This window comes from Mesoplodon bidens (genome assembly GCF_964165515.1).
Source record: "Mesoplodon bidens genome assembly, chromosome: 14".
NCBI lineage: Eukaryota > Metazoa > Chordata > Mammalia > Artiodactyla > Ziphiidae > Mesoplodon > Mesoplodon bidens.
In genome coordinates this window covers 36,871,568-36,942,879 of record NC_138170.1, presented here as the reverse complement: position 1 = coordinate 36,942,879, position 71,312 = coordinate 36,871,568, and the positions used below count along the sequence as shown (strand labels likewise).

At 46.7% G+C, this 71,312-nt stretch overlaps 1 protein-coding gene and 1 long non-coding RNA gene across 2 annotated transcripts; both read left to right on the top strand.

Annotated features, from left to right (window-relative positions):
• Positions 1–2,236: 2,236 nt before the first annotated feature.
• Positions 2,237–4,201, top strand: LOC308627870 (uncharacterized protein). Its single transcript, XM_081254318.1, has 4 exons — positions 2,237–2,332; positions 2,477–2,582; positions 3,484–3,704; positions 3,948–4,201. The coding sequence occupies exons 3-4, from the start codon at positions 3,525–3,527 to the stop codon at positions 4,161–4,163; spliced, it is 396 nt and encodes a 131-aa protein (XP_081110444.1). The 5' UTR covers positions 2,237–2,332; positions 2,477–2,582; positions 3,484–3,524; the 3' UTR covers positions 4,164–4,201.
• Positions 4,202–23,498: 19,297 nt separating this feature from the next.
• Positions 23,499–31,227, top strand: LOC308627935. Its single transcript, XR_014017471.1, has 3 exons — positions 23,499–23,577; positions 30,515–30,589; positions 31,175–31,227. It is a non-coding gene; the product is annotated as an uncharacterized lncRNA (long non-coding RNA).
• The last annotated feature ends 40,085 nt before the right edge of the window (positions 31,228–71,312 follow it).

Sequence of the window (71,312 nt, the reverse complement as noted above, 5' to 3'; positions counted from 1 at the left end):
AGCTACCAATTTACAGGAAATGCAGAAGACAGAGGAAGTATGATAGATAACACCAACAAAATCCAGACTGTGCAACACTACACGATAAAGGACCTGGCTTCATTAACAGATACATCGCAAGAGTCAAAAAGGTGGGGAGCAAACCTAGAGATGAAAGGAAACTTAAAAACATCAATCACTTGCACTGTGTGGGCTTTGGGTCCTATTTCAAACAAACTATAAAAATAAAATAATATAAAATAAACACTTATGACCACCACGAGAAAACTGTAAATTTTAACACTGACAGGCTATTTGATTGGAAGTTATTGGAGTTTATTTAGTGATGATATTGTGTTATGGTTTAAAAAAACATGAGTTCTTATCTTTACAAAGAAAACGATGAGTCTGGGATTTACTTCAAAATCATTCAGAACTGGAAAAGGGTGGGGTTATAGAAGAAACGAAATTAGCCATGAGTTGACAATTGTTGAAACTTGGTCATGGGTACAAGGAAGTTCATTATACTAGTTTGCCTAATTTTACATATGTTTTGAAATTTGCCATAGTGACTTTCTTTTTTCTTTCTTTTTTTCTTTTTTTCTTTTTTTTGAAGGAGACCTTCCACTTAAAAATTCTGATTTTGGATTCTTTTGGAAAAATGGAAATACCTGGTAACACTAGCCCAGACCTCCACCGTGTAACAACCAGCCGAATTGAGAAGTGTTACAGGAACATGCCGTCCAGGGAACCACAGACCCCACCACTCCCTGGTGTCCTTAAAGCCCACTTCCTGTATCTGTGCTCCAGCCTCAACATCAGCCTCTGGTTTGCAATCCATAGGAACTTTCCTTTCCTTCCTTCTGGGCCTTCACTCTCCTTCACTGGGCCCAGCCATCACGGGTCAGGTCGGGCTGGGCCAAAGTGGGTGCTTGACTTTCCCTTCCTTTTCATGATGTTTTTCTACCAAATCGTTTTTCTGTGCTCTGAAACCTTTTTGGTCCCCCAAGAGTGGAGGATTTTGAAACTCAAAAGCCAGAAGGAGACACTTCTCCCTCCTCCATCCCCTCCAGGGCAGTGCTTCATATCACATCCCTTCCCTGAGGGAGTGAGAAAGAACAACCTGAGGCTTTAAAAGGGGAAACAGCAGACCAGGATGGGAAGGAAACCAGGGGGGAAATTTGGTTAAGAAGGAGATATGGGTCTTAGACATATCAGATTTGCAAATATTAAAAAGTTGGATGATATCAAGTGCCACCAAAGGTGAAGGAAAGCAGAATATCTCATAGGAATGTTAACTAATCTTTCTGGGAAGCAGATTGAAAGTGTTAAGTGATATGGAATAGGGCCAATCCTACAACCCAGTACTTGGGGACGCTGAGCCCAGAGACATTCTTGCCCAGGCCCCCAAAGAAACATGTGTGGATTTGTTCTTGTAGAATTGTTTGTAATAATGAAGATTTGGAAACACCCTAGAAGTTTTTTCATAGGAAAGTAGATAAATAAAAGGTTATATGAAAATGCTGAGTACCATTCAGCAGATAAAAGGAATGCTCTGGTCCATATTTACTTATATTAACTTGGAGCCATCTCAAAATCTCATAGTCTTGACTGGAAAAAAGTGAGAAAAGAATGACATGTTTACCAAAGACTACTTAAGCATATTTTTAAAAATATGCACAAAATAATACCAATATTGGGCCTAGATACAAATAGAAATATAAATTGGCCTGACACAAAGAATCACAAGGATGTCAGAGGAGAAAAATGAGATTGGGGATGGGGTGAAGGGGTCAAAAAAATAAAGTTAAATAAAAGTGAGCCCTGCATATGCTAATAAAGATGGTATGCATGTGGCTAATTGATCCTGAGCAAAGGAGGTCTCAGCAAATAGAAAACTAAAGCAAAACAAAACATCAGTTAATGTTTAAACTATTAACCTGATGCCTGTGGAAAGAGAACTCTGTGAATAACCAGAGGTCTGATGTGTGCCCAGAGGTGACAGAGCAGTCCTGCAGTCGCCGTGATTCCCTCCGACTGGTCTCCTGCTGGGGTCAATCCATAGCTTGGCCTTGAGTTGCTTTTATCCACAGACTTTCAGCCTCCCAGCACCGCTGACTGCTCTCAGGAAACCTGTTGGATCACGAGATTTTCCCACAGAGATCGTCACCATGGGGTATTTTCAACCTGTTATTAGCCTCGAGTTACTCCAGCAAAGTCAGGATATCCTGGGAACAAGTACTCCTCCAGCCCCTGAAGCCTCCTTTTTAATGCGCCTTCAGTACCAAAACCTTTCTCAGACAGAGTGTTATATGATGTCCAGCTTTTTTTGCTTGGGGTGTGGAGGACAGAGGTGAGCGGTTCTGGCCAGCAGCTCTGTTTCCCCTTGAAGCCCCACTCTTGGGGAGTGAGGGGGAGAAAGGGAGACGATGCGCTATTTGCTGTCTCCCGAATCCATCCTTCTCTCTCTTCCTCTTCCCCTCCCTCCTTTCCTTAGAAACATACATTCAGTGCTGAGTGTGCACAAGGCACGTGGCAGCCCCCATTGAATCTGGCATTGTCCCCTGCCCTCAAGGAGAGTCAAGTCCACGGGGGAGCAAGCGGTGAGTGTGGTCAAGCATGGTAGGGATTTGTGAGGGGCGAGGGAGCTTTGAGACCACAGAGGTGGGCAGCTATATCACATGGGAGGCTTCTTGGAGGTGGTCCTCCTTGAGCTGAGTCTGAAAGGGTAAATACAGGTAACAAGAAGGGGACTAATGGGGGAAAGGTATTCTATTGCAATGGCTGGGAGGCATGAAACAGCAGGACACAGAGGGAGCTGTCAGCAGTTCCTCACGTCTGGATTTGGGGCTCCGGAAGAGCCTTGGGTGCTAGGACTTCCCTCATGTTCTATCTCCTCCCTGAAGCCTGCAGAACTGCCTCAGTCCTGCCAGATCCCCCTCCTCTGAAATCTTGGACCAACCTTTTATAATTGCATGTTCCCCAACTGTTATGGTGTGTGTGTGTGTGTGTGTGTGTGTATGTGAGTGTGAGTGTGAAGGTTTTGTTTCCCAGTCTCAACTTGGAGAGGGGCCCACAAGCCCAGGGTTTCTCCCACCCAGTGCCTTGCATCCAGCCTTCACCCCACCGAGGGGGTGGCTCACCCAGTTCCGAGTGGGTGTACCATTCAGTGGGGAAGCAGACTGAGGCGGTGGGTAGCGGCACCAAATCCCACATAGTGCGTTGGGTTTTCAGTCTTAGCAGCTTCTGTAGGGATGTGCCTGACCAGGCTGCCATCTGGGCCAATGCCCAGGTGAATGTTGTCCTCAGAGGGAGACCTGAAAGCCCTGGTATTCAGCCTCTCAGATGGTGCCCAGTGAACCCCACCTCGCGGTTTTCATGGTCTTGTACAGTCTCCTCCCACACTGTGTCAGGATTGATCGGTATGACCGACAGAATACAGCAGATGGATGGCATATACCTTTGAGGCTAGCTCAATAAAATACACTATGACTTCTGCATTAGTTTTTGTCTTGGACTGCTCACTCTGGAAGAAGCCAGCTGCCATGTTGTCAGGACACACAAGCAGTCCTATCAGAGGTCCATGTGGTACGGAACCAAGGTCTCCTGCCAACAGCCATGAGAGGAGCCATCTTGCATGTGGACCCCCAGCTCCAGTCAAGCCTTCAGATGACAGCAGCCCCGTTCAACATCTTGAGACCTTGAGCCAGAACAGCCCAGCTCAGGTGCTCCCAAATTCCTGACTCTTAGACTGTTAGAGATGATAAATGTTTATCATTTAAGTCATGAAGGTAGGGGTAATTTGTTACATAGTGATAGATAACTAACACAAAGCACTTGGCAATACTGTGTGGCTTTTCCTGCTATGGATTTGGGGGTTTCCTGGCTGGGGTTTTGCCTCCTCTGACAGCAGAAATATTAGGGCTCCCAAAGGTCACAGCCACTCACCCCGTTCCTTCCTTCCACAGGTGTTTCCCTTGATGGGACCAATAGCCCAGCAGCAGATGCAGAACTCTCCTCTGAACTTTCCTTATCTGCCTGGCACAGAGCATGGAGAATCAGCAGCCACCACCCCACCTCCACCCTCCAGCTGGTCTCCAGTCAGGGAGGCACCGACCTTGGGCACCAGGACATTCCCAAAGAAATTGTGTAAACAAGCCTCATCAGAGCCTTCCATCCTTTGAAGCCCTCCCCCGCCAGCTTTTGTTAAGTTGGTATATGAACCTTTGCCTCTGGTTACTCAGTGAGTTACTCATTACACAGTGCTCCTGCACTCAGTGTGTGCATAAACTTTGTCTTTTCTCCTATTAATCTAGCCCCTACCCCCAACCCTCGAACCTAAATTGGTAGAGAAAAGAGTTTTTCCTCCTAATACTCTCTAATCAAAGGAATTCCCAGGGGCTATCAGCTGGGAAGTTCTGGAGCCCTTTGCACTGAGTTTGCCTTCTGGTCACGTGAACTTTCCTTAAGAACAAGCACCTCTGCAGGGCAGCTGCCCCAGGGAGTCTCAACCCCACACCCCAGCACAGGTGGCCAGGGGCCCCCAGAAACACAACTGCTGGACCTGAGGTCACAGCAAGGGCAAACTCTGACTTACAGAAGCTGCATCTCCTGGTCTGTAGCAGCTTCTTTTCAGATTTTGGCTTATTTAGCAAACACTTAGTGCTTGCTCTGTGCTAGGTTCTGTTCTAAGTACATTAAGTCATTTAATCCTCATAACAACCCTATGAGGTCAATGCTATTGTTGTCTTCATTTTACAGATAAGAATCCTAAGGCACAGAGAGGTTAAGCAATTTGCTCAAGGTCACACAGCGAGTAGTAGCAGCATAGGAATTCGCACCTGGGCAGCCCAGCTGTGCACTCTGTCCTGAGGTAAGAATTGTCCATTCGGTGATCATTCTGTGCCACTGGGGCACTGTTTCTTGGCCAGGGCTCCTGGGGCTGGACAGGGTTATGTATTTGAGTTCTGGCTACAGGGAATCCAGAGGTCCACATCCAAGCTGGGCATGGCCTCCTGAGGAAGCCAGGCTACATCCTTACTAGGGGAAACCACAGGGGGTTACCTTCTGAGGTCAACCTCTGTACTCAGTCCTGAGGGTCTGCCTGAGGCCTGCCTGGGGCAGGAGGATATCCTCTCTGACCACGCTCATTCTTGCCTTCTCCCCTTAGCTCAGCCAGGCACCTGCGGAGAGACCCTCACACTTCCCCGTCTGCCTACACCAGTGGTTCTCAACCAAGAGCAATTTTGCCCCCCGAAGGACATGTGGTGGTGTCTAGAGACATTTTTGATTGTTGAGACCAGAAGGCTGCTACTGGCACCTAGTAAGTAGAGGCCAAAGATGGTACTAAACATTCTGAAATGCACAGGATGAGGCCTCACAACAAAGGGATTACCTGGTCCAAAAGGTCAGTAATGCTGAGGTTGAGAAACTGACCTGGGCCCATCTCACAGCCTCCTTGAGGCTGAGGACCCTCCACCACACACACGTACACACACACAATCTGATTTCTGTTACGGTGGTGGTCCAGGGTCCTGGGGGTGGGGGCAACATGCATCCTCACCTCAGCATCTCTTAGAGGCCACATCAGAACATGAAAGACTCAGTTTGCACTGCAGCTACAAGTTTTTGGAAATAAGAATTTTGAGGTACTGACAAATGTAGCTGATGTTCTTTTGTATCAGGCTCTGTGCTAAGTAAGCATTTCACGTATTTTATCTTAGGAAATCTTCATAAACCAGTCTTAGATGCTATTATTATCCCTATTTCAAAGATTGGGAAACTGAGGCTGAAAAAGGTTAAGGAACTCACCCAAGGTCACACAGCCAATAGGTGACAGGGCCAGGTTTCCAGCTGACCCAGGCAGACGGATGGCACAGATGTACATACCCAGGCAAAGCAAAGATAGCAAGTTTCCAGGGAGAGCCCTCCTGATGCCCACCCTGGGCCTGCCGGAGGTCAGGGGTTTGGTGCCCTCCTCTGGGACGGAGGGATCCAGCACCACTCCACTGCACAGCTGCAACCAAGACTCTCCGAGCCGGGCAGAGAGCAGCTTGACCTGCCATGGTTCTTAAAGAGGGAGGAGTGGAGAGAAGGCAGAGGTGGGTTGGTTTTGTACAGGGATGGTAAAGACAGAAAACCCGCCGGGAAGAGATGGGCGAAGAAGGCAGGCTTGGGAACTCTTTATTATTTACTATAGCAGGGGAAAGAATGGGAAGCTTGTTTCCAAGCCATAAATGCCCTCCTTTGATCCCTGTGTATATCAGAGATAAATGAGTCACTTAGGCAGAAATTAATGATTGTTCTAATTATTACCTTAAGTGACCTTCCAGCAGTAGTAATTCTCACCACTCCCTGCAAAGTAACTGTGTCGGGGTTTGACCAGGGTTGGGGAAGAGGCTGGAACGAAGTGGGGAGAGTTTCTTTGGTGATTGGGCTCAGTGTGCAGAGAGGAAATCAGCCTCAGCTCTTCAGGCCAGAGAACAGTTAGACCCACACCCCAGCTTCTGGGCTCTGCCTTCTTCTTTGCCTTCAGGGCCCTGTTGAATCCTGACCCCACTGAGAGGGTTGGACCAGAAGTGTGTGCAGAGCTCCAGGGCCATCTGAAAGCAAGAAGTCGTTTGGTGCAAAGTTAACACGACCTTCCGCAGGCCCCTTCCCATTCAGATTCAAGGAAGAGCTTTGAAGTTTCCTTTGTGTGCGTGTTTTCATAGCCCTGATCCTGCTGTACTGGAATTAGCCTGCAGCCCTGCCCATCCCTGGAGATTTATTCCCCAACTACAAAAATCTTAGAAAAATACTGCAAGCTCCACCCACCATCCCCAAGCCACTGGCTGCTTTTTCCTCAGGCTAAAATACAAAGGAGACCTCAGAACCGCCACCAGGAGACATTTTGTACGTGTTTATAGTTTCTCTAGAGTCATTCCGATGACCCCCTAGAACCGGATCTCAGGGCGAAAGCTTCCAAGATGTGCGTGCTGGGAGGTGGGGCGAACATGGTAAGAGGAAGGGTGAGAGAACAGATTGTCCCTGAAGCTGCCAAGGGCCAGGGCAGTACCAGCAGGGTCCAAAGAGAAGAAAAAGCAGGTGGACTGAGCCTTTCCAGTCGTACCTCATGAGCCAACCACTGCACTTTGTGGAGACAAACATCAATCTCAGGAATCTTTGTTGCTCTGAGAGTCACAAAAGGGCCTCTGCTATCATATTTAGCCCAGCCCCACCAGAAGGTCAGTAAGTCGGTATTGAAGAAGGGGGGTGGGGCAGAGGGAGGGGGAGTGGAGGAAGAAGAAAGACTGAAACAGATAGACGGACAGACAGGGAGGGAGGGAAGCCCGGAATCCCAAAGCAGCCTTAGATTTTGCTTGCCCGATTTGCTTTTCAGAGTAAAGACTCTGAGCAATGGTGCCATCTTGTGGTCATGAGTAGGAATTACAACCAGTCTCTCTCTACTTCCCCCCACATCCCTCCCTCCCTCCCTTTCTCCCCCCCCCCCACCTCTGTCTCTCTCTATTGGGAACATAAATAGATCACATAATGGGAAGTACTAATAAGTGTAAGGAAGAGAAATCTAGCAGGCGAATTGTAAGGCCATTTCACGTAGTAATTGACCAGGCACAACTTTTATTAAGCGGCTGACATTTGCTCAGAGGCCTGAAGGGGGCGACGGAGCAGGCCGAGTGCGTATCCGAGGGAAGAAGGAATCTCCAAGTGTAAAGGATGCAAAGGCCTGAAGCTTCTGTGTGGATCTCCTCAGGACTGTGGTTCTAGCAGAAGCAGCTGTAGGAGATGACACACGAAATGATCTAGGGGTCTAGAGTCTAGGGGCCAAGAATAGATCTGACATGTATCCCTTCTTTGGCCAGCCCTGTTGTCAGCATCCAAAGATACCTTTAGAGAAATCCACCTGCCCAGGGCCCACAGAGCACGTGGGGAGGCCATGCTCTAGGTCCACAGTCAGGACCTTTTCTAGCTCCCATCCTTCCAAATCCAGAAGCTGACTTTCTCCCGCCAGATGGAGAAGCTTAATTAACATATGACAAGAAAATTACAATTTCTAGAGCCTCAAATAAAAGATGCCCCTAAAACTCCATAAAAATGGAACTGACCCCATTTCTTAGGGCTTCATTTCTGCTTCCTTTTTTTTTTAGAAACATTTAATTTTTTAAAAACAAAGTAATATATATTCATAGTTTAAAAGTCAATAGTTTTGCGCTGTTCATAATAAAAAAGCATCCTTTCTACCTCCTAGTCCCTTTCTCCAGAGGCAAGCAGGTCTAGTACTTTTGGCTGTGTCTTCCCCTATTTGAGAAGCTGACTTTTGATGTGAGAAATCCAACACGCTTCACTGTCTGGGCCGGTGTTTTCTTTCCCCAAATTGTTGGACTCCCTTATGTGGCCAGTGGTGATCCCACGACTCTGCCTTTGCTTATATCAAACAGTCCAGATCTCCAGCTGAACGACATGTCCACTAAGAACGCAAAGGTGAAATAAAAAAAGAGCAGCTCTTTCTGAGAGAGAGAACGCCCAAGTGTTCGAGACCTGCCTACTGGCCAGTTCGTGTTCCGGGCTGGCCTGCTCTGCCCCTTGGTCATTTCACAAATGGTGCACAGTGTCCAGGTGTGTTTTGCTCCATTTCCAGGTTAACAGAGCACAGTTTGCAGCTGTGCTTAGAAAATATCACCTGGAACATTATTTGGGGGTAGGGAGTGGGTTGCTAAGCCTTTTTCTTTATTTCTGTAGGTTTATATTCTCTGTAGGCAGGGAGCCAGTTGCTTACAAGTAAAACTGCTCCAAACTAGATTGCTATCAGAGCCCATTTGGTTTTGCTTTTCCAGCATCTGACAAGAATGAGTCAGATGCTTCCTGAGTGGCCTCTGGGTAGATGAGGTGACCGTTTCGTCAGGTTACTTGACTCAGAAGGTCAGAAATACCCGCAATAAGAAACCCTAGGACTTGATAGCTATTTTTCAGTGTTTGCATTCACAATCCTGTGCAGGGGCCCCAGTCTTTTCCCTGAGAGCATTCGGTAGCCTGGGTGGCCAGGTCAAATGACTGCTACCAAAATAAAAAAACAAAACAAAACAAAACAAGACCCACGGGAATGTTACAAAACAGTGAATTTAGTCTTTTAATTTTTGTGGTTTCGGCGACTGCTTTATTTGGGTATGTTCTTGATGGTTGATGGTTTCAGAGGGTTCTATCCAAGTGGAATTCCTCTGATGAGAAAGTGTAAGTTGTTCCTTGTAACATTCCCGGTGTTAGGGAACTTGGGCTGACTGCAGCTCCAAGCTCTTGCTCTGGGCTCTTCAGGGTCAGTGTCTTCTGCTCAGGTAAGTTTGGCAGGTAAGTTTGCTCAGGTAATACTGTCTTGTTACAGGGCTACCCAGGGGGCACCTGCCTGGGTCTGGGGAAAGGCCCTGGGAGATGCTTCCTCTCTGAGCCTGTACCTGGGCCTGTGTGTAGGGAAGGCAGGTTGATCACAGCTGCCTTGAAGCTAACCCAGCCTTACCTGGATCAGAAGCTATAATAGACTCACCTAGAGTAAAATCACTGGCTACCAGGGCAAAGCAGGACTTAGCTGTCTTCTCCCTGCCACAAGAAACAGGCCTGCCGCTGCTACCTCTCCAGTGAGAGTGAGGGTGACATTTGCCTCTGTGTGGTGTTCAGTTTTAGGAAGATGGAGGTTGGGAGCTGGGGGCACGGGGAGGCCTGGCAATTTTGACAAGGGCTTAGAGCAGGATTCTTGGGTGCTGCCCACAGGACTAAACCACGGCAACATTTCATGAGGCCAGTTTGCTGAATGTATCGTGCCCAGGTCCGTCCTGGCTTATTGTTAGTTATCAGTTACTGTTAAATTTTAAGATTACCCTTTTTCATTCTTAAAAATGTCCTGCTTTGGGGGATAAATGATGTAGCCACCCAATATTTGGGGTACCTTTGGGGAATGTATCCTAAGAATGTGTACAAAGATGTAGCTTCGAGAGATGTTTATCACAGGGCTACTAGGCACAAAGAAAAGTCAGAGATATATTATGTATCTACAATAATCCTACAATAAAGGATTAACTAAATTAGTTAAATAAATTATAGTACATCCACATAGTGGAATGCTAGGTAGCCATTAAAAAATGAAATGTAACAAAATAGTAAATAGCATAGAAATGCATACTATTAAGGAAAATTACTAAATACTATATATATGTCTATATAAACATATGGTATTATTCAAACCTAGTTTACAAAGAAAAGGAAACATATGCACTTAAAAAGACTGGACACACAAAACTGTAAAGCAATTATATTCCAATAATGATGTTAAAAAATAAAAATAAAATAAAATAAGGACTGGATGAATACACAATAAATTGGTGGTGGTTATCTCTGGGAAGTGGGGTTAGAAGTGGCTTCTATATTCTCCCTTATGCTTTTCCTGTGCTTCTAAATTTTCTACAATGAGCATATATGTTGTAGCAGAGTAATGACCAGAGATGTCTACCTCCTAACCCTCAAAGAGTCTGTGACTATGTTAGGTTACATGACAAAAGGGAATTAAGTTTGCATATGGAACTGTCACTGCTAATCAGCTGACCTGGAGAAGGTGAGAGCAGCTGGGATAACCCAGGTGGGCCCAATGTCATCACAGGGGTCTTTACATGTGGAGCAGGGAGGCAGAACATTGATGCCCTGGGAGAAAGTCTCCGCCAGCTATTGAAGACGGGAGGGAGCCAGAAGCCCAGAAAAGCCGGCGACCCCTAGAAGCTGGAAAAGGCAAGAGAACCGGTTCTCTCCTAGAGCCTCCAGAAAAGGAACTTGGCCCTGCTGACACCTTGCTTTGAGCCCAGTGAGACTCATTTTGGATTTCTGACACCCAAAACTTTAAGGTGATAAACTTGGGTTGTTTTAATCTGCTAGATTTGTGGAAGTTGGTTACAGCAGCAATAGGAAATTAATACAACAAATTTCTCTTTTAGTCAGAAAAAAAGAGATGATGATAATAAAAGTCATTTTAGAAGAAAGGATTAGAAATCGCTCCTTGTAATTTAACCCAACAGCCATCCGAGGAGGAGGAGCTAGGAGGAGGCCTGGCACAGTCTTCTTCCTACAAAAAATCTGCAGGAGGTGCCCATAGGCACGGCTGGCTGTTGTTTTGTTATTAGTAGAAAATAATAATGCAAGGGATATAACTAGATAACCCGAAGGGCTAGCAGCCTGGGAATTGTCCTACGGCAGGGCATAGTGAATTGCACAAAATCGGGCAAGAGCAACAAGTACTAGGGGTCCAGAGAGGGAGAACCAGGGAGCTGCTGCTTTTGAGAACTCTGGGACTAAGCAAGGAAACCAGACTTGAAAGGAAACCCTTTTCAAGTGAGTGGAAACTGCCAGGTGGTTCTGCTGGTGTGTGCTGGCAAATCCCATTCTGGCACCAAGGGACGGAAGAGGCGTGATGGGCACGGCTCATGGGGAGGTTTTCCAGCCCCACCCAGGGGCGCGTGTTTGCAGTCTTGCCCATTCTGGAATGTTCACTGAAGCACGCTCACGGTGGGGAGTTGCAGAGGATTCTCTCTTAGATAAAATCCTTCCCTGTTTGCTTTAAAGGAACTTTTAAGGAAATGCCAGACCCTTAGTAAAGGCTGCAGTGAAGAAGGCATCTGTAAACGGAAACAGCATTTTGTTTTTCTTTGTTAGTGGGTCCAAAACCACCTCCCTTTCTGGAACAGATAGGACTCCGTGGAGGTGGGTGCCAAGCTGGGCCCACATGCTCCACAGGACACTGCCTCAGCCCTGGACATGGGACGTGGTACTTCCTCTCCGAGTCGGGCCCCCAGGCCTTCTTCACCTGCCCATCGCTGTCCCGGAGGCTCGGTCAGCCAGCACAAGTGCTGAACATTCATAATCCACTTGGTCAATGGGGCTTCATTTTATTTGCTCAAGCCATACCTGCCACAAATTCCAGAATGTGACGCCTTTTCCTGGTATTTCAGAATTTGATGAGCAAGTGGTTTATTTTATTCATGCTGTTCACTATTTCATATATATGTTTAAAAACCTTAATATATCATACATGCAAAATGATACGTGTTACGTATATATAACCATGCTTGAGTACCCACCCCCCGAGCTCTTAGGAAACTTACTGGTACCTTTGAAGTCCCCTGTGGTCCCCTCTCTCCCAGAGGTAGCCCCGGGAATCACAGTCTTGAATTTCAGTGCGTCATTCTTTGGTTTTCTTTACAGTGTTACCACCTTAGTATGCGTTCCTATACAATATGCTATTTGCTTTTGCTAGTTTTAAAAAATTCATGCAAATGGAATGCATTGTATTCTTCTTCTGTGATGCTTTCTTTTCACTCAGTATTGTGTTTTTGGTATGCAGCCCTGCTGTGGTGTGTCGTCTTACCTCTCAGGCAGACCCTCCTTAGCCTTCATCTTTCCCGTGACCCTGCAGCCTGAAGGGCCATGGGCTTTAGGTTTGTCTTTGCCCAGTAGTCCCGTTGGAAACCCCCTTTCTTTCTAATTACGCTCCTCTTGCTTCCTCCTTGCCGTCTTCCACCATAACCTCCTTCAAGCGCAAAGACCATCCCCACCACACACCCAGGCATGTGCACCCACGCACAGGGTTTTTGTGCCTTTGTGACAAATACACAACCATTATGCTCACGTGGAGGGGGTTTAATGACTGTGACTTTTTTACTTTGCTGAAGTCTGGACCCTGGCAACAGAAATACATTTTTCTTTCTATTTTAGGAAAGTGAAGCTTGCTTTTACTGCTCTTGGACTAGGCAGGCCATGCTTTGCAAATGTTAGCGAGCACAAGAATTACCTGGGGGTGGGGATGGGGGCTTGTTAACGAGGAGTATTTCTGGACCCCGTTCCCTAGAGGTTCAGAGCCCGATTGTCTGGGGTGGGGCCCAGGAATCTGCATGTTAGTAAACATGCCTCTCTCTGCCCAGCAATTCTGATGCAGACTATCTCTGGCCACTCCTTTGGCAAACACTGGCCCCTGTGCCAGCCAGAGTCAGGGGCGCTTGACTAGCCCTGCGGGGGGTGTTCTGTGGGCCTGGGGCCTGCTGGGAGCAGCCTGAGATGGACCCGGGGAGAGGCAGGCAGGTGTTCGTGAGCCAGGCCTTTCACGCCATGCCAAGGGAGGGTTTAGCAGCATGTGCCCTGGTCCTGTATCTTGGGAAGATCGTCTAGTTGCTGTGTGGAGGGGTTAGGGCTGGAATCAGGGCACCAGTTAGGAACCTGTCTGGAAAATGACCTTGAAGTCATGACTGACAAGTCAGACAAAGCTGAGGGAGACACCAGGGTTCAATGGGGCAGCATTTTAGTGTCTATAAGGATGTATGGTCCTGAGAACCTGGAGAAATATGTTAAGAATGACACTCAAAGTCCTAGAGATAGGAGAAGACATTTACACTATCTAGAGAGCCAGGGAAATGCAAAGTCCAATCCAGTGACAAAGCCCACTGGCTGTAATCTAACTTGAAATCCTAAGCAGTGGTGACACACCTCTAAGGCAGGAAGGCCACCTCTCCTAGCTTACAGTGGCCCTGCAGAGGAAGATACATAGGGTTGAGGTGTCCTTTCAGAGTTACTCACAACAATCTAGTCAGAGCCTGGCCGAAATCTGGTCTATAGACGTCTGAGAAGCAATTTTTCCCTAAGTAAAGTGTTTCCAAACTTCTAAGATAAACCTGGGGCTTTTATGGTCATGCAGCTTACCTAGTCTTCTCCATGGAAATGCAGATTCATTGGATCTGGGTTGGAGCCTAGGAATCTGTATAGTTAAGAAATGTCCCAGATGGTTCTTATTTTCTGGGAAGTCTGGAAAATCCCACCGTCTGGGAAAACTTCTTTCGGCCCAGGAAGATTTATAACCAAGTATAGAAATGATTTAAAGATAAACCTATAGTATTGATTCTTTTGTTCTAAGAATACCCTATGCATATTTGGCATTTTAAGTACTTGTAATGTTGAAGAGAATTTGCTCTATTAGAGGAAGTGTGAGACTTATAATTCAGATTTTAAAGTGTAATTGAGTAAATGAGTTAGACTTACGATTTTGAGTTGAAAGTTTAATAAATTTATGTATGGTGTTGAAAGTTAGGAAAACCTAAACTGTTACTATATTTATCCATTTAACTTATTAGATTTATATGTTTTTCAAAAGTTCTTGGTAAGATTTTGTTTGCACAGACAATTGAGGAACTTAAGAAAAATTGCATATTTAAATTTATAAATGTTTGAATGTGTTAAATTAATGTCGCTTATAAAGTGGACCAAATATTAAGCAAGTAACTACTAGCCAAAGAAATCCTTAAAGATGTTTGTTATAGTTTTGTTTACTAAATTTATAAATAGGGAAAAATATTTTAAGAACTTAAAGGCTAAAGGAAGATTTTTAACAGATGAATGGATAAACAATGCAATGAACATAGGAGTGCACAGATCTTTTCAAATCAGTGTTTTCGTTTTCTTCAGATAAAAACCAAGGAGTAGGGCTTCCCTGGTGGCGCAGTAGTTGAGAGTCTGCCTGCCGATGCAGGGGACACAGGTTCGTGCCCCGGTCCGGGAGGATCCCACATGGCGCGGAGCGGCTGGGCCCGTGAGCCATGGCCACTGAGCCTGCGCGTCTGGAGCCTGTGCTCCGCAACGGGAGAGGCCACAACGGTAAGAGGCCCGCGTACCGCAAAAAAAAAAAACCAAAATAAAAACAAGGAGTGGCATTGCCAGGTCATATGGTAGTTCTATTTTTAGTTTTTTGAGAAACCTCCATGCTGTCTTCCCACCAACAGTGCATGAGAGTTCTCGTTTCTCCATGACGTCCACAACATTTGGTTATATTTTTGATGATAGCCATTCTGACAGGTGTGAGGTCATGTCTCATTGTGGTTTTGGTTTGCATTTTCCTGATGAGCATCTCTTCATGTGCCTGTTAGCCATCTGTATGTCTTCTTTGGAAAGAATGCCTGTTCTCCTCAGGAGTTCTTGATTTCCATTCTCCCAGTATTGATCACATCCCAGCTGTGCTGAGGCATCCTGCCCTTCATTGGATGATGCAGAACAGGTGCTTCATTGGTGAATCAGCCCTCAGGCCAGGGCCGCCCTAAAGGAGGCATCAGTGGAAGCTTTGTCTGGCCTCAGACCTCTGCTACTTGGAAAGGGAAGGCAGCCCCGGTCGGAATGGGCCTCCACATGGCCTTTCTTCCTCTTGGTCTCCCTCTCTTACCTGATGGCTGGAATAGAAGCTCCTCAGAGGCCAGGCCCCAGCCCTTGTCCACAATCAGGTCTCAGGTCCAGCTTCACATCTGGCCTGGCTCCCAGGCCCTGGGAGAAGGTGGTGAGTATGGAGGGACTGTCCAGCTCCTCGTGCAGGGAGAGCCCAGCCTGCCACCCTCTTGCTCTAAGGGAGCCCCAGGTTGAGGGGTCCACCCAGGAGTGGGTGGCATATGGCTGTACCCCTGTGGGGACGGGGCCAGCTTCATCCCCCCACATTGCACACCAGCATCTTGTTCAGAACCCTTTGGGGGCCCCCGGACAAGGGAGTGAAGCAGGGGGTTAGGTTCCTGGGGCCTTTTGCTAGATGAATAAGCGGGGAAGGTGAGGAGGAAGTAAGGGGGTGAGAAAGGCCTCTGGAAAACAGGTGCTTCCTGTTCCTACCAGGAAGCACGTCTCCTGCTGGACTTCAGGCCCCTGGATAGTAGAGTGACACTTGTGACATCTACTGCCTGCTGTTGCTGCAGTCCACCCCTGTGCCTTTAATCATGTTTAATTCTTGAAAGAGCCCTGCAGGGGGGAAGAACACCCTTCCTCTTCCAACATTTCTGCCAAAACATCAATGCCCCAGAGACCCTGCATGGTTACGACCCTGCACGGTAAGGCTTAGCTGTTGACCTCAGGACACCTGTCATCTGTGAGGGAGGCTAGGCCATCACCTCAGGCAGAGAAACAATAGTGACCCAGGTGGAAAAACTCTCAAAGAAGAGGTGGATGACACAAGTCAGGTAGGTTCCCAGAATGGGTATAAAGTCTCCTTTGTCATCAACATTTGGGGACTTTGGCCTTCGAGGAAATGAGCGAGGTGGTCATCAAATCGTGACCCTTAAGACCAGGACGAATTCTTTTTTTCTGGTATCTACCTCTGTCTTTACTCCCAAACTCCAGGAAATCAAGAGGAAATAAGATCAGAGTCAGCCCTGGGGCCAAGTCTGTCCGCAAGCAGCTGATGCTGGTTGATCCTTCCCTGAAGGAGCTCCCACCAGCCTCTACACAGTGTTGCCTGTAACCAAACACTGACTTTAGAGTTAGAGCCATGGGATGGCTCGTGACCTTAGGAACTCAAAGCTGACACCATTTGGTGTAGCAATAAAATCCTGAGGTCGGGCCTGGGGAGAAGCCCATTGACCTGGTATTTGATCTCTGCTTAAGTGTTGCTTGTCCCTCTATGGAGTCATTTCTCAGAGCTGAGCAACACGGGACTGCCAAGCACCAGGGCCATCAGAGGGCCCAAATGAATGATCCAAGTAAAACAGAGAACTCGCCATGTCAGCACTGACATTCCTGAGTTAGGAGAGAGTACAGCAGCTTTTCTCAGTTTTGGCTGAAATATGGGAATTACCTGGGCAGCTTAAAAAATATCAAGGCCCAGGTCCCACCCCCAGTGACTAAGTTGGTTTTGAGTTGGGCCAGGTGACTCTAATATGCCGCCATCAGCACTGAGAGCCACGTTTACACCTGGCTGGCCAACTGGCGTCTCAGTCGGGGCTGAAGCCCATCCGCACGGCTTCTGGTGCATGCTCTGTCTTTGACGTCTGTTGTGTTGGTCCAGGGAGAAAGGACAAAGGAGAATGCTGCTCTTGGTATGTTTCTGGGTGGTGTATTTCTGGCAGGCCAGAATTTAGAAGCTTTGGGTGAAGAATGAATTTTCTGCTGCCTTCTTTTGTCTCCAGCTGTATCGGGGGTCTTAATGACCCAGGATGAGGTCATGTCCTGGTGCTCACTAGATACCCCTAAAGATCGCCCAGTGGGTGGTGAGTTCCTGAGGTTGGGGGTCATCTCCAGGTGGTAGGGGCACATAGCGGGCTCTGTGGACTCTTGTTCCTGCCATAGTTCTGAGCCCTTAAAGTGGACATTCACAACTTGGACTTGCTCTTCTTCTTCTGGTCTGAGATGAGGTGAAACAAGCCTGTGGAGTGACTAGGAAAACTAGTAATTAGAAAGGTGATCTAGTGTCTAAACTGTGGGAGCAGTTCCACAGGTATGAAGAAGGGAGGGCATCGGGAACCCGTGCAGTCACGGAAGGCTCCACAGAGGAGGTGAGACTTGAGTCTGGAAGAACTTAGTTATGAGGATCAGGGGAGGGGAACTTTTAGCAAAGGTGAGTGAAGATGTTGAAAGAGGAGATGACAAAATTATAAACAAAGATCAGCTATTAGGATCCATGTAGTATAAGGAGGGGCAAGCATGTTGGCTTTCTTCAAATAAGTCTCACCCTGGGATTCTTTGGGCAGAAATGAAAAAGATTTTCTTTTTTTTTTTGTAGTTCTCAAAATGAGATCCCCAGACCAGAATCATTAGCATCACCTGAGAGCTTATTAGATATGCGAACTCTCAGGCCCCAACCTACTGAATCAAACTCTGGAGGTGGGGTCCAATAATCTCTCCCTTTCCAAGCCCCCCTGAAGCTCATTTGTTTGAAGGCCACTGTCCTACTCTGCACCTTTATCTGCTAAGTGGACTCTGGTTATTATTGTCAGAGACAAGGGACATGTTTATTCTCGGATATGTCACTGCCCTCCCACTGGTCATATTATGGTCATATTATTACTGACCTTTTGTCCTGTCCAAGTGACACAGAGTCAAATAGTCAACAGACTCTTATTCACATAACTCAGCCAGCCTTTATGGAACCGATGCCATTTGCTAGGTGCTATTCTATGCTAAGCCCTGGGAATGCAACAGTGCACAAATCAAAGTGTGTTCTTCCATGCAGCTTATGTTCTAGTCAGGGGATGATCCATGATCCATCAATTAAGCATAAAAATATCTATAAGTTCTAGATTTGGAGAAGAAAAATATAAGTGATGGGGAGGGGTGTTTTCTCGACCGTGGTTAGAGAATATTTATCTGAGGTGATATTCGAGCAGAAACCTGGTTGAAATGAGGGAGAAACCACATGAATTTGAGGGAGAGCACCCAGGCAGGGGGAACAGAAGTGCCGAGTCCCTGAGGTAGGAACAGAATGTTCTAAGATGAGAAAGGAAGTCAGTACAAGGTGGAGAGAGACAGGCCCGGGAGGCAATGGCTAGATGACGAAAGACCTTAGTGATCCTCTTCAGGTGACTTCCCTGTGAGTGAGGGCAGGCTACCGGAGGGTGTTGAGGGTGTGAATGATGTGGTATCTCTCTGAACAAAAATTATGCTGAAGAATGGACCATTCCATAGGAGTAGAAGCAGGGAGGTGAGTTAGGAAGGCACTAGAATAATCCAAGTGAGAGATGTGGTATAGAGATGGGAATGAAAACTAGTTGGAATCTAGGTATTTTGAAGGAGGAGCCCAAAGTCCATGCGGATGTATTCCTTTGGGGCAGAGAAGACTGGACAGTGGCTTCTGGGTTTAGGCGGCTGGACCTGCCTTTTTCTCTGGTCTAAAGGCCCCTGAGGATTTCCCTGGCGGTCCAGTGGTTAGGACTCCACACTTTCACTGCGGTGGGCCCAGGTTTGATTCCTGGTCAGGAAACTAAGATCCCACAAGACACGTGGTGTGGCCAAAAAAAGTAAATAAATAAAATAAAATCCTATTAACAAAATGAAGGCCTCTGTCTTCCCACAGTTCTACACCTGCAGGAGGGATGGGGGCAACCTGGAGGCATTCAGAGGATCTCTCCCTTCCTCTAAACTCTGCACTGGCCATTGGAGGCTGCCTCGTAGCTTTTTTTTCCTTATAAATGTCTTTCTTTTCCCATAACTGAACTGTGTTCTCAAGCGCTATAGCTAAGCTTTCCTGAATCTCCCCACCCCATCCATTCCCAATAGAATAAAAACAGTTGTGAGAACATAGAAAAGCATGCTATGGATTAAACGTTGGCTAAAACCCTTTGAAGTAGAAATGGCAGTCTTAAAACTGAGATTCAGGGAGTAAAGCTACTAGCCTGATAACAGCTACCCATTAAGAGAGCTTCCTTCCTGCTAGGGAGGTTTGGATGGTCGTGTGTGTGTGTGTGTGTACGCACGCACGCACGTGTGTGTGTGTTCTCACCACCACCAAGCAATTATCCAACACCAGCTAGGTGTCCTACAATTCAACTCAGTTCTGAAACTACCTAGAGATAGCATCAGATTCCACTGGTTAAGGGCTCAGTCCCACAGGTCTGCCCTCACTTCAGATGCCAGTCACAAGTCCAGGTTGTTACTTGTGCCTCTGACTCACTGGCTGTAAATCGGAGGTTCCCATGACCCCTTCCTCAGGTTTGATTAATTTGCTGGAGTGATTTTCAGAACTCAGAAGAACAGTTTACTTATTAGATTACTGGTTATATGTAACTCAGGAACAGCCAGAAGGGAGAGATGCATAGGGCAAGGTATGGGGAAGGGGCACAGAGCTTGCAGCTCTGAGGGTACCACTCTCCCAGCACCTCCATGTGTTCCCCATCTGGAAGCTCTCTGCATCCCGTCCTTCTGAGTGTTCATGGAGGCTTCTTTACATAGGCATGAATGATTATGTCACTGGCCATTGGTGACTGAACTCAATTTCCAGCCCCTTTTTTCCTCCCCAGAGGTCCTGTGGAGGGACTGAAATTTCCAACCTTCTAATCACCTGGTTGTTTCCCCTAGAAACCAGCCCCCATCCTTAGGTGCTTTCCAAAAGTCACCTCATTAACATAAAAGACACATGTATCAGCATGTATCAGTCTCCTCACTTAGGAAATTCCAGGGTTTTAGGAGCTCTGTGCCAGGAGCGGCAAAGACCAAATATACAATTATAAATCACAATATCACAGGTGGCAAATGGCTGAGCTAGGTGTAGGCCTTACAACTTCTCAGGTCGTCTTCATGCTGAGCGTCACTGTCCCCCCGTCCCCGCCCATCTAGTCTCAGCAGGTGCCAGAGCTGCCTTTGCAATGTCTTCTATGAAGATGCTTTTCCTCTGTGACTTCACCCCTCGTCTCCCCACGTCCCTCCCCTTTGAGGGAATCAGTCTTAAATGCCAGCTGAGGGGAACACCATCTCCTACAAGTTGGATGTGATGTTTTTTTGCTCTTATTTCTTAAACAAGCTCTCCTCACACCTTCCCCTCAACAGCTTGAAGGCGCTAGTCTCCTGGGCCAGGCACGGGAAAGGCGTGAAAAAGAAAAATATGAGCTTTGCTCTTTAGAGCACTCATCTGAACAGGGTTTCTTCCCAAAGCCTCTATCCAGTTCTTTCTCTCCTGCAGGACTCAGACCTTCTTGGACAGAAATCTACATCCTCATGAAACGCCATGTCATCCTGAAAGGCAAGATGAGTGAATTCTCCATCCCGATGATGCAAAGTCAGTTTCCTCAGAACATCTGGTGCAGCTGGACCATCCGGGCTGGCCCCCAAAGCCATGCTGTTGTCTATGTCAGTGTGTTTGAGGTCATAGGAAATGATGACTGTGGGCCAAACCCTGACAAGACTGTGTTCCAGGGGGTCTCCCCTGTGGCAGAAAGCAGTATGGTCCATGCCTATTGAAAGAAAAGGGTGCACGTTTATGCCACCCAAGCTCTGGCTGTGCACGTGGTCCTGCTATCTCAGAACTATGCTCGAGGTGGAAGATACAGGCCTTTCAGGGGGAAGTGTTATGTCTTCCGAGATCCCAGAGCAGATTCAGGAGAAAAGATCATGATGCTCCAGGTTACACAGGCTCCCATCTAATTTCGAAGACCTTTCTCCAAACCCACTGCTATAGCACCACTGGGCCAGAGACTCAAGCAGAGAAGAAACTTGGGGTCTCTGGAACTTCATGCCCCATCTGGTTCAGCCAGGCTTCCTCATGTTCCTCACCAAGCCTGCAGCAGACGGCATCCTGGCCACTAAATCCGGAAATAAGTGGGAAGGATCTTTGAAAAATAGCCTCTTCTCCAGCCCCAGGGGAACAGCAGTCTCTGATCCCAGGTGGCCAGAGATCCCAGAAAAAAGTATCTTTGCCGGGCCCTCAGCCAGTGAAGCCCCTTCCAGCACTGTGATTCCTGTAACAAGCTCTGTGGCAGCCACTTACTGGCAGCTTGGTCCTCGCCTGTAGAATGGGGAAGGCTGGAGGGCGCTTTAGAGGATGTGCCAGCCACGAGGCCCACCCCTGTGGACTCGCTGAGATCAGCCAATCGCTCAGATTTGGGATTATGGGAGAGGACTGCTTTCTCCCAGTCCTTCTCAGGTGGTGGAGAGCATTCCTGGAGGAGATCAGCAAACGCCTGTCCAGACAAGAGTCTTGCCTGGTGAATCACCACGCTGCTATGGGATGAAGGGCAGGCTTGGCCACTAAGGCCCAGCTGTCCCTGGAAGGCAGGCTGTATCCTTTCCCTGTCATCACACAGCTTTCTCACATCTCCAAGTCCTTTTTCCTTGTGTCCCAGGCTGAGAGCTCTCTTTGGGGAATTCTTGCTGCTCCTGCGGACACCATAGCTTGTCCCTTGGATGGGCTTGTCCTCACTGCTTCCAGAGCCAGGACAGAGAGCCTGCCCCGGAGTGTGACCTCTGAGTGCGTCTCCTCATGGTATCATGGGCATCTTCCGGAAAGAGAACCAATATACACTTCCTGGAGTCCAGAGGGGCTGGCCACAGAGCCACTGGGGAGCCTGGCCAGAGTGATGCTGACAATGGCCTCCTGCTGAGTTCCTCATCCACCGCTGCCCCTGAGTATGCTCCCCAACCCTCACTGGTATTCCCGCCCTCGCCTACCACAGAGGTCCTGGGATACCAGAGGGGGCCACAGGGATGTCTACACCACCTTCATGGCTGGTGTCAGGTTTACAGTTGCCTTCGGATGCCCTGTCTGAGACTGGAGGGCAGGTCTCAGACAGTGATACCTCCCCCTAAGTCCAGCCATGCCCCAGGGCTTGTCCAGTCAAGGAAAGAGCACAGTGGCTGCGGGCCTCTCTGCTGTGCTCCCTGGGAGCTGCAATTCAAGCTTTCTGTGATTAACGCTTTCCTTCTGCAGAGCTCACTGGTTTTTCCAGTTCCCTCTCCAAGTCTGGCCTGAGCAGAGATGGCATCTAGAAGTTTAGTGAGTGCTTCCCTGGCCTGAGCCCAAGGAAGCAGTTGCTAGTGGGGCAATGGCTTATCCTCACTATTTGAGGAGTGGGAACTTGCTTCCAACTACATCCTAGAAGAGAGAGCACAGAAGCAGCAGGACTGCTTAAAGGAAGAACACTAGATGGTGCTCTGCGTCCTTTTGCTTCTGAGTTAATTTCCTGGTTTTGTTGCATGGCAAACTGCTCCAAAACTTAGTGGCTTAAAGAAACAGCCATTTTTTCATCTCTCTTTTGTGGGTCAGAAATTTAGGCAGGTCTCAGCAGAGTGATTCTCCCATTCCACGTGGGATTGACTGGAATTTCTTGCTGGTATTTAGCTGAAACTTGGGCTGGTCTGGAGGGTCCAGGATGGCTTTGCTCATAGGCGTTCATAATCCAAATGTTGGTGGGGACAGCTGGAAGGCTGGGCACTGTGTGTCCCTCTTTATATGGTTTTGAGAACTCTTTAGTCACATTTCTACAAGGTGGCTGGATTTCCCTGGAACAGCTTTCCAAGAAACCAAGATAAAAGCTGAATGGTCTTGACGGTGCCTCGGGTGTCATGCAGTGTGACTTCTGCTGTGGCCTATGGATCAAGCCAGTTGCTGAAGCCAGTGCAGACTCAAGGGGAGACGAGCAAGACTCTCCCTTTCAGTGGGTGGAGTAGCAGAGTTTTTATGGCCACCTTTAATTACTACTTTGTGCATCTTGGACTTGTGGATGCATGTTTTTTATCTGTTTGAGAAAACTTGCAGGCATTTCTTCCTCAGGTCTTTCTTTCTTTCTTTTTTTTTTTTTTTTAAAGAAGATGTTGGGGGTAGGAATTTATTAATTGATTTATTTATTTTTGCTGTGTTGGGTCTTCGTTTCTGTGTGAGGGCTTTCTCTAGTTGTGGCAAGCGGGGGCCACTCTTCATCGTGGTGCGCGGGCCTCTCACTATCGCGTCCTCTCGTTGCGGAGCACAGGCTCCAGACACACAGGCTCAGTAGTTGTGGCTCACGGGCCTAGTTGCTCTGTGGCATGTGGGATCCTCCCAGACCAGGGCTCGAACCCGTGTCACCTCCATTAGCAGGCAGATTCTCAACCACTGTGCCACCAGGGAAGCCCCCTCAGGTATTTCTTTCTTTCTTTCTTTCTTTCTTTTTTTTTCTGTACGCAGGCCTCTCACTGTTGTGGCCTCTCCCGTTGCGGAGCACAGTCTCCGGACGCGCAGGCTCAGCGGCCATGGCTCACGGGCCCAGCCGCTCCGCGTCATGTGGGATCTTCCCGGACCGGGGCATGAACCCGTGTACCCCTGCATCGGCAGGCCAACTCTCAACCACTGCGCCACCAGGGAAGCCCCCTCAGGTATTTCTTTAACTCAATTTTCCACTCATTTCTTCTGGGACTCCAATTATAGAGCTAAGACTTTCTTATTCAATCCTCCAAATCTCTTAACTTGTCTCATAGTTTCATCTCCTTGTCTCTGTGCTGCATTCATGGGGGATTTATTTGGTTCATGAAGGTTTTTTTTTCTTCTGACATTTATTATAAATATTCAAACAATGACCAAGTTAAAAGACCTTTACAATAAATGCCCATATACCTACTACCTATATTCTACTCTTGACATTTTATTCAGTTTATCATATCCGTTTGTCTATCCATCTGTTTATCTTACTTTTTGATATCTGCAATTTACTTGAAATATATCAGTAGCCATGGAGTTTTATTTCAATTCTTCATTTCTAGAAGTTCACTTATTTTCTAATCTGCCCATTTATTCCTAATAGTGTCTTTTTGCTTTGATTATGTTATTTCTTTTACCATTTTCCCGCACAACTATGCTTATCTGACAATTCCAGTAATTGTTTGGGTGTCAATTGGCTTTTGTTGTCTTTTGCTAAAAGTACTTGATCTTAATCTATGTTGCATTATCTAATATGATAACTGCTAGCCTAAATTAAAGTTAACTAAAATGTGAAGTTAGAAATTTAGTTCCTCAGTCACCCGAGCCACATTTCATGTTCTCAATAGCCCCTGCTGGCCAAGCCTTCGGGTTTGAAGGGCAAGAGTGCAGAACACAAGGTTGTCACCTGGCCCCGTGGCCTGCTCAGTAGGTTCACGGCTAATCTCTCAGCAGGTACTGCTGGAGGCCATACCCTTGTCCCACCCAGAGCTCCACAGAGGCCAGGACACAAGGCACAAACCCACAGGCTTCCTCCCCTGCCAGGGTGAAGAACTCAACCATCGATGGCTTGTCCATCTCAACCTTGGGTGTGGACAGAGGCCAGTGGGGACGACGGGCCACAAGGGGCTGGCATCCTCTGCACGTACACATGGGAGGGTGACCCAGGGACCAACATCTCGAGCTGTGGGGTGGTTTTAAGTGCCGTCCTGCAGCGAGGCAGGCCTAAGAGAACTGGGCCTGAGGTTTGTCCTGTTGGTCGAAACTTACCTGCCCTGTGTCTCTCACCGAGTCCAGCTTCCCAGATCACCTGCCTTCTGTCCCTGGCTACAGCTCCTTACCGGCCAACTCCTTTTCATCCTCTAGGTCTCAGCTCAGACGCCACCAACAGTTACTGTCCCATCACCCCATTCAGTTCTTTCAGAGCACTTACTGTTGTCGGCAGTCTTCCTGTGTACTGTCTGCCTCTCTCACTGGAATGCCAGTGTCACGAAGGCATGTCCCCTGACTTGTTCACTCGTGTATCCCCAGGGCCCAGCAAGTTCTTGGCACATAGCTTATAACTGGTGGACGAATGCTACCTCTCCTTGCAGTATCTGTTTAGGAACCTCAGGAAATACAATGATAAACTCAATGCTTTTAGACGTTATGGAATCCTAATGAGGGAGGGCTTTGAGTGAGGGGAAGGGCCTTAATGAATGCTCTAGAGGCATTTTCTCAGTTCTGGGGGGCCTTGTTTATTTACATCAGTGGGGATCCAGTGAGTTGAATGAGTACCAGTTATTCCTTCTCAAATACCTTATAGGAAAATAGATGGTATTTATTCCATCTTTTGAATCCCTTCTACCCAACTCTTCCAAATCGTTAGGTTTTAGAATCCTATCAGATTTAAGTTACACTTCCTCCCCACAAAGCCCACGGTCTGAAGTTGGTGGGTTCCTGGCGCTGAGCCCGGGAAGCTGATTCTACTCTAAAAGAGCAAGTGCTGGGTACCCTGGGGCCCCCCCGAGTATGGGGGCATAGGCAGGTTCCCTCCAGTGAAGTGATCGTGTAGCATATGGAAAGGAAGCCTGGCAACTGCCCGACAGCCCTATGACTTAGACATTCTGGATCTGCCGGGTGCTCTGCAGAGTGTCACTTCCCCATGACTCACAGAGCAAAAAACAAAACTGCAGCAACTTGTTAACTTTTACAATAAGCCAGAACCGTTCATTTCCCGTCGGGACCTGTCGGGGACACTGACTGCACATCTGTAGCTAGAGGTGCTTGTTCCAGGAGGCTGTTTATGGAATTTCATTCCCCGCGTCTGCTCTGCCTGGAATAAACCAGTTTCACCAAGCAGAGGGCCGTTCCTAGGGAGACACTGAACTGAACTACAGGGCTGCACAAAAATCTCAGTTTGTTCTTGATGATATCTTTCTCCCTCCCTTCAACTGCTCTTCCCCGCTCTGGGCTCACGGGGCAGGTGGCCCCTGCACCTCTGAAGGTAGAGGGCAGTGGCTCACTGAGGGTGGTCATAGCCTGGATTCTTGCTACAGCTGCTGGAAGAGCTGTTGTCTAAGACCTCGGGAGGAGGTCTTCCTGCTGGTTTCTCAGTAACTGCTGGGCTTCTATGGCATTTTCATTTCAAATAAAGCTGTTAAGCCCAATCAGAAAAAAAAGGGGGAAGAAAAAGGGTTGGGATGGTGTCAGCTCTTAGGCAATGCCAGGTGGTGTGAGAAGGATCTAGGAAATGTTGAGGGGGAAACTCCATTCTTTTCAGGAATTTAATAATGGAGTTGTATCAGTCAGAGTACACAAAGTTACACTGCGGTAACAAACGCCACCACCATCCCAGTGGCTTAAAAACAAAGGAAGACTTTTTTTCTCTCTCTCAGGCTACAGTCCATCCCATTTGGCAGGTGGGCTCTGCTCACAGGAGCCCCTGGGGTACCCAGCTGGTGGTCTTTGGATGCCTCACCAGAGGGGAAGAGCTCCGGAGGGTCTGTCTTTGCACTGGCAGTTGAATGCTGTGGCCCAGCAGTGAACTCATAGACTGGGAGTAGTCACACAAGCATGCCCCAACACAAGAGGGTCAGGAAGGATAATCCTACAGTGTCTGGAGGGGGAAGAGCTGGAAACAGGGAGCTGCCCCAAAGTCAGTAATGGGAGTTGAGTGAGTTGGCCTTTCAGGCTTCAGAATGGTTCACACTGCAGAGCTCCAAGACTTTGACTCGAGATTGTTTTAACCATTTAGTGGGCTTGAGGGCCACAAAAACTTGGTCTCATGGCCTTGTTCTCCTGCTCTGGCCTTGAGAGCTATCACGGTGTTTATTTTCTCGCCGCTTTGTAGTCAGTATGAAGAGGCAGCTTTGGAGGATGGAAGGTAATTGGGATTAGGAGATGAGATCTGGTATCACAGGTGTGGCTATTTTAATGCTGTTTGGAGAACACAAACTTGGGTCACATTAATAGAAGTAGAAGAGGCAGATCAAGGGAGGGGATGGTGCTCCTTTATTCTACTGTACTTATACCTGGCCTGACATGGTTCTGTTCTGGGTATCATACTTTGAAGGCAGTTCTGACAAGCTTCGTCGGGCTGGGACCCAGGAAAGGTTATCAGGGGAGTCGGGAGTCTTGAAGGTTATTGAAAGGGGTAACTTGGCAGCTGCTGTTTTTGAATAGCCGTCAGAAGTTTTCCTTTTACTGGTGAGGAACTTACCTCCCTGTATTGAGGTGTATTGGACTGCATGGTAAATGGCATGCTCATTACTATAAGTGACCAAAGAAAAGCGGGGAAGGGAGTTTGACCCTCCAAACAAAGGGTGGCTGTAAGAGGCAGCTTCTTGGGTCCTTTCCACTCTGTCATGATAATTCTCTGATTCAGTTTTTGTTTTTGTTTTTGTCACACCCTGTGGCATGTGGGATCTTAGTTCCCTGACCAGGGATCGAACCCAAGCCCTCTGCATTGGAAGAGCAGAGTCTTAACCACTGGACCACCAGGGAAGGCCCTGATTCAGTTTTTTCTCAGGAATGAAAATAAATCTTTCCTCACGGGAGAGGGAGTGAAGGCCAGTTGAGACTCCACTATATAAAACACTGCTGCTCACAAATGCTCCTCTGCTAATCCCTCAAGAATCTTGAAATTGGTGGTAGACACTCCATTTTACAGGTGAGGTAACAGGCTGAGGATGAAGGAAGTCAGGCACACATACAGTCTTACAAGGTGTTTTGGTTTAAGTGTAGAGTCTAGACTCAGACAGCTTGGGTTTGAATCCTGGTTGTGCAGTTTTCTAGCTGTGTGACCTTAGGTAAGTCATTTAACTTGTTTTATCCTCTGTAAAATGGAAATGATAGTACCTCTTAAGGTTGTGAAGATAAACCAATTTAATTAATTATAGAGAGCATACTGAACATGAATACCTTGGCACAGAATGTGAACTAAATAAGTTCATCTATTATTAAAATCATTATCAATTTTTGAACTAAGTTTGAAACACTATAGGAATTTGATTCATACAAGTAGGAAAGCAAAATTAATTTCTTTCGCTTTCTCCTGTTACCCATGTAGATGTAACAATATTTTCTTCGTTTCCTAGAAATGGCTCTGTTCTAGCATTTCAACATAGTCATAAGTAAGATTTCATAGTTGGAGAAGCAAGATTTCATAGTTGGAGAGCACTAGATATATTCCAAATCGATTAATCATGTTTAGAGACCTGAATCCTCTAAACTCATCCTGTAAGCCAATAGCAGAGGTGAGTCTGTGTATTCAGGCCACAGAGTATTGTCTTCACTAGTCATGACAGGAAATTGACAAAATCAGTCTTTCTGATCTGGACTTCAGGCTATGTGCCTTCCCAACCTTTACAAGTACACAAACAATACTTTTTTTTTTTTTTTTTTTTTTTTTGCGGTATGCGGGCCTCTCACTGTGTGGCCTCTCCCGTTGCGGAACACAGGCTCCGGACGCGCAGGCTCAGCGGCCATGGCTCACGGGCCCAGCCGCTCCGCGGCATGTGGGATCTTCCCGGACTGGGGCGCGAACCCATGTCCCCTGCATCGGCAGGCGGACTCTCAACCACTGCACCACCAGGGAAGCCCCTAAACAATACATTTTTTACAAGTATATTTTAGTATTGATAATATCTATTTAAAAAATATATTTAGTATATTTAGCATAATATCTAAGGTTTTGTTTCACAGGCTTAACCTGAATAGCAACATCACCCAGGGCCATTGTCTCAGAATCCATTCCCAAGTCTAGTGTAAACTCAAACATCAATGCAAGCAATGAGAATGTGCTTTAGGTCAGTTCGGGGGGTAAAAGTCCCAAAGGGGCTTGTGAGATTGAAGCACTGTCGGTATGTTTTGTTGATATGTTCCCTCCCTCCCCACTCTGGCAGATGTCTTGGTTAAGGTGATGGTTAAGTCAGAGCACCTGAAAGAGCCTTTGAGTGGGGACTCTTCCAAAGTATCAAAATCTGTGGGGAGAGAAATTAAGCCGGAGGTAAGCTGAGGATTGAACTAAGTGGCTGTGTGCCCGTCGACCCTTCTTGTTCTGGTGACAAGGTCAACAGTCCCTGGTAGGAATCTCCATCCCCTGCACATTCTCATTTTCTCCCTCTCCCCCTCCCCCCCTTTTCTCCCCCGCTTCTCCCCTACTCCTGGCTTTTGGCTCTTACCCAGGTGGGAAACTTTCTCCTACGTCCTGACTTGCTGGCCCACCTTCTGGCTGGGATCAGGGAACACAACTGAGGGGCGCCAGGCATGACGGGGAGGTGTCAGACCGTTTAGGTGATTAGGCTCTAGTTCCAGATGAGCCCCTCCTAGGTTTTTGGACAAAGTGTCCATTCCAAATCTGCTTTCTTAGCTCTGTAAAATCCACATGTGAGTTTAACAAAGGTTGTAGTTCTAAACGTTACTCACTTGCTGAGACCTAATTGACTAGGAATACTACTACTACCTGCATTATTGCCAAATCTCTGGTTTGGGGAAGGACCATAGCTACTCAGATGGTACAAAGGACACCCCCCCCCCATCCCACACTCCTTATCTCCTCACAGTTCAGGTGGATACAGTCTTTTGCTGTAACATACATCAGTGATTGTGGCAACTCCGGTGCCCCTCATTGTTCACCTTCAGTTGACAAAACTTATGCTTCCTCAAACGAATTTTCCTCCTGTAAAAAGATCTGGCATAACTTCTGTGCCTCAATTTCCTCTTCTATAAAATGGGAACAATAATAGCACCTACCTCATAAGATTGTTATAAAGATTAAATGAGTTTCTATGAAGAGCTTAGAACAGGGCATGGCATGTAATACATGTTACAGAGTGTTAGTGGTTATAAGACATTACTTATAGGGCTATAAATTGCCATGTACCTTCTGGAAAACAGGGTAACAGACATATCAAGAACCTAAAACAAATCGCTCTCAAACCCACATATCCAACTTCTAGGAATCTCAGAAAGATATTACTTGTTAAACTCATATACCAATATATTTCTCACAAGATTATTATAATAAAAGTTAGAAATATGAATGTTGAAATCATATGGGTCAAATAAATCATGGTACCCTGTACATGATGGACTCCTTTATAGCTGCTAACAGACTATAGCAATACAAGTTAAAAAAAATCTACAAACCTGTGTGCACATAAGTATAGTGATGAACACTCCATGTGAAAAATGGGTGTGCACACAGGAGGGTGTGGGCCGTGGCCTTGTGAGTTTTCCTTTTTTCTTTCATAACTAAAGAGGAGATCTGCAGCACATGCTAAAGATAGTCATATCAAACCAAAAGTGGGAACAGAAGACAATGAGTTTTTTAACTTTTTTTCAGGAAGACTTGACTTTAATGATAATTGTCACTTAGCAGTTCTTCCTGAAACTAGTTGCCTTTCATTTTTATTTTTGAAGAAAGTTTGTTCAGAAAAGGACAATCCTGTTAGAGATAAGCGACAGCTATCTACCTAATGCTGTGGTGCACCATGTCATTTTTGGGGGCATCATTCCCTTATGTTCCAGGGCTGAAGGCAGCCTCCATAATCAGTCGGTAGGAATGTGTTGAGTCTTGACCAGCTGTAATAAAGAGCAAAGGTGGTCTCACACAATCTCTACTTTTGTTTACAGCTCTTAGGAAGAAAAGACTCTATTCAGCCCCAAATGATGAAGGCAGGCTGACTGGAATGGAACAGTACATGTTCTGTAAGTTTAGTTGTTTTATTCAAGATGTGTTAATGTGTGGTTACTCCATTTGCAAGGGAAAAAGCCTAATTCATTTCTATTATGTCCAAGTGCCCAAATTAAAGGGAAAAACCCCATCAAGGGTTAAAACCAGAGTGTCAACCAAGATCTTCACGAAGCTTTCCCTTCCCTTGTAGTAAACGGGAGAACAACCTGGTAAAACACAATGAACTGTGGCCAGAACCACTGATATCACTGATGTCCCAGGAAGAGTGTGGTTAAAAACCACCTCATTGTGCTAAATTTTCATGAGAGAGAGGAATTTTCATACAGACATGAACCAAGACTTCTTACTTGATGGAAAAGATGTGAGTTTAAATAAGAAACTAAATGAATTCAACAGTCTACAATATATTTTCATAACTAAATTGTTTAGCCTTAGACTCTTTAAAAGCTAACATTTCTCTACCAAGAGGTATTTAGGTTGTGTTTTCTTTTTCTCCCTTCTAAAATATTCCTAGAAGAGATGCTGTGAATATCGCATAGGTTTTCTGGCGACACTTACAGTCTCAGGCGGTAGGTGTGACTAATTTCCTGTCTTACCAGCTAAGGACCCTCATCCAGGATGCTCTAGGAACCCATAAGGCAGAGAAAAGATGGCCCTTCCTCAAAGGTATGGATGGGTCTTTTGGCTATTGGTGGCAGTCGGTACTTACTGTGCTTGGAGGATTAGGCGTGCTTCAGCCAGAATCAAGTGAACTGCAAGTCCCTAGTGCTAGTCTATGTCATTTACTGTGGAGAGCAGGCCCCCTCTCAGTCTTCATCATGGAAAAGTTATGCTTGTACCCCAGCCCAAGGAAAAGTTGGCTATGAATTCATCCATTTATGTCATATCTTTTATCGCATTCCTTCTGTGGATCAGGCATTGTCCTGGGTCCTGGGGATTCAGTAGTGAACCTAAAAGACTAATCCCTTTCCTTATGGACTTTACGGTCTAGCCAGGAGACAGACAAAACTATGGAGTTTATTAGTTGATAAGTTCCATGGAGAAAAATCAGGGAAAGGAGGATAGAAAAGGGGTGGTGCTATTATGGTCTTTAAAAGGTGGTAAGGGAAAGCCTCATTGAGAAGACGTAGGAGCGAGCCATGAAGCTAGCCATGGGGGTAAGAGGATTCCAGATGGCGCCGAGGCCCTGAGGCAGGGTTGTGCTTGATGCGTTCGGGGAGCAGCATGGAGACCAGCAAGAGAGGGAAGGACAGAGGAAGAGTCATTGGAATAGTCTAGAAGCTAGTGTGGCAAAAGGGTCTAGATAGTGAGGCTAACCAGAACAGTCTATTTCTCCTGGTTTTTGATGTGAACGAGTGTAAAACTGGCCTGGAGCTCTGTGGTGATGGAGCAGATGTGTCAACAGAGTTGGTTGGCACAGAATAATATTTCATCGTGTATACCACATTTTCATTCACTGTTGAACTTCTTAGTTATTTCCAGGTTTTGGCTATTATCAGTAATACAGCTGTGAACATTCATGTCCATGTCTTTGGATATGAATGTTCATTTTTCCTGGGCGTGGAATGGCTGGGTCAATTGGTAATTTATGTCTAACTTTTTAAGAAACTGGCAAGCTATTTTCCAAAGTGGTTACACCATTTTACAATCCCATCAGTGACACATGAGGATTCCAGTTTTTCCACATCCTTGCCAAAGCTTATTATTATCTGTCTCTCCCATCATAGCCCTCCTACCATCATAGCAGTGGTATCTCACCATGGTTTTAATGATCCCTGCCCTCCCTAATGCTAATGATCTTGAGCATCTTCCATGTGCTTATTGGTTATATATTGCACCGCAGAAGATTAATGACTTTTTTTTTTTTGTGGTACGCGGGCCTCTCTCACTGCTGTGGCCTCTCCTGTTGCGGAGCACAGGCTCCAGACGCGCAGTCTCAGCAGCCATGGCTCACGGGCCCAGCTGCTCCGGGGCATGTGGGATCTTCCCGGACCGGGGCACGAACCCGTATCCCCTGCATCGGCAGGCAGATTCTCAACCACTGCGCCACCAGGGAAGCCCGATTAATGACTTTTTGGCTGTTGCTTTTTAAAATCCCAAGAGAGGGAGATTATAAACATTTCTAGGGGTAGGAAGTGGATTTTCTGTCCTGCTCATTAACTGCTTTATCCTAAGCACTCAGCACAAGACTTTGAGAGGAGAAGGTCATGTATTCGTTTCTGATGGCTGCTGTAACCAATTACCACAAATTTGGTGGCTTAAAAACAACACACATTTATTCTCTTTCAGTTCTGGAGACCAGAAATCTGCCATCAGTTTCATGGAGCCAAAATCAAAATGTCAGCAGAGCCTCCGGGGAGAATCCATTTCCTTGTCTTTTCCAGTTTTTAGAGCTGGCTTTTTTGCATTCTTTGGTCCATGACTCCATCTTCAAAATGAGCTGAGTACCATCTTAAATCTCTCTCTCTGCTTCCTTTGTAATACGGTTTTCTTTCTCTGCTGTAGTAAAATCTCCTTCTCCCTCCTTAAGGATGCTTGTGATAACATTTAAGATCCACCTGAGGAATCCAGGGTACTCTCCCCATCTCAATAACCTTAACATAATCACACCTGTCAAGTCCCTTTTCCTTTATAAGGTAACATTCACAGGTTCCAGGGGTTAGGACCTGATTATCTTTGGGAGCCATTAGGGAGTCAGTAACCATCTGTTAAGGCAACGCGGCTTCACTAGCTCTGGACTTGGAATTGGCTGGTCCGGGGAAGACCCTAATGCGGGAAGCCTTTTGGAGGCACAGGTAGGCCCTGGAGGGATACTAGCGCCATTTATATTGCATATCTCTTACCTTTTCCTCCTTGCTTATATTCTCTGAAAACACGAGGAGTTGATGGCGTCTGAGAGCTGGGAGGGGCTGCCAGCCCTGTTACTGGATGATGATGTGGGGGGCAGGACTAGAACTCGGGGCCTCTGCCCTCGTCCCTGCCTTTCCCTCCCCTCCCCTCCAGGCCCCCTGCCCCCAGGCAGGGTCCTCCCCGGCTCAGCACCTCAGAGGTGACTCACTGTCACAGTCTCGGCGGCAGCCACGCTGCGTCCCCGCGCGCGGCCAGCAGGGGTCAGCATCCACCGCGCAAAAGGCTGCCTCCGAGCGGTGGGCGCCGCCTTTCTTCCAGCCGCCGTCAGTTTTGTTTCTGTTGCTGCGTCACCGTCTTAGCCAGAAGGCTTTTTGCGTCTTTTTAATTTCTTACCGTAATGGGCCTCTCCCGGCCCGCTCGGCGTCTCACGCTAGACCAAGCAGACAACCGCCTGGTTGTCGCATCAGACAGCAGCCAGTGAGTGGGCTGGTGGAGGGCTGGGGGGAGGGGCTTCCTCCTCCTCTGGGCCTGGAGGAAAAGCGGCCTTGTCCCCAAAGGCAAGAGGAAGGAGTGTGTGCCTGGGTGTGGTCGTGCTGTGAGGAATAATGCGCGCAAGGATGGGAGGCAGCAGCTTCTCTGTGCGCTGAAAGCCCAGGGAAGGACTTCCTGTTAGCAGTGAACCGCAGATGGTTCTAACTGATGTAGGATGGTGCAACTTAGGATGTTTTGACCTTATAATGGTGCGGCAGTGATATTCATTCAGTAGAAACTGGACCTTGCATTTTGACTGTGGGCCTTTTCCCGGACTAGGGATGTGCCGGTATTCCTTTGTGATGCTGGGCACGGGCAGCGCAGCCGCAGCCCGCCGTCAGCTGCCCGGTCATGGAGGGTGAACAACCCATCAGTTTTACAAATCATTCTGGACCCGGATAACCATTTGCTTTTCACCTTTAATACAATATTCAATAAATTACATGAGATAATTAACATTTTGTTATAAAATAGGCTTCATAGTAGACGATTTTGGCCAACTTCAGGCTAATGTAAGTGTAAGGCAAGGTAGTCTAGGCCAAGCTGTGATGTTAGGTAGGTTAGGTGTATTAAATGCATTTTCCACTTAAGATATTTTCAACTTAGGACGGGTTTATCAGGACCTAACCCCATCGTAAGTGGAGGAAGATCTGTATTAGATTTGGAATGAGTTTCTCACTAAGCTCATCAGAGCTTCCCAACCAGATTATTGACCAAAATTAATCTGATTAGGAAGTCCCCATGGTTCCCAGTGCGAGAGAGTGCCCATCTCCAGAAGATGGGGGTGGAGATGTGCTGCTGGGATGCAGAGGGCTGGGCTAGCCCAGTGGGAATTTCTTAGCCCTGGGGCAGAGTAGGGACCTGCTGCTAGCTTTGCCATATGCTCTGAGCCAGGACTGTGATTAAAGCCTTCCTCGAATTGGCTGCTCCCCCTCTTGTTTGTGGCCTGCCCTGAGGGGTTGCTGCCAGCAGCCTCTGGTCCCACCACTGCTTTGCCACTGAACCCGGAAGTGGCTATTCTACAGCAAAGGAGCTAAGACCTTATTTTCTTGCACCAGCATTTCCCCCATGGCTTATTTCTCTAACCTCTGAGAAGACAGAGATTAGAGCTTAGATCTGGTGTCAGAAAAAGGTCTGGATGTTAGATCTGATTTTTCCCCTTACTAGCTGGAGATGATGGGGAAGTTTCTTTACCCCTTTATGTCTCCATCTTCTTGCCTGTTACGTGAGGGCTGCTAACAGAACCTGCATAGGGCTATTATGAGGAATTACCCAGTACTTGTAAAGGTTAGAGCTCCAGGCTTTTAAAACCCTGTCTCTTGGTCTGGGCATCCCAGGAGGGCACTAAGGCCAGCTGATAGGTGAGGCCGTTCCTGTGTGTGGAGGCCGGGTGGCACACACACTGCAGGGCAGGAAATACAGCCTGGCCAAGCTGGCAGAGCAGTACTCTGCAGTGTATACCCTCTTGGGAGGAGGCTTTCATGCTCCCCTTTGGTGCAACTCAGAGATCATCCTCAGTGGTTCATTCCGCCTGTGAGGCGGCAACCGTAGCGACTACAGGAACTGGACCACGTGGGTTCAATCCCAGCCCAAGACTCACCAGCTGTGTGGCCTTGAGCAAGTTACTTCTTCTTTGTGGGGATTGGTTTTCTCGTCCGCAAAATCCGTATAACATAACCCACTGTCTCGTTACATCACAAAGATCAAGAGGTAATGCACATGATGCTGCTGAGCTGGGCACCTGCCCCTTAGCAACCTGGTACTGATGACCCAGATGGTGAACACATGGATTTTGATACTAAAGACATAAGAATATTTTGAGTAGAAAACCGAAGATAAGTTGGGCCTTCTGGAGAGGCTCTTGCAACTGCTGGTCAACTTGCTTGTTTCTACAGCAAACCCAGGCCAGGGCAGTGCTTTAGGGTTCCTGGACATTTGTGAGCATGACAGCTGACCCCAGAAGCACCTTCAGACGCTCTGCCAATATGTATTCCCATAGACAGTTCGAAGAAAAACTTAATTCTGGTTTTGAAGTAAATTAGCTTCAGTTTTTAAAGAGGATTTACAATCTTTTATGAATAAAGCTGCTATGAACGTTCATGTACAACTTCACTTCTCTTGGGCGAATATTTAGAAGTACGATTTGGGGGTCATGTGGTTTCTATGCTTGTAGAACTTCTGATTGAAAATTGTGAGATAGTTGGAGAATTGCTGCCCTCGTGGGAGAGATTTCAATCAGATGTGACAGTAGGGAGAATACCACAGATATTGGGAGAGTCCGTGGGTTGTTTTTGTGAATAACAAGCAGCATGTGCGTGTGCACGCGTGTGCACGCGTGTGCATGTGTGTATGCATGCGCTTGCCAGGGGCAGCCGGGATGTTGCCTTCTACGCTGTCTTGGGGAAGCCAGGGCATACCTGCTCTTAGGGCTTCTACTGAAGCCGCAGAGAGGCAGGGCCTTGGCCTGGTCCCTCAGTGGCCCATCCTTGTATGTCACTGAAATCTGCATTCGTTTGGGCTTAAGGGGCTGTTTCTTTGGAACTTCTTTATTGTCACCTTGGTTCACGGCAAAGTCACCCAGAATGAAGAGACCTTCTACGGAAGGCTGGCCCTTGGTCCCAGGCACATGGCGCTTATGCAGCGCCATGTTTCTGCTTCCTGGCCAAGTTTCTTGACCAAGTCCCTATATGGAGCACCCACATTCTCCTCTAGTTCATTTTCCAGCCTGTCACAGCAAGAGACATCTGTAAAGCAGTCAAAACCGGGTGAAGACTTTTCATTTCCATAAACAGTGCCCAAACTGCCTTACACACTAACTTAACTTACAGAACAAACTGTGCTGCTTAATTGACTTTTCATGCGTTCCTAACCAGAGGGGAAAAGAGGACATTCTCAATCAGCCCAAATACCCTTGTAGCATTATAAAAAGTATTGTATTGCTATAAACATTTTTGAGTACTACATTTTTCTCAGGCCATGATGAAATGGGTTTCCTTAAGTAAGCAAGCAATGAGGACAAATCATAAAACCAAAAAAATGCTAAAAATAGGGGGGGCATGGAGCTCATGTCCCATTCAGTTACAGGAATAGCTGCAGAGCACATGTGTTTTCTATACTAGAATGCAGACCATTACATGTTATTTAGCCAGGCCAAGGTACTTTTGGCTCTGGTCTCAGGAAAAGCATCTACTAGTCCTGCTGTGATCTTATTTAATCCTCGTAAACAAACCTGTGGGTAGAAATGATTGTTGTACACATCTTCTAGGTGACAAAATTGAGGCTCCATGAAGTAGACTAGTTGTCTTTCCTCCCTTTGCTGCAATTTAGTGGTTGAGCTGATCATGGGGAACCATCAGGCAGGATGCCCCTGGAGTGTGACTCAGTCATTGAGCTTCAGGGTTTCTTTCTGCCACACTGTTCCCACATTTTTTTCATAAATGTCTCTGGGCCATTGGTTACTCTTACAAACCGCTTACCCCCCTTTTTTTTTTAAAAAAATAAAAGATTTCACCTTCACATCCCCTCTTCTGGAAGTTGGTTATCAGGCCTGGGTATCCCACCTGAGTCCTAGACCATATCAGCATCTTCTTTCATTTTCATCCACTTTCCACAGAAGTAGTTGCTCAGAGTCTATCAGATAGACCCCAAAGCAACTATTGTCCCAAAGGTTGCTTTTTTTTTTTTTTTTTTTTTTGCGGTACACGGGCCTCTCACTGTTGTGGCCTCTCCCATTGTGGAGCACAGGTTCTGGATGTGCAGGCTCGGTGGCCATGGCTCACGGGCCCAGCCGCTCCACGGCGTGTGAGATCTTCCCGGACCAGGGCACGAACCCATGTCCCCTGCATCGGCAGGTGGACTCTCAACCACTGCGCCACCAGGGAAGCCCTCAAAGGTTGCATTTTTTTTTTTCCAGTTATTTCCGTGAATAGTGCTTTCTCTGAGGAGAAATAGTTCTTTCAGTATGGGCTGCAGATGCCTCCTCCTCAGCCCTGTTGACTCCAGGCACTACCATTAACCTGGAGAACTTGGTGTCCCAAACCTCCCTCACCGGGGCCACCTCAGACCCAGATGTGAAATAGGTTTTGCCCTTCCACCAGTATTCCTGCACCAAGGATCCTAACTGTCTCCGTGTCTTTTGTGGGATCAATATGAGTCCATAGAGTCAAGAGGAACTCTCTCATTCTTAGGCCATGCTTCCAACATAATTGCTAGCTGTGTGCGCAGTTCTTGTGGGCTTGTGTGTCTTCCTGGGAAAAATTCCTTCCCCGTTTATCGTCCTTTTTGGTTTTATAAGGTAGAACCATCCACTCAATTTGAAGCTCAGAAAAAAAATAGATGCTAAGTATTGTCAGGTGCCATTCCTACTTTGTGCAGTTCATCTTTGGGGCTCCTGTAGATACCCCTAATATAAATTATGAATAGTTATTATTGCCAGGAAATGTAGCCTATTCTTTGCAAAATGGTTATTTTAATAAACTCTGGCACCTATAACGTTAGATCAATGATTGATCTAATATAATACCAAACACAATAACTTCTTCATTTTTTGAACTGGAAGACTAACCCCCTTGTCTCATTCAATTCTATTTTCAATTTGATGAACACTTGCTATGTGCCAGACTCCCAGGAAACAAAAATGGGACAATGCCTACTTTAAACTGGGGTGGGAGATGAGCATTAAAATGGTTAACAAAGTTGTAGAAGAAAAAGCAGGTAATTTTGGCTGGGGGGATGGGGACAGCTTTATGGCATAAGGAAGCTTTGAAGATGGAGCTTTTGATGATGCATACAGAGTGGGCAAATTGATTCAAAGGTATAATCAAAGGTATAATCTGGTGAGTGTGGATTTTCCACTGAGGAACTGGGTCCTGGGGTCTCCGGCCAGCCCCTTGGGCTCCTATTAGGTCTCATCAACATGTTGATCCCCCGGAATTTGGGAAAACACGAAGTGCTTTCAGCACTCGGCCCTGAACTCTGCTCTCTGGCATACAAATATGTTCAAATGAGCTTTGGCCTGATTAGGATCTGAAGTGGCCAGGCCAGCCCAGGGAATGGGAGATGGAGGTCAGCGTGACCTCAGAGTCCTGAGCAGACAGCATGGAGGTTCTGTGGCTCCACTTCAGCTCCCCCAAGCTTGACTGCTGGTTCCCTGTAGGCAGGCATCTTGCTTGGCCACCCAGCCACTTCTGCTGGGCCACCCCACACCAATAGGCAGGGGCATCTGGAGGATAGTGGCCTTCCCTCTATGTGGCCCAAAGAAACTTGGATTTTTCAGGGAAATGCTGTGAAGGACCCCAGAGATGACCAAGTCCACTGTTGGTCAAAGTGTGGTCCAGGATTGAGGATGGCCCAGGGCCACCTGAGAGCACCGGTTAGCCAGGCATGTCCCTGAATCTCCTTCCAGGCCCCCGGCACCCCATCTCTGGGGTGGGTCTGGGATCTACCAGGTCACAAGGTGTCTGGGTGATTCAGACTGAAAACCTCTGAGCCAGCCCTCATTTTGCATCCAGTAAGTGGACTGGGGTCTGATGGGCGAAGGGATTTGTCCTGAGTACTAGGACGAGAGTCCAAAGCCGCTTCTAGTCCAGTGCTGGTCACCGCACTCAGCATGCCTGTTCTTCACTTCCACCTTCCTCTCACTGTGCAAACCTGGAGTTCAGGTCCTGAGCGTTCAGCCTTGGCTGCCAGATCAGTGGGCTGACGGTTGCCGTAGGAGCAGAGAAGCCAGGAGCTGGAAACTGAAGCCTGAAACTGGCCCCCGAAGGCTGATTCTCAGTGTTTTCAGCCGGTGGTTTCCTTATGAACAGTCCCCTCCTCTATCCAGCCCCCAGTCCTCCCACACGCCCAGCTACCTGCCCTCAGCCCTGGTCCTACATGCATGCACATCTTCATAAACCCCCGCATCACACTCAAGCCCCTCCACCGTGTGGCCCCTGCATCAGAAAGTGAGCAAATATGAATGTGCCCTGAAATCAGCATTGAAAGACCCAAGTTGCAGCCCCGTGCCACCTTGAGCGCATCACCGGCCCTCGCTGGTCCATGAGTGAGGATGTCACTCAGTATGTTTGTCACTTTGGCTTTTCCTTCTGGCTTAGATCACCCCACCCACGACCTGAGAAGACAAGTCAGACAAAACCAACCCCTCTCCAATGTGCCAAGGGGACCCCTGGTTTTGCTCACAGTTTTCTTCCCCATAGTTAGCACGCTGCTGCCACATAAAGGTGCTCAGTGAGTATTTGTGGAATTACAGATACATGTGAATGTAGAGGCACAGAGAGGCTAGTAGTCAGCGGGAGCACCTCAGTTGAAAAGCCCCCTCCAGGCTGTACGTCCTGCCAATGAGTTCAGTAAACGCCTTCTCTGAATCCTTTCAATAAGCCCCGCTTTGTTCTTGAGAATCTGATTATAATCAATAATACCCTGAAACAATGGCTTTGGCCATCTCATCTGTAAAATGATGGGCTGGGTAAGATGGTCCTTCTTCCTCCCTCTGCCTTTTCTTTCGAACTTTCTCCCACCTTCTCCCACCTCCTCCCACCGGTCAGCCTCTGGCTCACACACCCCTGCTGGTGTCTGCTCTCCTGAGTCCCCTGCCCACCATTCTCCCCTGGTTCGCAGACTTGGGTGTATCTGTGGCCATAATACCTTGTGGGCTGGCGGAAAGGAAAGAAGCTGGACTTTCTTTTGGTTCCACCCTCTCCCCTTGTCATGCGTGACCTCTTCAATCCTCCAGGACCACTCAGTCCACAAATGCTGGACACCAGGCCCTGCCCTCAGCATCTGGGGCAATTAGATAGGAGATCCAATTCCTGCCCTCCAGAAACCAACTGTGTGTCTGGGGGAGGAGACCATGTGGAAGATCAGGTGACTACAAGAGGTGCCACCCACCAGCATGTGGTTCATTCCCTGAGGAGGAGAATAAAGAGCTTAGCATCAGAGGCAGTGCTTTGGTGCCCAAGTTCTAACTTACTAGCATTAGGACCTTGGGCTACATCACAGATCTGAGACACAGTGTCCTCGTCTATAAAATGGGGAAAACAGGGACCCTCATGAAATACAAAATCACCTTTAGGCCTGTATCACAGTAATAACTACTGCAGGCAAGATCCACGGATGGTTCCAAACTCAGTGGGCCGAAGTTGGAAGGGAAACAAGACATTGTAGAATCTCAAAGTGTCTCCCCCAAGGTACTTACAAATGATGAAGAGAAAAAGTAACTTTACTGTGGGGAAACCTGACAGACTCCATCTTAAGTGATCAAGGTTAACATGACAAATTTACAAAAATAGGACAAATTAACATCATGTGGCTCCTGGTACGATGCACTGAGAAGGGCACCACATCTCTTCGGTAGTCTTCTTGCCAAAAGTACATAATCTCAACCTAATCGTGAGAAAAACATCAGACAAATGCAGATTGAGAGACTTTCTACAAAGCAACTCATCAAAAGAGTCAAAATAATGAAAGACAAAAGAACTGTTCACAGACTGGAGGAGAACAAGGAGACACAACGACTCAAATGTGGGATCCTTGACCAGAAAAAGGACATTTGTGAGAAAAAGACAATTGTACTGTGGTTGTATAAGATGTTAGCATTAGGGGAAGCAGGGTGAGAGGTACACAGAGCTCTCTGTACTGTTTTTGCAACTTCTCTGTAAACCTAAAGTGTTGTCCTTTTTTGTTTTTTCTTTTTTAAGTGGCTCAGGGTTTTGTGGGGAGTAAATGAGATGATGCATATGAGGCGCTTAGTACTGCTGGTACAGTAAGTGCTCAAGAAGGTTTACCCTCTACTAGTGTTGTTAAAGGGGTCTGACAAATCCTGAGGATGGCAGGTAGAGAGAAGGGCAATCCATTCTTCGAAGCAGGAGAATTAGCCTGAGCAGAAACCTAAAGGTACATTGTGGGGATATAAGCAGACCAGACTGACTAAAGCAGAAGGCTTAAGTTTTGTTTTTGTTTTTAATAGGGAAGTAATGGGAAATGAGACGGGAAAGGCCTCCAATGCCAAACTGGAGAACCAACTTCAGCTCCAGAAAGGCAGTAGGAAGTACTTATGTGAGAAAGTGGCAACATCACCTAAGAAGTTCCTTAATTTCCGAAAGGTCCACACTGCCTTGCAGAGCTGGTTAGTTACTGACAAAGGACAAAGGGTTGGATGGGGAGGGAACGTCTGAGAAGTTTGACAGGAGTGTGGAATGCAAACGGCTGCACCAGTGTGGGGAAGAGAGCAGGGAAATCTGGCATGTATCAATATCGAGGATGGCGGAGGGTGATGTTGCAGTTGGGGACGTGCTGCAGCAGTTGGTGTTCTGGGCTGAGGGGGCAGGGAAAGCAGGTGGAAACTCTCAGGGGCCCCAGCAAGCTGAGCATCCTGTGTGGAAATCCAAACTGAGCCTGTTTGCTCCTTCCTGGTCCCAGACGCTGAAATGCAACTGGGAAAAAAGGGATGCTGGGAAGCAGTCCCAGGAACGTTCAGTGTCTGCTGGGAGGTCAACCCAAATGCAGTAGGAATGTGACTCACTGTGTTCTGAGAGGTGGGAGGCCTGACAGCACCTGGCCATATGAGGAGACTGAAATTGAGGCTCAAGTTCAGGTTCACTGTGTGGGTGAGAGGGAATGGTCTTGCCCTGAGCTTCCTGATGCACCTGGAAGAGCAGCCTGCACCCTCCCTGAGCTTGTGCTGAGCTCCCTCCCCTGGAGGCCTTGGGGAGCAGCCAATTTGAGGGGCCACCATAACCAGGGGTTGGGGCAGACTGAACTGACTAGAGGACCCGGGTGAAGGCCTGGCAGGGACCCCCTGCTCCAAGTGCAGCTCCCATCATTCCCCTCTGAGAGGAAGGGCTCCTGCAGCAGGAAGTTAGAGCAAATGGGACCAGAGTGTGACTTGCTGTGTCTGGTGGAAGGTGCAGGTGGCTCAGCCGCTCAGGTGCATGTGGGGACCATGGAGAGTGTCTAGCCCAGGGTTCTCAATCCTGGCTGCACAGCAGAATCACCTGGGGACTCCTTTGTGAAAACCTCAGTGCCAGGGCCCCAGCCCCTAGACATTCCAATTTAATAGGTTCCAGGTGACACCCAGGCATAGCCAGTTTTAGGGTATCTAGTTTTGGTTTCTTAACTTTTTATTCTAAAAAAAAAAGAGTGAACAGAACAATACTTCCTCCCCCGGTCCATTTGCCCATCACCTCACTTAAACAATTTCAAACTCTTGGCCAGTCTGGTGGCAGCACTTCCTCCACAACTCCCCACACCTGCCCCCTGGATTACTTTGTTTATCTGGAGCTCGTGATGCTCACCTGTGGAATGGGGCATCCACAGGCGGTTCCCATGTGCAGACACGGTTGAGGTCTGCAGATCTGGTCCAATCTCTTCTTCACACAGATATGCAAACTGTGGCCCAGAGAAGAGAAAGGAGTTGCGAAAATCCCACAAAATGTCCCTTCCTACTTTAACATTCTATGAACTTGGAAGCACCATAGAGACTTCCGGAGTATCTTTGTCAAGCACTTCTGGGAAGCCTCACCCTGGTGCCAAGCCAAGGTCTCCGGAGGCAGAGTGGGCCTCAGCCCAGGTGCCAGTGGAGGGTTTCTTTTCTTCTGGTTCCTGGCAGAGCTCTATCCTGCTTTGTTCCGCTTAGGCTCGTTGCAGGACCACGCACTAGTGGCCCTGTTTGAATCCTCTCAAGCTCTCAGGCCCTTTGGTTGAAATTCAGTGGTTTGGTTTTCTGGCTGCAGGACCAGCTGGGGCTGTGATGACTCAGGGCTGGGACAGCCAGGAGTCTGTGGCCCGCAGGGCTCCTCCAAGCTCCAGAGGCATGGAGGCAAATGTTCACAGAGGTTCCCGCTCTCTGAGGACCAGGTGGCAGGTCCCATTGGTGGGTGAGCTTCCCCAGGGGCTTGCCTGCTGGCCTCTCACACACCATGTCTGTCTGCTTTCTTTTCTAGTCAGAATGCAGGTCCTCACTGTGCAACAGGTGCTGTTGAATCCTTGGCGCCCTCAGTGTGATGGTCGCGTGGGTCTGGATCCTAAGGCTGGGGATCCCCAGTGGTATGGCAGCCCCGGAGCTGGAGGGAGCCCGGGCTTGGAGTGGCTGTGGTCAATGTGTAGAGGCTGGAGTTGTTTCCTCTCCTGCTTTTACAGTTCCCTTCTGTTTCATCCCCGGCCGGGGTGGGCCCTAATCCTGGCGGTCTTCCACACCGCTCTGTGGAAGCAGCCAGCACTACCTCCTTCCTGCTCTACCAAAGAGTCTATTGTGGGACCAGGGCTGTGCGTGGGGCGAGGAGGTGAGGGGTATGTCAGCACACTGCTTCACTGGCCCACACCCCAGAATGAAAGGATCAGGGACTCCACATCTTCATCTGATGTTTAGCCTGAAGTCCTAGGGACAGTCATATTCCTCACCTTAAAAAAGCAGTAGCTGCCAGGAGAGTTACAGCTGGGGCCCTGACTCAAGCTGTTCCTGTGTTCGTCACCTGCCTCTGGAATCTCCAGACCACCGGAGAGAACTAGTGTGTATGTGGGTGTTGTGGGGGAGTGGGGCTGTCAGAGTGGAAACTGGGTCTTCATCACAGACACACCTCTGAAACATGGGCAAGAGGTAGAGTAAGACCCCTCACTGCCAGAATCGTATGGTCCAGCTAATAGGGCAGAGCAGGCACATGGGAGAGCCCCAAAGCTGCTTGGATTCTGTGTGGCAGCAGGTCTGACCTCAAAGACGGGTGTTCACGGAGTATCTCTGCTGCAGAAGTGAGTAAAGGAGCCTTCAGGGGTTGTGGGCAGACTTGCTAGAGGCGGTGAGGAGAGCTTGACAGAGCTGAGTGTTGTCTTTGGAATGGGGAGGGTACCCTATGAGCCCCACACCCCATCTCCGAATGCATGCGATGGGGTCAGCTCAGTTCTATGTCACGTCAGGCCCAGCCATGGCAGGCAACCACCTCTTTTACCTTCTGTCAGGGCATCCACAGAGGACCAAGCTGAACACCACCTTTATTTTTCCAGAAAATGTGCAAATGCACTTTATGTTATTTCAGGCACACATGTAATTTTTATTTTGTATAAATTTATATGCTATCTATGCAACTCTTAGTATACATGAATGTACTTCCCTAAAATGGCTAGTGGCATATCCCAGCCTCAGGTTAGACCTGGTAGAAGTGGTTGGGCTAAGCTCTTCCCTCAAAACGGGCCCAGGGTGGTGTGATGTGGTGAGCAAGGCTGGGAGGTCACCTGGCCCTGTCCCATGTGTCATCTGGGGGAAGTACGAACTTCACTAAAACCTTTATCTTCATTTTCAAACTGTATGAGCTAATTTAGCTTCTTGCCACTGTCGTTTTCAGTTAATTCTTTTTTTTTAAATTGAAGTACAGTTGATTTACAATGTTATGTTAATTTCTGCTGTATAGCAAAGTGATTCAGTTATACACGTATATACATTCTTTTTTTAAAATATTCTTTTCCATTATGGCTTATCATTGGATATTGAATATAGTTCTTTGTGCTGTACGGTAGGACCTTGTTTTTTGTCCATTCTATATATAATAGCTTACATCCGCTAACCCCAACCTCCCACTCCATCCCTCCCCCAACCCCCTCCCCCTTGGCAACCACAAGTCTGTTCTTTATGTCTGTGAGTCTGTTTTTGTTTCATAGATAAGTTCATTTGTGTCATATTTTAGATTCCACATATAAGTGATATCATATGGTACATCTTTCTGGCTTACTTCACTTAGTATGATAATCTCTAGTTGCATCCATGTTGCTGCAAATGGCATTATTTCATTCTTTTTTATGGCTGAGTAGTATTCCATTGTATATATGTATCACATCTTATTTATCCATTCATCTGTCAGTGGACACTTAGGTTGTTTCCATGGCTTGGCTATTGTGAATAGTGCTGCTATGAACTTAGGGGTGTATGTATTGTTTTGAATTAGAATTTTTCTGGATATATGGCCAGGAGTGGCATTGCTGGATCATATGGTAATTCTATTTTTAGTTTTCTGAGGAACCTCTATACTGTTTTCCACAGTGGCTGTACCAACTTATATTCCGACCAACAGTGTAGGAGGGTTCCCTTTTCTCCACACCCTCTCCAGCATTTGTTATTTGTAGACTTTTTAATGATGACCATTCTGACCGGTATGAGGTGGTACCTCATTGTAGTTTTGATTTGCATTTCTCTAATAATTAACAATACTGAGCATCTTTTTGTGTGCCTGTTGGCCATTTGTATTTCTTATTTGGAGAAATGTCTGTTCTTCTGCCCATTTTTTGATTGAGTTGTTTGTTTTTTTTGTTGTTGAATTGTATGAGCTTTTTGGAAATTAAGCCCTTGTTGATCACATCATTTGCAAATATTTTCTCCCATTCTGTAGGTTATCTTTTAATTTTGTTTATAGTTTCCTTAGTTAATTCTTTTTATCACCCCCCTTTTTTTGTTTTTTAAATTAAAAATCCAGAGGGGGACTTCCCTGGCGGTCCAGTGGTTAAGACTCCCTGCTTTGACTGCAGGGGGCGCGGGTTCAACCCCTGGTCGGGGAACTAAGATCTTGCATGCCACGTGGCCAAAAATAAATAAATTAAAAATAAAATTTTTATTTTATTTATTTATTTATTTATTTTATTTATTTAATTTGTTTTTTTTTGGCTGCGTTGGGTTGTCATTGCTGCATGTGGGCTTTCTCTAGTTGCGGTGAGTGGGGGCTACTCTTCATTGCGGTGCACGGGCTTCTCACTGCGGTGGCTTCTCTTGTTGCAGAGCACGGGCTCTAGGCATGTGGGCTTCAGTAGTTATGGCTCTCGGGCTCTAGAGCACAGGCTCAGTAGTTGTGGCGCACGGGCTTAGTTGCTCCGCAGTATGTGGGATCTTCCCGGACCAGGCCTCGAACCCGTATTCCCTGCATTGGCAGGCGGATTCTTAACCACTGTGCCACCAGGGAAGCCCAAATTTTTATTTTTTTAATTAAAAAAATTAAAATAAAAAATCCATTGATTTGCCCTGAAAAATGGAAACATTCAGTGGTGTTACCAAGTTAGGATTTCTTCTCCTCGCTTTCAGAGTTCTTTCTAAGGAATTTTATTTCAAGAAAACAGAAATGAAAATAAGGGTGAGAGTTACTCATTCTGCCTGTTGCCTGTTGCCAGGTGATGGCAGGCAAATAGCATCTGGAGAACATCCGGCTGTTTCGCTGAGTATGGTCTGTGAGGTCAGGGAAGGAGGCAGCACATTCCTGGCTCCTGAGCAGGAAAGTGTGCAAGGAGGCCCAGGTGGCTTTTCTGTTGGCTGGAGCTTTGTGGTGTTTGGGAAGAGGCTGTGTCTGGTGCCCCAGAAGCAGGCAGTCTCCTGGCCGTCACCGCCCGGCCAGCCTGGATCCTGCTGACTGGCTGCCAGTTTGTCTTAAGTTGTCCTATCCCTCTCCCTTCCCCTGCCCTTGAGGAAGCCCATGCCCACCCTAGCCCTAGGACCTCCACCTTCGTATCCTGACGTCCTCCTGGCCTTGAATACTCCTCCAGAGGGTGTCCTCTCCTTTCCCTGGCCCCTGAAAGCAAGGTCACCTCTGAGGCCAGCGAGCTGCTCCTTCCTTCAGGTCTTCAAGCTCTGGGAAGATAGCCTGACAGTTGGCTGGTTTCCCTCTGGCATGATTAGGCCTCATTAGTCAGCTTCCCCCAGGGCGCTGACCACCTCTGCCTGTCTGTGCATCTCTGTGTGTGTTGGGGGACGCCTTTTCTCTCTCTATTCTGAGCACTTCGCTCCCTGCTCCTCCAGCCCCAGGATTTAATTCCAAGGCCCTGAGGCTTCTCTCCCAACTCACCAGATACTGCAGCCGGCTCTGGAGAGAGATTTAAATGGACATTTAAATTGCCACAAAGACAACAAACAAATCCTCAATAGGTTCTGACTTGAATCCTGAGATCTAAACATTCCCATGCAGAGTCCTCACTTCCTGCTTCCTAAATTCCCCTGCCTGGTACATCTGTCCTTACAGAACAAACACCCACAGGTAGACTTTGGACTGTGGCATTTCAGGTGAGGCTGTGTCTATGGATGAACACTTTCACGGGCACAGCAGCTTTTGGCTGGCTGACAACCAGGCCTGACTTTCTTGGCCAGAGGCCTAGGCACCCAGGGTCCTTGGTGACTTCCCTGTGGCCAGCTCACCACCGGGGGCTGGGTCCACTTGAGCTCCCAGCACAGTTCTACCGGCTCCCCCCTCACACTGAATCCTCCTGACAAGACCACAGTCATTCGTAAGAAGCTGCCTGAGAAGTTTCCTCTGGAGGAAAAGTCGGCTTTCTTTATTATCTCCTGTTCCCCACAAATGGTTCATGGGAAAAAAAGAAATCAGGGTAACTTGATTTTCTTTGAGGAAGAAGACTGCAACCAAGACCCCTATTTAAGTAAGGGTCTCCCATCCTAAGGGCTTCTCACCTGGGCCTGCCCTGAGAATAGGGCCTTTGGAGCAAGCGAAGTCTGTTTGCCACAGGGAGGAGCATGTCCCCTTCTGGAGGCTGAAAGCTGCTGCTTCTCAACAGGAGGCCACACCGAGGTGAGTGTGAGGCCAGAGCACTGGGGAAGAAACTCAGCCTCTCAAGATGCAGGGATGGCCTGGGATCCCAAATGGAGCAACCCCCTGACCTTGGGCCAGCCCAAGAGCAATCAGCAAGTTATCAGCTTTTACTGGGGACTTAATGTCTGCAAAATGGCTGGAAAGCTGTGGGTAGAGGAGCTGAAGTGTCTGGTCCCCTCCCAGGAAGCTTAGAGATGAGTTGGGGAAATAAGACCAACTTATTGAGCACTGAAGGGCTACCAACTGACTGAGTGACCATGGACAATGCTCTTAACCTCTCAGGGGCTCAGTTACCTCATCTGTAAGTTGGGGATAATATTAACGAAAGCCAAGGCTGGACCAACCAGGTGGTGTTCAAAGGAGTTCAAGAAAGGCAGTGGGCTTCAGTGGTCAGAGAAGTCTCCTAGATTGGAAACTCCTTGCTGGTAGGGCCTGTGAGTTTCATCTTTGTATCCTCATCCCTAGTCCACTCCCTGGAATTCAGCAGGTTCTCAATAAGTGCATTCTGAAAGAATAGATACAAGAGAGGAAGGAGCTAGGGCTGAGTGTTGAAAGATAGTAGGATTGACAGGTGCCTAGGAGAATAGAGGGCCTTTTAGGCAAGGGACAGGCTGAGCCCGGCTGCCCAGGCAGGAATATGGTGTGCATGGCAGGTGGGGGCCCGTCTTGCTGTTTGCTGACAATTTCTGCACAGCAAAGCATTTCACGTCTGGACTCTTTTCCAAGGGCTGCTGACTGCAGTAAGGCTGTGGTGTTTCAGCCCATCTGGCAGAGGGACTCTTGGCCCCATTAACATGCCATGCAAGAACTCAGACACAGAGTGGAGGACCCTGGCTGGAAGGGAGGACCGGCCCGCAGCCCCAGGAGCGGCTATGCTAAAACAGAACTTGGTGGGGTTTCATCCTCCGCAGCAGGTAGCTGAGAGTGTGGGTGGGAATACAGATATTTTGTTCAGAGAAGTAGGAGGAATTTAGAGTTCTTTATGGAAAATAGGATAGGTTAGCTCACTTATTACTCAGCCAGTCTTGCAACACAGACTTAATGCTGATCTAAAAGCATTTTCCAACAAAGGCTCTAAAATGCCAGAAGGACCCTAGAGATGCCACAAACAGCTCCCTTTCCAGTAAAATAAAGGTGGCCATGGAGAACCACAGCAGAGCCAGGGAACTTTCCCTATAGCCTGGAATTATAGCTCCTTCATTGCCTGTGTCTATTTTATTACCGCAGGCTTTAGGCTCAGCATTATTTCGGTACACTGCTGAGGAAATCAAGCCAAGGGAGAGAGGATATCTATTTATTGGCTCTGGCTGGCGTCTCCCCTGTCTGCCTCCCAATAAAGCTGTTCGAGCTTACTCCAAACCTCAGGAAGTGGACAGAGGCTAGGGCTGTATGTCCTGTGGGTTATCACTCTACAATCCCAACTTACCAAATCCGAGGCAGGTGTATTTGCCAATCCGCCTCCAGACCCAGATGGCCAAAGTCAAGGGGGTCCCTCCAGTGTTACTTCTGGTATTATGGATGTTAGGCAATGGGGGGTGGAAGATTGCTTTTGGGTTCTCCCGGGTGCTAACGTGTCCCTCAGCCAGTGCCTAGAACTATGTCAGGCATAGTTGGGGGATAAAGAAAATGCACACGACGGAATTGCTTCCCTCAAGAAAGCACACAGAGCGGGCCTCCCTGGTAGTACAGTGGTTGAGAGTCCACCTGCCGATGCAGGGGACACGGGTTCGTGCCCCGGTCCGGGAAGATCCTACATGTCGTGGAGCGGCTGGGCCCGTGAGCCATGGCCGCTGAGCCTGCGCGTCTGGAGCCTGTGCTCCACAATGGGAGAGGCCACAACAGTGAGAGGCCCGTGTACAGCAAAAAAAAAAAAAAGAAAGAAAGCACACAGAAGTTTAGGAGATCAAGACTAACACATTCAAAGCAATTACAAATAGACTATATCAGGGTGGCAGTTAAAGACAACCTTTTAGAATTTGGCCCTGGCTGGCCTCTTGGGGAGGCAAAGTACGACACAGAAGGAAACCCAGGAGCAGCTAGGGTAAAAAGTTCCTAGAGAGGTCAGAACTGCCTCTAGCAATAAGAACCAAACCCAGAGATGGGAAAAGTTCAGGGCACAGGGCTCATACAAATCAGGTGGCCTCTCTCCCTTCTATTCAAAGCATGTTAAATAATAATAACCAGCATTTCTTATGTCTCAGACACCGTTCTGCTTTAGCAAAAGTAGGTCACTTGATCCTCCCAATAATGCAGTGAAGTGGGTACTGTTATTATCCCTATTTTATAGATGAGGGAACTGAAGGCACCAGCAGGAGCTAGCCACACAGCCAGAATGTGGGTAGCTGACTCCAGAGTCTGGCCCTTGATCATGTGCTCTGCTGCTCCCTGTGGGGCTGAGCTGAGGATCTGGCCACGATTTGGGAGCTGATAACATAATGGGATGGCAGCAGCGGTGGTAGATAGCCTGTGGCTCTTGACGTTCTGGAGGGATGCCCAACACAGAGAACTCACACCCAGGGCCTCACGGCAGCAGAGCCAACACGATGCTCCCCCGCCCTCACCCCCAACTTCTTTCTTACTGATTATGCATCATGGCGAACAGGTTGGCACACCATTGCCACCCAGGTTTTCACATAGTTCCAGGAATACCAGGACTGATGGTCGGGTGTGGGGAGTAGTGGAGGTGGGGCAGAGAATATGTCAGCAAAGAAAATGTTGGCAGAACAAATTACCTGGTTACTTCCAGGAGGGATTACAAAGGGATGCTGGGCAGTGTGATATGGACTCTGCTTCCTTTGGAAACTTCCAGAAGAGAGAGAGGCAGGTAGGACTTCCTGGAGGAACATAGGCTTGAGTTGACCATTGCAGAAGGAGTAGAAGTATGGGGGCAGGGAAGGAGCCTCCCAGACAAGTGATGGGCAGGATCCTGGCAGGTGCCCAGGGCTGTGCAGGGACCTGGGGTGGCCACACTGAGGATAGGAGGGGGCAGTGTGGGGGGATGGGGAGGCCTTCATTGTTAGCTTTGGGAGGGCCTGCCTGTCAGGCTTTGAGAGTCCTCCAAGAGCCCAAGTAGAGAGCTGCAGTGCTCTCCACAAATCCTCATTCACTCTCTCCATGTAAAACTGAAGCAGAGAGAGAGAGAGAAAATTTTGATTTTCCTTCCATAAGAGACAAAACTTCCAAAATAGCTACTTTTTGCAATCCAGCTCCTTTGATAGGAATTGTGTGCACAGGGATATTTAAATGAGCTCTATATCTGTGGTGAGAATAGCTCCATTCCTCTGTGATGCTTGCATCCATGGTGTTCTGTATCTACAGGCTTGCAAATGCTCTCCCAAAGCTCAGCCTACAGCCTGCTTGCCCACCCACTCTGAAGCTGCTTCCCTCTCTAGAACAAACAACACTGTGTCTCTCTCCAGGCCATGAAAGCATGGTAACATTTCTACATAAAATATTAGGGACCTTAGTTGAATTAAACAGGAGGCAGCAAATTTGGGAACTGGATACTGAGCACCTACTGCATGGCAGATACTGGGAAATATAGGCATGAATAACTCCACTCCTTTCTTCAAGAGGCTCAGGGGCCTAGGGCACCCACATGGTAAAAGACAGCTCATGGCACCCTCAGAGCTAGTTGGGGGGGGACTGACTTTTCCAGTTTTAACACCCAAAGTCCTATATCCCAGGAAAACCCATGCCCCAATCCCACTCGAATAGTGCTGTGGTTCACCCTAGCGGGGGGCTGTGACTGTTGGAATTCACTTCCTCCTCAACTCATTCCTTGCCTCCATCCTCACCTCTACAAACAGCCTTTTGAGATAAGCTAGCATTGCACTTAACATAATAATAATAATTGATAATGAAAACAACAGTAATTTATCCTTTACTAGTAGTTCTTGAAGGCGATCAGTATATGCCACCCCCAAAGATGCCATTTTGGAATAAGGATTATTTTAAGTTGAAGGCAATTGAGAAGCAATAGTTGCAGGAAGAGTTCTCTGCCCTCCCCATATCTACCTAAAAGGGGGCATAAATTTCTCTTTTGAAGAGATACCCGTTCCCGTACCAGGAAGAGGAGAGCAACTCTTATCGCCAAGAGTCCCCAGTGAGATGAGTCTGCATAAACAAACCTTACTAAAATTACCCTTATCTTCCACTGGTTTTCCACATATATTTCCTTGTCACTTCCCCATAATTTATTGTCCCTTGAAGCCCAAACCCTCTTTCCTTTGTTAGGAAGGGCATATAAGCTCCCAAATCTAACCACTTCTTTAAGTGTCACTTCTTTTATGTGAGCTCCCGTGCATGCAAAATATTAAGAAGTTTGTATGCCTTTTCTCCCGTTAATCTGTATTTGTCAGTTAAATTTGCAGCCCCTCAATACAGAACCTAAGAGGGTAGAGGAGACGTTTTTCCTCCCTGACATTCTCAACCTTGGCTGCTCATTAGAATCCCTTGAGGAACTTTTAAAACAGATCAGCACCCAGGTCTCTCCCCAGAATAATAAATCAGACTCTCCCCAGGTGCTTTCAATGTACAGCTAGGGTGAGGAATGCTGTCCAGAATTCTTTTTTTTTTTTTTTTTTTTTTTGCGGTATGCAGGCCTCTCACTGTTGTGGCCTCTCCTGTTGCAGAGCACAGGCTCCAGACGCGCAGGCTCAGCGGCCATGGCTCACGGGCCCAGCCGCTCCGCGGCATGTGGGATCTTCCCGGACCGGGGCACGAACCCGTGTCCCCTGCATCGGCAGGCAGACTCTCAACCATTGCGCCACCAGGGAAGCCCCGCTGTCCAGGATTTAGGATGCCAGAGGCAAGCAGTGGGCAGGGGCCACCAAATCCTGATATATTTCCTGGAGTGGTTTCAGCTTCAGACCCAGATCAAGGGTTACTCGTGGATGATGGGGACAGACTCCGCAAGTCCTAATGCAGATGCTCATTCCACAGGGACTTTACAGTTTCTGTCGTGGGCCACTTTGGTGGGAAGTAGAACAGCAGGAGAGGCACGCCCACACGGTGGGGCTCACTGCGTCTTCGAGAGAGACAGCTAAGCACACCAGGTCCTCTTTGGCAGGCCTGGGAACCCAGGATGGTCCTCCCCCTGACCCACAGCCTCCTGCTTTGATTCAAGAAGTCGTTCTGAGGCTGTTTTCCAGGCTGCTACTCCCTGGCGTTCTGGTTTTCCCATTTGTCACCTCCGTGAAAGAAATTAACAGTTTTGCCAGACCCCGTGTAAACAGGAAGGCAAGCTGTTAACAAGAGCCTCCTGCCCACTGCCAAGCCCAGCGCGCACGTTCCCGTCCTCAGGGCCTGTCCGTTGTGAGGAGGAGAAAGGCGAAGAACGAGCCCTGTCCGGGCGCTCTGTAGGCTCTCTTGTGGCCACTTGAATGTCAGTGTCGGGGTTCGCTGACAGCTGGGTCTGCAGCTGGCTGGTTTTGTCTGCTTTTTGAGGGACAGCCAGGGACCGCCAGTGATTAAACTGGGAACAAAGCAAGACTGCAGGCCTGGCTGCATACACCAGCGCCGCCGAACAGCAGAGAACAATTAATTGCCGTGTCGGGGAACGTGTGGATGGGGGCAGGGAGGCAGCTGGGAAATATAAGAACATGCAGGAAAATGTCAAGCGGGGCTCGTGTTTATTAGGAGCCGAGAGAGTCAGCTGTCCACGTGTTCTCAGGACCTACCGCAGCGTGGGAGCCCTAGTCCCTGCTTGCACGTCCCCCTGCCTTCCCAGCTGGGGTGGTCTGACACGCAGGGGTGCAGCAAACAGGGACGCTCTGCTAAGCAGGATAGGGAGCCCCTTGGCCCTTGGGATGGCAGTTTTAGCTATTTACGTGAGTCTGTGGTACAAAAATGCCTGTTTCTATGTGTGTCGTGACAGGAAAAAGGTCTCCCTGCAGGTTTGCTGTAGCGATTATGCAAGCCGGGCTCTGTGTTTGTGCCCTAGAAGTTTGCAGTCTAACTTTTATCCCAGAGCCAAAGGAGGAGGACATTGGGAGGGGGAAAGAGTCCCCCATTCTGCCACCACCAGTGAAAAAGATTGCTGCTGGCTCTTCAGGGAAACTGAGTCAGGAGGACAGCAGAGAGATGGGACTCCAGTGTGTGTGTGTGTGTGTGTGTGTGTGTGTGTGTGTGTGTGTGTGTGTGTGTGTGTGTGTGTGTGTGTGTGTGTGTGTGTGTGTGTGTGTGTGTGTGTGTGTGTGTGTGTGTGTGTGTGTGTGTGTGTGTGTGTGTGTGTGTGTGTGTGTGTGTGAGATTTAAGCCAGAGAAGCTAAATGCATTCATGCAATAAAAGAGATGGAAAAGAAGAGCAAGAATGGCATGCACAGGGGTCTGGAGTAGCTGCGAGATGATGTGGGGCCCGGATGGGGAATTTAGAAAGTGCTGACTCTTCTTTGATGTATCTTTATAAATACTAAAAGTTCAAATTCCTTTTTTTGCATGATGCCATTATTGTTTGCTGGACTTCCTGCCAAGACTGAGCCTCTTGTGGCCTTGGGGTTTGTTGAGATTACACAGAAATGTTATGTTTCCTCTCCTGGGTCCCCGCCTCTAGAAGGCTGAGCCCAAGATAAGAGATCGTGTGTGTGCAGGTAGTTTATATGGGACGTGATCCCAGGGAGCAGAAGTGAGGCACTGGGGAAAGGGAGGGAAGGGGGAAAAAAGCCAATATAGGTGTGTTATCAAGGTCATCGCTCTGTAAGTGGAGCTTAATCCCACCTGGGATGGTCTCTCAGGATGGTCCACCTGATGATCAGCCAGAGAGGCATTCATCATCAGCTCCCGTTGCCCGTTGTTTGAGGGCTCTTTTGGAGGCATTAGCTCCCCTGCATGTCAGGGCTGTGCATATATGGGTTCAAGGGGGCTCCCACTAATGTCTGCAGCGTCACAGAAATCCTCAAATAGAGGAAGCAAGAGACATGGGCCTGCTCTTGAGACAAGATGCTATCAGGGTGAGGCCGGCACAGACTGTGGTTAGAATCATAGATGAGGTCAAGGATTAGGGTCAGGAAGCCAGAGGCATCTGACCTACCATCACAGGAGACATGGGCCACGCCCCTGACATAACCCATGAAACGACTGAGATGCAAAGCAGGAAGGATATGTGGCTTTAAGCCACGCTGCGGCAGAGGGAAGCTCAGGGCCCTTCTACATTCCTTAATGTGCCCTCTCCCACCTTGATGGGCCCCCTGACTGACAGCCCCGCACACCATTGGAGCAACGCAAGGCATTTGTGCTGTGGCAGCTCCTGGAGCTCCCTCTCATCGCCCCCTGTCTCAGAGCTCCTTTGCCCTACTGCCTGGACCCTATACCCTCACCCTGCAAAGCCCCATCAGCTGCCATTAAACCTCCCCACTCCTGGCTGGAAACATCTCTACTTACTGTTACAAGGCAAAAAGATGATTCAGCTCTCTCATATGGTGTGACTTGGGTCCACGCTAAATGACACTAGTGGTAAATTTCAGGTGGGCGCATCTAAACAAGAGAGATTTGGAGACAGAGTTGGGAGGAAGGTCGAGAAGCCAATGAGCTTCCCTATCCTGAGAGATGCCTTGATGGAGATCCAAAGTGAAATCACTTTTTCCTAAATCCACCTCAGGGGTCCATGTGACGGGATGGGAATACTTCCTTTCTTAGCCAGTGTTGCCTGTTATGAGTTCCCTACAGAGCAGAGAAGGGAGCAGCATGTACTGCTTTGTTGCTTCCTGTATAGAGAGAGCAGGGATGAGGAAGTCCAGAGAACACTGTCCTGGGCAGCTGCCATTGGGGACCCAGCCAAGTCTCCAAGCGCAGAAAGGTACATGGCAAGAAATTCCCATGGTGCATATACACGGGTGTCATGGATACGCGCATTCATTGGTCTTAAGCCTATATGTAACTGTAGACAGAAGAGAATTCCTGCTTGATTTAAGTAATCGAACTCATCCCCTTGGCCCTACATTCCATTGCCTCTTGCATGGGCTTTGCTACTGACCTTGGGCAAGTACAAGCCAATGCAGGATCAATAACAAAGGGTGCTGGTCCCATTTATTTCATTTACTGTGCATCTGGCGGGGGGGTCAGAATGTGGTTGGTGCTATGGTATTTTTTTTTTTCTAGCTCTCTCTCTTTTTTTAATTAGTATTTTGAAGTTTACCTTAACGGTTAGCTCTAGTTTTATCCTAATTTGTGCTTCTTTTGAAACAATTTCCAAAGATTCTTCTTTACTTTAAGCCCCAAACTGACATTATGAGGAGTTTATAAAAATAGGTTCTGGTATCATCAATCAGGGTCCAATGAGAGAGGCATAACCACTTAGAGGTGTGTGTGTGTGTGTGTGTGTGTGTGTGTGAGAGAGAAAGAGAGAGAGAGAGAGAGAATTTGACCTTATACAGTTATGCGGGCTGGTTAAAGAGTTTCTGTAAGGCTATTTTCTTTCATGTCTAATGCTTGAGTTTGGTCCTCAGAGAAGATAGTTGGGAAGGGAAGGTGGGTGTGAAGTAGAAAACAAGGACAAGCTGAAACCCACAAACATGAGGTGGAGCCCAAGAAGGATTGAAACCCATGTCAGTCCTCACTGCCTCTGACTTGACGGGATGAGTATCCTGCAGGAGAAGATGGTGCCCTTTGTCTCAGAACCAAACACACACTTGGCCCAAGAGTCAGAGAAGCTGACGAAGGTTCCAGGGGAAGGTGGAACTGTTGTAGGCTTGACAAAGTGAGCCAGCAGATTAAATGACAATGTGTGTGAGCTACAAAATGGCTGCTACCTCATTTCTACCTTGTGAATCTCTCTTGCAGCTCAATCTAACCAGAGGCACACAGGAAAGGGAATTCTGGAAGATGTAGCTCAGACTGGCCAAGCTGACAGATTTTCTATCCCCTTTTCACAGATGAGGAAACCAAGTCTGAGAAGTTGCAGTGAGCACATTTTTACGGACCATACAGTGCACAAGACTCTTCTTTCCTGTGAGGAACTCATCCTGTGCAGTTTGGGTTTGGGTTTACAATCCACCCTTAGGCAAAGGGATGAGCATGTGACCCAGAGCTGACCAATCAGAGAGCCCCATCCTCTTGGGCAGTGACTGACCCATAAATGGACATTGGCCCAGAATGGACCAATCAGAACCTTTCCTTGGAATTTTCTATTAGGGAAGATGTGATCTTTTTCTCTTGGGGGCTTGTTAGATTAAGTGTGGGGCTTGGCTTCTGGTAGTCATCTTACCATATAGAATAAGCTTATCTGAGGATGGAGAGAAAGGTATCATTTGGGTCTCTACATTCAACTGTCTAAAGTTTGCTGTACCCTTGAACCATGAGTTTAGCTTTTCTAATTCCCTTTGGAGACAAAGGGAGTCTGTAGGGTGAAACAAAGGTAGCCAGACTTTGAGGTCAAGATCTAAGCCCATGATTTGGGATTGCAGTCCCCATATGTACAAGGGATCAAAACAAAACAAAAGCCCCCTGGATTCATGCAGCCACCCACCGCTATGCCTGTCACTTCAGTGTTCTATGTCCTGGACTTGAACTGATCAAATTGGTGATTAAGACAAAGTTCATTCTAGTCAATCCAGATGTCGTGTTGCTACTCTATTTTTAAATCTTTCCCTGGATACAAATTTGACAGTGTTCCTTCCTATTCACTTCCAGTGTCCAGTCACCTCACAATTAGAGCTTCTTTATGACTAATTTACAAGCTTCCTGTTGGAGCTCTTCAAACAAGTGAAAAACATCTGGCCTTTGCTCAGCAGTTAACATAGTTTTAAAGCCCAAAGTCAATCCTCACCTTTTTCCTTTCAAAGTTTAAGAAACTTAATTTAGTCTTAATGCCTCTTTCAAAGGTTCTGTTTTTCAGTGACCTTAGTGGTACTTGTCCAGACTATTTCTAGGCTCCTCTATCTCTAGAGTAGCAGCATCCAATAGGACTTTCTGCATTAATGGGAATATTCTAGATCTGTGTTGTCCAGTAAGTAGCCGCTGGCCATGTGTGGCTATTGAGCACTTGAAATGTGGCTAGGCTGACTGAAGAACTGAATTTCAAATTTTATTTAGTTTTAATTTATTTGAATTTAAACAGCCACATGTAGCTAACTCACCCCATTGTATATAGCACATACATGTTCTGATCTTGTTTCTGGCCTCCCGAGTATTATCCTTGTCCTTTAAAGACCTGCTGACTTTTGTCCAGTTTGTGGTCCACTAGGACCCTCTACTCTGTGTGACCTTTTAGTTTCCAGCTTCCATTTGAGTGCTTTGATATATTTTCAAGTCACCAAGTCTGTATTTATATCTACTGAAATCTATTTCTACCTGTTTCTCATATTGTTTGGAATAGTTTGGCTTTGACCAAAAAGGATGGTCATACTGTAAAGTCAGCTGGTGGATAATTATATAAGAATTCCTCAGCAAATTGAGGGATAGGAGAAGAGCAGTCATGACTTTCCTAACTGATTCATAATTTCTATTATAGGGGATTCCTACTGATGCAGAAGTGGGGAAAAGGCAGTATTGACTTCCATGCTTCCCTGCTTCCTCCCCTGAAAACCTTGCCTGATCTTTTTGCTTTTTACCTGTGTTATTTTACTCTAATGTTTGCAAATATTACATCAAACTGGTCTTTCTGATTGTCAGAGGGGGGAGGTTACAGAACTTCAAGAAAAATATTCATGAAATGGAAGGGTCTCTCAGCTCCAAGGGTCTGATAGTGAATATGTTTGCCACCACTTTCTTCTCTTCATTGCCCTATTATTGTTCCACTGACCTACGCTTTTGACCTTGCATTATGCGAGAGAAGAGTGGTACAAGGATTTTACATGGGATATGTGTTCTCAGATCCAAGAGATCAGGGAGTGTTTCTTTAATTTGATTAAGCCAGTGTGTCCTCTTAGCAATTCTAATGCACAATTCTAATTTTACAGTTAGTAAAGTGCTAAAACCTACTGAAAGCTGATTTTAGGAGATGGCAACAGATGACCAGCTATGTACTGTCATTTCCTGGCACTGCTGAATTATATTTGTCTCTGTGTTCAGCATCTGCCCCAATCAAACGATGATTCTCCTGAGCAGGCCCAGGAACCCCAGGCCCTCCACCCCCTGTACAGAACCAGTGCCGCTCTGTTCCATTTCAAGTAGACTTGCACAGAATTAACCTTACACAGTTAATGTTTAATTTTAAAACCTGCTTTTTTTTTCTTTTTTTTTTTTTTTTGTATTTCTATTTTGGTGAGCAGACCAGATGCTTTGCCAGATTTACTCTCAGCTAATTGCGCAGTTCCATGTCCTGAAATGTGCCCTTGTTTTCTTAAAACCTGCTGATTTGCAAAAGAAACTGTTCCAGGAATGTGGGTCAGAGTGGACGTTCCTGTGGAAGCTGAACTGACCAGGAAAGAGCCCCAGAAGCCTGGCTGGGGTAGGGCTTCCCTGGTGGCACAGTGGTTGAGAGTCTGCCTGCCGATGCAGGGGACACGGGTTCGTGCCCCGGTCCAGGAGGATCCCACATGCCGCGGAGCAGCTGGGCCCGTGGGCTATGGCCGCTGAGCCTGCACGTCCGGAGCCTGTGCTCCGCAAGGGGAGAGGCCACAGCAGTGAGAGGCCCGTGTACCGCAAAAAAAAAAAAAGAAGCCTGGCTGGGGTGCTGGGTGTGTGTAAATGTGCAAGAATAGAGGACTCTTCGGGCAGGATTGTCATTTTAAATGATAAGGCTGCTGGTGGTGGGGTGGGGTGCGGCTGGAGACATGGACAGAAATCAGTTTGGCTCTGATCCGCCTTTGGAACCCCCTCAAGCATTTCATCTTGAGCAGACTTTGGGGCAAGATTGGAATAAAATATTAATGCAAAGCTGGAGGAAAATAATTTTCAAATCTGGCATTTGCTCTGCCTCTGTCCCTGGAGGCCCTCTGATGAGATGTATGTGAAGCAGGTGTGATCTTCCAACAAGAATAGAGTAAGCTAGTATTTTGTTGAGGATTTTTGCATCTGTGTTCATCAGTGATATTGGCCTGTAGTTTTCTTTCTTTGTGACATTTTTGTCTGGTTTTGGTATCAGGGTGATGGTGGCCTCGTAGAATGAGTTTAGGCGTGTTCCTCCCTCTGCTATATTTTAGAAGAGTTTGAGAAGGACAGGTGTTAGCTCTTCTCTGAATGTTTGGTAGAATTCGCCTGTGAAGCCATCTGGTCCTGGGCTTTTGTTTGTTGCAAGATTTTTAATCACAGTTTCAATTTCAGTGCTTGAGATTGGTCTGTTCATATTTTCTATTTCTTCCTAGTTCAGTCCTGGAAGGTTGTACCTTTCTAAGAATTTGTCCATTTCTTCCAGGTTGTCCATTTTATTGGCATATAGTTGCTTCTAGTAGTCTCTCATGATCCTTTGTATTTCTGCAGTGTCAGTTGTTACTTCTCCTTTTTCATTTCTAATTCTGCTGATTTGAGTCTTCTCCCTTTTTTTCTTGATGAGTCTGGCTAGTGGTTTATCAATTTTGTTAATCTTCTCAAAGAACCAGTTTTTAGTTTTATTGATCTTTGCTATTGTTTCCTTCATATCTTGTTCATTTATTTCTGCTCTGATCTTTATGATTTCTTTCCTTCTGCTAACTTAGGGGGTTTTTTTGTTCTTCTTTCTCTGATTGCTTTAGATGTAAGGTTAGGTTGTTTATTTGAGATTTTCTTGTTTCTTGAGGTAGAGGTGGATGGACCTAGAGTCTGTCATACAGAGTGAAGTAAGTCAGAAAGAGAAAAACAAATACCGTATGCTAACACATATGTATGGAATCTAAAAAAAAAAAAAGGTTCTGATGAACCTGGGGCAGGCCAGGAATAAAGATGCAGACTTGAGGACACGGTGGAGGGGGGTGACGGGGAAGCTGGGATGATGTGAGAGAGCAACATGGACATATATACACTACCAAATGTAAAATAGATAGCTAGTGGGAAGCAGCTGCATAGCACAGGGAGATCAGCTCGGTGCTTTGTGACCACCTAGAGGGGTGGGATAGGGAGGGTGGGAGGGAGGCACAAGAGGGAGGAGATATGGAGGTATATGTATATGTATAGCTGATTCACTTTGTTATAAAGCAGAAACTAACATAACATTGTAAAGCAATTATACTCCAATAAAGATGTAAGAAAAAAAAAAGAATAAAGTAAGGATGAAGTTGCTCAGTTACTCTGCCCCGTTCCTGAATCTGGAACCTGATAGCAGAGGTGTCCCTGGGGATTTGGCCCCAGGGAGGATCACAGCTCTCCAACTCCTGCTCCCTGGGAAATGAGCTTGAGAGCAGTCTGGAAGGGATTGAAAAGCGTAGTGGGGGAATCGAAAGAGAGAGACAAAGTGGATGCAGCTCCAGGGGAGGGACAACAAACAAGGGGAGGATCACCTGCCCACACCTTGGTGACAGCAGGGTTGGTTGGGGGGGGTGCAGATGGGAAAGGGTGTTCCCACCTAGCAGTGGGGAAGGATATCAAACTCTTGTCATTTTTAGCACATGCCCCTACTCAGGGTATCCTGGGGACAGCTCCAGTCAGGGCTTTACCACTTCTGGTTGGCTGTGTGCTCCTGCCAGCCCTGAGATCTTACTAGTGTTTGGGTGACCTACCAGGCAGACACTGAGGAACAACTCACTGTATTTCACTCAGCTCTTATAATCCATTGATAATTTATTTCAGTCCTTGGAAGTTCAAATATTTTAATAATGGCATTAGTTTCCTATGGCTACGTAACAAATTACTACAAATTTAGTGCCTTAAAACAACACAAATGGGGCTTCCCTGGTGGTGCAGTGGTTGAGAGTCCGCCTGCCAATGCAGGGGACACAGGTTCATGCCCCGGTCCGGGAAGATCCCACATGCTGCGGAGCGGCTGGGCCCGTGAGCCATGGCCGCTGAGCCTGCGCGTACGGAGCAAAAAACAAAAACAAACAAACAAACAAAAACATAAATGGATCTCACTGGGCTGACACCGAGGTGTGAGCAGGGCTGTGTTCCCTTCTGGAGGCTCTAGGAGAGAATCCGTTTTCTTACCTTTTGCATCTTCTAGAGGCTGCCCGCATTCCTTGGCTTATGCCTCCTTCCATCTTCGAAGTCAGCAATGGCCAGGAGAGTCTTTCACACATCCCATCCCTTTGACACTCACCCTTCTGCTTTCCTCTTCCACATTTAAGAACCCTTGTGATCACATTGGACCCACCTGAATAAACCAGGATCATTTCTCTCCTCCAAAACCAGTTGCCTAGCAACCCAAATTCCATCTGCAAACTTAATTCCCTTTTGCCATGTATCCTAACATGTTCACAGGTTCTAGAGATCAGGATGTGGACATCTTTGGGGGACTGTTGTTCTGCTCACCTTAATCATAAACGCTTACCTTTCTCCAAGCCTTTTATACACCTCATTTGACTCTAAAATGCCTCTGAGATAGGTTAGTGGGTGGGATTAATGTTTTTTAATAATAAGAAAACTGAAGTTAAAAAAAAAGAAAGTAAGAAAACAAAACTTGCACAGATCTCACCCTGAGTTCACTTTGAAATAGAGAATAGTTAAGATACAGGTCATGGGGGCTTCCCTGGTGGCGCAGTGGTTGAGAGTCCGCCTGCCGATGCAGGGGACACGGGTTCGTGCCCCGGTCTGGGAAGATCCCACATGCCGCAGAGCGGCTGGGCCCGTGAGCCATGGCCGTTGAGCCTGCGCGTCCGGAGCCTGTGCTCCGCAATGGGAGAGGCCACAACAGTGAGAGGCCCACATACCGCAAAAAAAAAAAAAAAGAAAAAAAAAAAAGATACAGGTCATGGTATTCAGTGCATGTCCAGGTTATAACTCTAGGTAACAACGCATATAAAAGAGAAGGAGTATAGGGAAAGTATGACCTTGTAGGACTGATCTCCGTTGGCCTTGGCCTGCAGCAGCTTGAAGCAGGATTTCGGTTCCCCGGCCAGAGATTGAAGTCAGGCTGTGGCAGTGAGAGTGCTGAATCCTACCCACTAGACCACCAGGGACCAGTGGCCAGTGACAAGGCCCCGGCCCATCAGCTGTGTAGAAATGAATTTCCACAGAGAGATGGAAAGTAGTGAAACAAGTAAAGTGTTTATTAGGAGGAAAAGGGTACATGTGGAGAGAAACATGGGAGGGCTCAGAGAGAGAGTCACGCCCTCATGGTAGTTTGAATCACTTTAACGTGGCATTTCTTCCGGGTTTCCTTTGGCCAATCATCTTGCTTTGCCTGGTTCTGAGTCTGTATTTGGTTTATCTCAGGGTCCTCCCATGTGTGTGCACGGATCTCTCAGCTAAGATGGGTTCTAGCGAAGAGGCCTATGGGTAGGTTGACATCGCTTACTGTGAGGTGATGCTCCCTCCCTTTTTGACCTTCAAGGAACCTTTCTGTGCGTATGTAGCTGGGAAGGTCTCCTTGACTTTGAGAATGAGGAATATGTGGTCTCTATCTTTTATCTGGGCAGGGCTTAGCTTCTCCTCCCTCGTGCTATTTTGGAGTATCTGTCCACAGGGGATGAACTCCAGCTGCTCAGCCTGGGTCCCATCTATCTCCTGCCTCAGGACCAGTGGTCAGACCTGGATCCAAGTTGTGTGCTCACATGAACTTGATCTGAGTATGTCATTTCCTCTTCCAGAGTCTGTGATTTCCTGTTTTTGCCTTCCCAAGTGGCTTTGAAAGTAACCAAAATGATAGCTTAGGAACTTCCCTAGTGGCCCAGTGGTTAAGACTCTGCACTGCCAGTGTAGGGGGCCCGGGTTCGATCCCTGTTCAGGGAACTACAGCCCGCATGCCACAACTCGAGCCCACATGCTGTAACTAAAAGATCCTGCATGCCGCAACTAAAGATCCGGCACGTGGCAACAAAGATCCTGCATGCCACAACTAAGACCCAGCACAGTCAAATAGGTAAGTAAATAAATAAATGTATTTTTTTAAAAAGATGATAGTTTAAACACAGATACTTACTGTGGAAAGGTATGACCCAAATGCAAAGCTATTTGTATTTATTAAGGTGAATGCCATAGAAAGATGCCACGTGGACAATAAAAGCCACGGCCTTGGTACTGACCTTGCTGAATTTTACATGAAGGAAGCATAGACTATTTTTATCAATCAGTCAAGATATGGACAAACTTTTTTTTTTTAAATAACAAATGAGCTTTTTGAAAAAGAATTAGAAAACCTGTGATATTTAGGGTAATCCTAAAAGCAACTAGCAAGGAGCAACTCTGACTGCCATTCCAAGATTGCCATTCAAACACATAGGACTCATTTATGCAGTTCTCCTAAAAGCTAAATTTCCTTTGTAGTTTGACTGGGAAGGTCAGGAATTGAATCCAGAATCTAGGGAAATCAATGAAGAAAGAAACAAAGTCCCTAACCTACTAAGAGGCTGGATTTAAAAGGTTTATACTGAGCTCCTGCTTGCTGACACTCCTCTGTTTTATTCTGTTCTTTTTTGGGTGGAATTAAAGACTTCCCCATCCTTAGCACAATTTCTCTGCTCAGCGGCCAGATTTAAAAACAACAAAACCACACAAACACACACTATTGTGAGTGGGTATTTGACTATGTTTTTGTCAATAATACAGGGGCTTATACTGTTAAGCCAGGAATTAAACTTGAAAACAACATGCCTTCTATAAATTGACACCTTTAACAGGTGACTCGAGGTTGGCAGCGTACACCACATGGACACCTCGAGGCTTTGGAAAGGGTAACCATATTCTGGGGTGGCCCAGCATCTCAGAAAGCAATTATACTAAAACACTCCTAGGGTGGGTTTACCCCAAGGGTAAGTGGTGACTGATCTTCTTCTAGCTCCGGAGCTTGGCTGTCTCAGATAGTTAAAATGAAGAGGGAAGGAATGTTTTCACTGGAGAGTCCCAACAGTTTCCAGCATATTTTCCATTTGCCTGTCTTTACTCTTGGCCCTGAATGAAGTAGAAGGTGGAGTTTTCTCTACCGAAATCATGAAAATCTGGCATGTGTGCACTCCTATCTGCTCTGGATATCACTCATGTTATTAACTGCCGCTGTGTTTGCTGCAAGCGAATTGCTTTTGTCTTTGGTGAGGATCATGTTGCCTTGTGATTGCCCTGTGATCGATCGGCGTGGGCATTTTTGTGAGGGGCTTGGTTATTCTTGTATTTTTGTTGTGTGTTTTTCACTCTTCAGTCTATGTGCTGATTTGGGCTTGTTTGCAAAGGGAAGAAGTGTTTGGCTCATTCCATTTCACACAGTAAAGGTAGCAGCTTACTGGGGGTTGTTTTTAAAACCTAGAAGACTGAAGTTTTCAAAAGAAATTTGGCAAGCCATAGGTGTGTTATTAAGATTTTGTATGATAGGGAGCCACACAATAACACCCCTAGTGCACATGGGCATCACCCTTAACTCTATTTTTTTTTTAAGTTTAAAAAGCAAAGCAAAACAAGATAAAAACCTTCCATTAAAATGTTATTAGGTGGGCTTCCCTGGTGGCGCAGTGGTTGAGAGTCCGCTTGCCGATGCAGGGGACACGGGTTCGTGCCCCAGTCCGGGAAAATCTCACATGCCGCGGAGCGGCTGGGCCTGTGAGCCATGGCCACTGAGCCTGCGCGTCCGGAGCCTGTGCTCCACAATGGGAGAGGCCACAGCAGTGAGCGGCCCGCGTACCGCCAAAAAAAAAAAAAAAAATGTTATTAGGTAAGTTTGGACATTTAAGCTCCATGGTCTTACATCTATGAAATCCAGAATCAGTTCCTTTTTGTTTCTGTAGGACCAAAAATGGATTTCAGAAAATATTTAACCCGATATTAAAAAAAAAACTTACTATAAATGCTGAGGTATAAATATTGAGAAAGATCTGGCAACTCATATTTTAAAGAATACAGTTTAGAAGCATCTGAGTTATAGATTCGTAGGACTCGAGAAGTTATGCATTTGTGGAAAGGTTTTCTTATTTTTAAATTTTAATACCAGGTCTTTTACTAAAAGAAACAGAAAAGCATGGTTTCTTAACTGGCACAGAAGCCCACATGATTTAAATTGCCTCTCAGAATCCTTTTCTGACCACCCCATATGACTGATCGTTTTTCTCCTTTGTCAGCTTCTGTGTGAGCTCTCAGTTTGTACTTCATTAATTTGCATTTGCAGGAATTTTGCTTAATAAAATGTGGCTTTGGGTTTTGTTTCAAGAGGAGAAGGAAGTGAGCGTGCATGCCAAACTGCTTTATTTATTTTCTTGTTTTATTATTTTTATTATTAAATATTCTCTAATTATCTATAAAATTGAATGTTAGAAATTACTTGAGTTAGCATTTACAAAATATTTTGAAAATAATATATTCCCATGCAGATGCAAAATATTATCCCTGAAAATGCTATTTAGCTTTGGTAAACACCCTGACACTTTCTGCCCTGATTCTTTTAATTGGTAACTAGTGGATGTTCCTGTCCTAATAAATATATTTTATTTTATTTTTAACATCTTTATGGGAGTGTACTTGCTTTACAGTGGTGTGTTCGTTTCTGCTGTATCACAAAGTGAATCAGCTCTACATGCCAAACTGCTTTGGAAGCACTGCTGCTTCCTACCTCCAACAGTGGGTTTGTGCTCTTCACGCCTTGACTATTTGAAATGGGACAGAACCCCATCCAGTGGGACCCAGAGTCCCCCCACAAGCACCCCTTTATTACTCTCTCTGACACCCCAAGTTTGGAAAGGTGCTACTAGATTATAAGTATCTTGAACAGTATCTTAACTCATCCTAGAATCCCATGTGCCCACCAAACAATAGGACTTCCGTTAATCTGTAGAACTGAACTGTGTGGTAAAACTTTGGATGGACCTCAATTTGAATCCCAGTTCTGCCAGTTACAGGCTATGTGATCTTGATAAACTTATTAGAGCTCTCTGTTGCTCGGTTTTTTTCACTGGCAAAATGGAAAATTGGTATTATTATAATGATTACAGATGTCCCTGGCTTATGATGGTTTTACTTACAACTTTTAGACTTTATGATGGTGCAAAAGTCATACACATTCAGTAGAAACCATACTTCAGGTTTTGAATTTGGACCTTTTCCTGGGCTAACAATATGCTGCATTATGCTCTCTTGTGATGCTGGGCAGGGGCAGCCGTGACTCAGTCAGCCACGTGATCACAAGGGAATACAACGAATACACATAAAACCACCCTGCTTTTCACTTTCAGTATAGTATCCAATAAATTACATGAGATAGTCAGCACTTTATTTTAAAGAGGCTTTGTGTTAGATGATTTTGCCCAACTGCAGGCTAATAGAAGTGTTCTGAGCACGTTTAACATAGGCTAGGCTGAGCTATGGTGTTCAGTAGGTTAGGTGCATTAAATGCATACTCAATTTATGATATTTTCAACTTATCATGGGTTTATCGGGACATAACCCCATTGTAAATAGAGGAAGATCTGTATTATACTAATGTAAAATAATAATAATACAATTATTAGAATTCCTTGGAGGAGTAAATAATACAGGAAAAACATTTAGCTTTTTGCAAGGAACTACATCAGAAAATAGCAGTCCTTTTAATTAGTTTATCAAAAGGGTTCCCATTTAAAAAATTAATCAAATACATATCTCTTTAACTGCTAGCCAGCTTGGATGAACCTGAAATGACCAAGGCCAATGCTCTGAGTTAGTATAATTCCAAACAAAAGCAAAACCCCCCAGATTTCTAGTTTGCTAAAAATTGCTCAGCCTTTCCATAGGTAAACATACTATTCTATTAAAAAAAATGATAAGAGCTTGTGTACCCCTTTTTTACTATTTGTCTTGACCGCTGAAGGTCTGGGGTCCAAAGAGGAGAAATAGTGTCATTTTTCCTGCTTTGGCTTCCAGATTGGACAGGTCTAAATCAACTTAAAAAAATATTTTTGGAGCATATGTTTGGGGACAAGTAACACTGCTTAGTGAAAAAGCATGGTCTTTAGAGCCCAGCAGGCTTAGGTTTATTTATTTATTTATTAATAATTAATTAATTAATTTCAGGCTGCGTTGGGTCTTCGTTGCTGTGCACAGGCTTTCTCTAGTTGTGGCGAGTAGGGGCTACTGTTTGTTGCAGTGCATGGGCTTCTCATTGCGGTGTTTTCTCTTGTTGCAGAGCACGAGCTCTAGGCGCGCAGGCTTCAGTAGTTGTGGCATACAGGCTCAGTAGTTGTGGCTCATGGGCTCTAGAGTGCAGGCTCAGTAGTTGTGGCGCACGGGCTTTGTTGCTCCGTGGCATGTGGTATCTTCCTGGACCAGGGCTCGAACCTGTGTCCCCTGCATTGGCAGGCGGATTCTTTTTTATTTTAACATCTTTATTGGCATATAATTGCTTTACAATGGTGTGTTAGTTTCTGCTTTATGACAAAGTAAATCAGCTATACATATACATGTATCCCCATATCTCCTCCCTCTTGTGTCTCCCTCCCACCCTCCCTATCCCACCCCTCTAGGTGGTCACAAAGCACCTAGCTGATCTCCCTGTGCTATACGGCTGCTTCCCACTAGCTATCTATTTTACGTTTGGTAGTGTATATATGTCCACGCCACTCTCTCACTTTGTCACAGCTTACCCTTCCCCCTCCCCATAACCTCAAGTCCATTCTCTAGTAGGTCTGTGTCTTTATTCCCATCTTGCCCCTAGGTTCTTCATGACCTTTTTTTTTTTCTTAGATTCCATATATATGTGTTAGCATATGGTATTTATTTTTCTCTTTCTGACTTACTTCACTCTGTATGACAGTCTCTAGGTCCATCCACCTCACTACAAATAACTCAGTTTCGTTTCTTTTTTATGGCTGAGTAATATTCCTTTGTATATATGTGCCACATCTTCTTTACCCATTCATCTGTCAGTGGACACTTAGGTTGCTTCCATGTCCTGGCTATTGTAAATAGAGCTGGCAGGCAGATTCTTAACGACTGCACCACCAGGGAAGTCCCAGGCTTAGGTTTAAATCTTGTTTTCTGTTTACTTGTGTGACTCTGAATAAGTTCTTTAACCTCTCCTGAGTCCCAATTTTAGCTTCTGTAAAATGGGAATAATTCTTTTTTTTTTTTTTTTTTTTGCGGTACGCGGGCCTCTCACCGTCGTGGCCTCTCCCGTTGCGGAGCACAGGCTCCGGACGCGCAGGCCCAGCGGCCATGGCTCACGGGCCCAGCCGCTCCGCGGCATGTGGGATCTTCCCGGACCGGGGCACAAACCCGTGTCCCCTGCATCGGCAGGCGGACTCCCAACCACTGCGCCACCAGGGAAGCCCATAAAATGGGAATAATTCTTGCCTTACAGAGTTGTCATGCAAATCAAATGAGATAAAGTCCTAGCACAGCATCTGGTACATGGCAGACCTTCAATTAAATGGTAGTGTCTATTACTTGTATTAGTTTTGGGAGTCTCGTCAAAATTTGAAAGCTTACACTTAGTTAAGAGTGGTTATTGGTTTTAAAATTAAGACTATTATTTTTTTATGCCAAAAAGATTTAGGTATGAGTAAATGTGGCATTTCTACCCTCTAGGGTAGAAATTATCTATTATCTATTACTTATTAGAGAAATTACTGTATATTAAGAACAAGAGGCAGGAGCTCTGAGTTCTGACATGGTTTGTTTGTTTATTCATCTGTACATTCAGTTAACGTTCTTAAATGCCTATGATGTGCCGAGCATGGTCTTAGGTACTGGGGATACAGTGAATAAGACCTAGTCCCTGTCCTCGAGATGCTCGTTAACTGTAGTGGAGACAGATATTCACACTTGCTTTCTACCTCATCAGGACCTCTGCCCCATCCTTTTCTGCTGATTATCCTTCATGGTTTCACTTAGTAGAAATCTCAGGGTTCATTCCTCTTGCCACTATAAACAATACCTGAAAATCTTCTTACAGTTGTTTTTCCACTGCATTTGCTCCATATACTCCTAACTCTGGATCAACTTAACCATCTACCTTCTGCCCAAGAGTACCCAGAAAGCTCTAGAAAATGACGCAATTGCATAGGTTGGAATAGCTGCACACATCCATCGTTTCCACCCCCAGGTGAGCTCTCAATACCACTTAATAATTCTTTGCCCTGCCCTGGTCAATCCTTCTACCATTTTCTACATCCCATGATCTGGTCTCTTCAGCCTCATCTTTCTGCTTTCTTCCTCTCAGCTCACGCTTGAACATTACATACACTGAATGGGATTCCCTACACACAACATGAAATGAAATTTTTGCCTTCCTTGACTTTGCTTATGGCATCCCTCAGGCCTGGGGAGAGGGAGCCCTGATCAGCCTCGATTCAAGTAGTCATTTCCTTGGCAGACACATCTGTAGAGCAGAGATGAGTGCCTCAAGTTGTCATAGCTAGATGACACAAACATCAATTTCTTTGATCTCATGATTACCAAGCAAGTGTAATGATTATAATTTGGCTTTTTAAATAGATTTCCTATAGGAAGAAAATATACTGGCAGTTGTATTTTGCATTATAAATGAATAAATTCATACCCTGGTTTGTACATCAATCTTTTTTAAGTTTAGTTACTGTGGTCGCTCCTTTTGAGTCTGTTTAATTTGGGATATACTAACAAAATCGAGCTTCTGGTTGGAAAAGCCAAGGATCAAACTTCTAAACCCACATGGACAACACCAAAGTAATTAGCTGGCCGCCTGAGACAATGTATCTATATCACCTCCCTACATCAGCAATAACTTCTAAAGAGCTTTACAACTCTAAGATCATACTGCCTCAAGAGAAATGTGTAACAAAAAAAAATCTTAGATTTGCCCCATTGTAGTGGAAATGTCCCCAATGGATATACACTAGCTTGTTAAAAACATCCT

Coding starts and splice junctions, on each gene's coding strand:
- LOC308627870 (XM_081254318.1), top strand. CDS start 3,525: ATGTTGTCAGGACACACAAGCAGTCCTATCAGAGGTCCATGTGGTACG. Junction 3,705..3,947: donor GCCAGAACAGCCCAGCTCAG/GTGCTCCCAAAT, acceptor TTCCTTCCACAG/GTGTTTCCCTTGATGGGACC.